Raw genomic sequence first — 72,089 nt, 5'->3', positions numbered from 1 at the left:
ACGGCTTCAAGCCAAACTATGCGGACACCGTGAGTTCACCGGACAGACACCCAAACATGCACACACAAAGGTCAGACCGGTTCAAGCCTAACTTCATGAAGAGTGTGAATACACTTGGAGAACACACACACACACACACAGCCAACATGGACCTTCACATCAGTACAGTCAGTATCACTCATTTCTTGGTTTTTGAATACACAAACTATCACACTTTTTAAAAAAGTTTCTTCAATTCAGAGAAGCAGTGTTCACACACTTTCATTCACATGATTCTGCTGAGGGTCTGCGTTTTAGATGGGGATTTTGAGAACATTCTCGGATATGATAGGGATTTTTCAGGTCCATCGATCATGTTGGGTGCTGAGAAAAGATGCGTAACAGTCCTACCACTCTACGTCACACTGATGACGATCAAGCATACTAGGGATGGGCACAGTTAATTAAATACCCGGATATCCCACCGAATGTTAGTATTCAGTTACTTGAGTGTTATTTTTTTTTTGATACTTATTTATTTAGACCTATTTTAACGATGAAAAAGCTTTGTCTATATTACGTCATCCTTGTGATATTTTTATCTACAAAGAAATACCAGGACATTTGAAATTCTTAATTGAATTAAACAACAAACCTTTGAATGTAGTTTCTATAGCGGTGCGTTGAGCTACTGCTGGGTATTTAGCCCTCCAGGCTGCCCCGACTCGGTATGCCATTTCTCCCACTTCAAATAGCAATGACAGGCACTCCCTTGACAGAGTTTCCACTATACCTGACACAGATCCATGCAAAACACTCATCAGAAAACCTTTTTTTGTAGCAGAATCGGTTCTATCACGGGCGAAAATCAGACTTCTCTTTCGCTGTTGCTGTTAGCCAAACTACCAGAAGCGCAGTATCTCCTCTGTTTACCTCTGCCATGTGCATGTGCATTTTTCGACTATCCGGATATCTGGAAAATATAAGCGATGATATTATTTGAATGGTAAAATAATTTTGAATACCCATTCCTAAAGCATCCCAGAATGCTGCCTTTTTCTTTTCCAATAGTGTCCCATATCACTATAGGAGCATATATTTTCTAGGTAACTAGAATGAACATAGTGTACCGTAGTCCTGTGTGTGAAAGTCTAATAAACATTTATTTTGGGTTGGTCTAGTTTAGGGTAGCCTACTACCGATTTAGTGTTATTTCTTATCTAAGTAGCATGTCACAATTCCAACAGGGCTTTAGGTTTGGTTTTGGTGTCTTCCAAAGACTTTAGCTTGAAAGACACAAACCTGATCTGAAATTGGCCTCAAGCCACTATTCATTCTCCTTCTTACGGGACTGATAGGTGTAAGCAGTGCAGCAATTGCTCAACCTAACCCTCCAGTGGGCTTAGGGTAGCAGCTGACAGCCACCATCTTGTTTACACCCATCTGGTTTCTTCAGATCTGCTAAAACCAAAAGAGAAAGGCCGAGGGGTTTTCATATTGGTTCATCGTTGTTTTACTGTGGGTTTCAGGGTGTAATTTTCTCACCAAACTGATGTCCAGCTGTAGCAGCCCTTCTAAGCCGTGTATCCACAATACTATCCTCACAGCCAGCGACATAAAACACCATGTAGCTGTCCCACGTTATACGTATATCATCAATTCAAATGTCTGTTGTATTTACCTGGGTTTTCAACACATATTTTACGAAAGTAGTATGGGTGAGGGACACAGAACAAAATACTGCTCTATCTCTGCTGAGTTGTCTGAAGTTAGATCCTGTAACCGACAGCTTGGCTTTCTTGTGGGAACGTTAAGAGGGGAGAGGCTAATGATTGACAGACCCTTTCACCACAATGCTCATTTGTGATGCTTGAGTGTGTTCCAGATGAGAGTAACTTCACTTCCAGAGAGAGTCCTCAGAATAGTTCTAAGGTTTTCCATGAAGGCGATAGGGTAACTTGAGTGTCAATCTGTTAAAATTTTAATGGCATGTCTATAAATGGCCACTGTGCAAATGCTGTGTCCTTTGGTATCTTCACTTTATCTAATCACTTGACAAAAACACAGGCAAAGAGGTGAGGAATCTGTCATCAGCTTTTTTTAGGTGGATTTTAATGTCTTTCATTTCAGGCCTAAGTCTTGGTCCCAATTTTCAGTACTTCAATAGTCTCCAGTCAACTTTTTCATCATTGCAACTCTGTAATCATGGGTTGGGGAACATACTGACACTCTAAGGAAACATGTGTTTATCTACCTAGCCCTTGGTGCACTTGTATTACTGCATGCCTGTGGATGTGATGTGTCTTATGATGTTGCTGCATAATAACTTTTCTTCTCTGTTTCTATTGTGTGTTGAGAGGCCGTAGAGAAAGAGGACCGGCTGGAAATATCGTACAAAGCACCCTCTGCTGTTACAGCCACCCTTACACTACTCTTAGCATGAACTCTTGCTCCTATGCAACAGTTACAACTCCTACAGCTTAACCCAAAACAACCCGCACAAGGATTAACATAGATCTATTGTCGTTATCCTAGGGTTAGGGTTAGGGTTACCATTAGTCTTGGGGGGGTGTTAGACTGGCGGCAATCTTAGAACATGCTCGCAAGCCTCACACACATTTACGAACAACGCGTATACCTAACGCACTTTTTGTCTCCCTCTTACATTTACATTTGAGTAATTTAGCAGACGCTCTCATCCAGAGCAACTTAGTTAGTGCATTCATCGTAAGAAAGCTAGGTGAGACAGCCACATATCAGTCGTAGTAAGTGCTAGTAGGAAAAGACGAGTGCAAGTTTAAAAAAAATGAACGATGCTCCATCCCCTAACTTAATGCGCTATCGACCGAGGAATGAAATCCAAAAGGGGTGGTTGAATAGAAGTCCATAAGACAAAGCTGAACTACAACTTAGAAGTCAGAAATGTCTGACAATAATATAACTTTTAAAGATCTATCAATTGGGCACCACTTTGTATTCAATGTGTCCCGTCATCCAGAGTGCCAAAGTTGTGCTCTTGTAAAACATACACAGGATTACAGTACAGTATATGTAGGCCTACTATTAGTGGCACTAGCAAAAGTCCTCACTTTAAATATTGTACACAAAAAAAAGACTTATGGTTGTTATTATGTAGCACGCTAGTCCTCTAACACCGTTTCAGATAGAAATACCATTCGAATTTTAAAATGTGTAGACTGGTCTGGATTAAGTTGCTTGCATAGCGTTTTTTTCATAGCATTTTATTTTGATAATAATAATTTTACCCCCTTTTCTCCCCAATTTCGATCTTGTCTCGTCGCTGCAACTCTCCAATGGGCTCTGGAGGCGAAGGTCGAGTCATGCGTCCTCTGAAACATAACCTGCCAAACCGCGCTTCTTAACACCTGCCAGGTAAACCAATGTGTTGGAGGAAACACTGTTCACCTGATGACCAAGGTCAGCCTGCAGGCGCCCAGCCCACCACAAGGAGTCGCTAGAGCGCGATGAGAAAAATGAAGCTCCCCCTGTCAAACTCTCCCCCTAACCCGGATGATGCTGGGCCAAATGTGCGCCGGGATTCCTGATCATGGCCGGTTGTGTGATACAGCCTGGGATCGAACCCGGGTCTGTAGCGACACCTCTAGCACTACGATGTAGTGCCTTAGACCACTGCGCCACTCGGGAGGCCCTGCATATATACTTTTTAAATTATTCAACTTTTTGTCCTTAAAAAACTTTGTATAACAATGTGACTTTTTACACATCAGCTACTTTGACCACTTTCCCAACAATTTAGACAAAACTTAAGAGGACGTGAAATATTTGTCTTCTTTGCTATTCAAATCTGAAATCGGGAACGGAATTATCTTCTAACAATCAAACTATACAGCTGTTTTAGGAACCGCATCAACTATCGCTTCACTTTTACAAACTTGACTACTTTCACAAAAACTTAGTGTATGGAATCTTTAGTCTGCTTTTCAAATCTGAAATAAGAACAGCAATATCAAATTATAACACTTACTCTAGCTAACCTATGGCCTACCTATCCAAAACAGTCACTACTGCAATGTAGACTACTGCTACTAGTACTTCTGGGCTACTTACTACTACCTAGTCTCCCACTGAAGGCTACTATTCACTATTTATAAATCAGTCACGCCCTCTACTACACCAGACTCAAATTTTCAACACTAACAAACTTCTAAACTTCTACCACTGGGTGTAACATATTCATCACCCATAATTATAGCCTACAACTTTTCTAATTCCTTATGAGTAAAAGTGTTGTAGTCTTAGTGTATTTACTGTATTTGTGATGAAATATGTGCTCTAACTCCCCCACACGCCAAAGTAATACGGTTTTTATAGTTGTCTATCATAGTATGGGCTTATCAGACTAGATATTTTATCATTTAACTTTGGCTATAATTCTTCACTTCACTTAAGTAAAATGTTTTACATTTCTTCAACTACCACACAAATACTTTCAAATACCTAAAGCAAGTCCCACAATTTTTTGTTAATTGATAATTACCTTCTAGTTACTTAAGGTAAAAAATAAAATAAAAATGTTTAGTAGTAGTGCATACTGTACTTTAGGGAGTATTTATCCATAAACATTTGTGCGGAAATTGTTCCAGGCAAAAGACCTATATCAGATATTCTGATCAATACTCAAGATTTAATTCCAACAAATACTGTACATTTTGTTTTGTTTCTCGTTTAACAGTTCTCGTTCTTTTTCTTTTAAAGATTCTTGCATTTAATTAACTCAAACTTTTGTAATACTGTCATATTAATTAACATGACATTTTAATTTTCCATACTGCACTTAGCTCTGTACTCAACAGAGACGAGAGTGTGTGTGTGGGAATTTGTTGCCTTGTGTGTTTGTCTGTGATGAGAATTTGTGCGTGTGTGTACTTAAACTACTTCGTGTGCTTGTCTTGAGGGAGTGTTGTGTGCAAGTATGTGTGATGGAAGTGTTTGATCTTCAATGTGGAACATTTGCATTGTATTCCAGGTAAGTATATTCAGGTGGAGCTGTAACTATATAACTAGAACTCAATTTGTCCCACAAAAGATGAGTGAATGCAGCTGGTGAAGGATTTTTAGTGTCCATCCCTCATTAACTATATAAATGTAACATGATTTGAAATATAGTATATTAATATGTAATATATGTACTATTTACCCATGTTTACTTTGTTTTAGCTGGCCAGTTTAAAATTCATAGGAAACTCAGATTTGACAACATATCTTAAGACATTTTGGACCAGGAGGTGTATTCTGTGGTTCTGCAATGTTTAGAATGTTGCTGGTAGAAATGCAATGTGTAGAGCTGACACTGTTCCCTATTACACGTTACAGAGCATGTCTGTTCTAAACAATGCTTTTCTATCTGTAACGCGTCTTGACGTTCACACTATAACGTAGCACACAGGACTATACTGTATGTGTATCATATTTGTATGATGGTGTGAGTGAGCGAGTTGGGAGGATGTTGAGTGTACTTGCATATTATTTGTGTCTGCGAGTGTGTGTGTGGGGGGGTTGAGTTGAGTGATAATGTGTACTTACGTATGTGTGTGTGTGTGAGAGAGAGCGAGTGGGGGCATGTTTATTGCATGTCCTTTATAAGATATTTTATGTGAGTGTGTGTGTGAGGGGAGGTCAGTGTTGATAATGTGTGTGCTTTGTACAGCTTCATTTGTGGGTTTGTGTAGCGTACATATATATTTGTGTGTACTAATGTTTAGGTTGTCTGAACATTAATGTGTGGAGGGGATTTATCTACTTCTCTATCTTTTCTCTTGCATATTTATCAGTAACCCTTATTCCTCTATTAGGCTGTAATTACCACAAGGTCACTTCAGTGTTTGATCAACTTTGGACTAAATCCATGTTATATTTTGGTTTGGCCGATATTAAGTTATCACATACAGACTCATATTGGCCTTTTTAAATGGACCTTGAGAATCCATACTGGACACATAAGTAACTTGTTAAGCAAACCTAGGAACTCAGATGATCATTCCGTATGTGCTCCTCTCACACTAAATTCTTACATATCCAATACAGTATCATTCCACACACAGCTTTTGTAACTCCTCCTTCATGACTTTTTCTATCACAGTTGGGAGAACATTATTATCCTTATTCCCTGGCTGTTGCTTATATATCTGTGTGAGTGTTGTGATGTGTGAGGAATCATCCTACACATGTCCTAATGGTCCTAGTAGTTATTGTCCACAAGGTTTACGGGTGCACCACTCTTCTTCACTTCTTCCAGAGAGAACAGGAAATGAGAATGGGTGAACTGGGCCCTCGTGGAGCCATTAATATGGGAGGTAGGGTCATAATGATGACTCAGCACTGACTGGTCCATAAACAACCATAAACTACCCCCTCCCCCTTTCGGTGTCTACAGATCTAAAGGAACTGGGAAGGTGTTGGCCATATGGCTAGGTTTGTGAAATTCTGGTAACTTTCTCAATTTCCAGGGACTGGGATTCCTGGAAACCCTGGGAATTTGAGGAAAGTTACTGGAGTTTTGCCGCCTCAGCCATAAGGCAGAAGTTCCCCCTAAGAAGGCTAGGTGGAGCCTCCGCCATATTGTGTGTACCTGGCTAGTTCCTTCAGGTCGGCAGACATTAAAGGGCTCGGAGCAGGGCTAAAGATATATTGTGAGGCTCTGAACGGGATGGGCTGTGTGAGGCTCATGGTGGCTCCTTCACCACTTCATGATTGTAACCCGGGGCTGCACATCACCTACATACTGTGTGTACTGAAGTACTAATACTACTGGGGGAAATATGCTCATGTGGCGTAGTCCAAGAACATGCTAATTATGTTTTTGTGTCACTGATTAGATATGTGAGAGAGAGTGACTAGGGTGTAAGTGTGTTTTGGGGGATTGTGAGACTGAAATAATTGTGGAGGGGTTCAAGTTATCCATCACTGCAAAAGATTTCCGTCATGGGATTTTTTAGATATTTTTTGTTTGTTTTAATGGCTAAATGGTGTAACTCAGTTTTAATACATGTACAAAATTATCCTCTTTCCTGACAAGTAATGATGGTTATGCCTTTTTTTATTTGAATGAAAAGGGAGTTTTGCAGTCGGATCTGAGATTGACTTAAATTTCAGCCATGGGATTCTTTTGATTTTACACCTGATTTGTGTGGAGAAACTGAGTACATCAATTCGTAGAAAGTCACATCTACCTTTTTTAGTGTGAATTTTACATGATGACTTCACTACTTATGATCTTTTCATTATCAGGTCATTTGTTATTTAGTCAACTGGTTGAAGGAAACCATTGTTTTCTTTAATGCTTAATGTTTTATGTAACTTCACTTTTGCCCTTTCTACAGACCTACTTATTTAACGTGCCACACATGTGGAAGGTTACCTGATTCGAACAATAGATGAGGCCCAAACTGAATAAACATTTCTAGCTTGAGGGTTTTTAGAAAATATTTTGTATCAGCAGTAGCCACCAATCCAACACTTGGTAAACGTTCTTATCTACAAGCTTAGAATAAACCTATCCCTTTGTTTGTATTTACATTTGATGTGTGTGTATGTTTACTACTTACAAACATAATGCCGTGTGTTGTTCAATGAGATGGTGTGGATTATTTTTATTGAGAGGGGGGCTTTTTGCAGTATCATTTCTGTGTACATATACCATCTAGGAAAAGTTGATAATCTGTTCATTTCTAGCAATGTGTGTGGGTGGGTGAGGTCAATTCATAACTAATACAGCTCTGTCTCATTTAGTACCTAGAAAGCATTATGAACTCTTTACTCGTGTTTCCATTAGTAGTTGATGCAACATTTTCTATCTTAAAAAAAAACAACAATTAATGTTATTTTTTATTAAATGCCTTGTCATCCTACGGATGCTTTTAAAGACCTGTATCGTATGGCTATGAATGCTGTGAATGGGATTTGGGTCCGGGGTTGAGTATCTGGCAACGGTGATGTGCAGTCACGGTATTTAACCTAGAAGCAGAACTGGGTGATGGCGTTCTTTCGCCTGAAATCGGAAATTCATCCAGACTATCTGAGGGCCTCTCACAGCTTGTCCCACATTGCTATTTTACTGTAATGGAACTCTTACTCTGTTGATTGAATGGTATGATACACTGCTCCTGTTCCCAATGACCTGTAAATAGTCTGTTGTAGGAATCTATCTGCTAACGTTGGTTTTTGGTTGTTCAGCTATATATTAATTCAATTTGACCAATTTTAAGGCATAGCCTAATGATTACAGGTGCTGTAGACTTTTAACCTGCCTTATGAAATCATTAACAAATTATGTATGTATGTTTTTAAAACAGTATTTTTATATATATATATATATACTTAACAAAAAATAAATATGCCATGCAACGATTTCAAATATTTAACTGAGTTAGTTCATAGGAAAAGAAAACAGTCAATTGAAAAATTCATTAGGCCCCCAGCTCATGTAACATGGGACCAACATTTTACATGTTGCGTTTATATTTTTGTTCAGTGTATATATCGATATGGATATCTCACCACAGACTAACAAAATGTGATATGTTTTCAATTGTGTACCACAGTGCTCAATATTCAAACTAGGGAAATGAAACATTTGACACGTACATAATTGGCATTGCTTGTGTGACCAACAACCAACGTTAGCTAGCTCTGTCATCCCTGAGAGATTTTTACACCACTCTACAACAACAAACAGTGCACACGGGGTGTGATGGGTGGGGTTTACTTCCAGTGTGACCAAACGATGCTACGTTGTTTTGCGTGTAGATGGGTTTAACCCCGCCTCTGTTGCCGGGGCCAGTGTAAACCAGGGACCCCCTCAAATGATTGGCATAGGCATGAGCGGAAGGGCCGGAGCCATGGGCCCCGAGGGAACTCCAAACATGGGCGCACCAAACATGATGCCAGACAATGGAGCCATGGTAATGTATGCGCTAAGATGGGCGCTTACTCTCAACCTCTTCAATTTCTCTCTCAATAATTCGCTCTCCTTAACCTGCTCAACCCTTGGTGCTGAATAGAAAATGCAGTGTATTGTTTTCAGGTTTTAACCAGTGGTGAGAGGAGATGCCAGAGGCTATTTAGATGCTGCTTATGGATATTACATTCCAAGGTGTTTTGCCAGTGACTTTGATTTTAATAGTTTATGGTACAGATATCTCGTCCAGCTGGTCTTTTCTGGCATCTTTTCCCCTACCATTGCGGTATATTTAATCATGATATCATTGTATCCTTTGGTGGTGATTAGCAAATTGAGGTTAATAATAACATTTACTCCCCTGACTTCACTGTTCACATCATGAGGTTAGTGCGGGTTAGGAAAGGGATTCTCATAGCTTATATCAGCTCTGCACCCATAACTAATGGACTGATTCCTCTCTCCCTCTTCTGACTGCCCGGAACTCCTCTGCTTGCCTACTTTGACGTTCGGAACGCCTTCTCATTGCCTCGCCAAAACGAACATTGTTATTGAATATCCCTCCCATCTGATTCTTCTGCATCTGGACTGCTCATAATATCTCCACCAACCCTATCCCTTTATGCTGTAGCAGCGCAACGATAGGTTCCCCCAGGGGGCTCCTAATCAGATTGGTTCATCCCCAATGAGTGGCCGTCCAGGTGTCGAGTCCCCTCAGCAGCAACAGGCAGTGGGGGCAGGGCTTATGGGGGCAGGGCCTGGACCTGCAGTGGGGGGGCCAGCAGGCTTTGGGAGGGGAATCCCTGTTGTGGGAAACTATGAAGGACCTAACAACAAACGTCGCAGATACTGATTGTGTTATTATGTTTACAGTTTTTCAACGGTGTACCCCAAGACTCAATATTTGGATCTCTTGCTTTTCCTTTCGCATTGTGTAAAATAACTGATTTATTTTCTCATCAAATGTTTGTTTCTGTTCTTTTAATTTGGGCTGATTATTTCCCTCCGCTTCTTCATGTGTACCAAATGTTGACTGAGGGGAAAAAAATACTTGTTTTATATCAAAAGCCAGGCCCAATATTCATGCAAAAACACAAATCTTCAATGTTGGCCGCCAAAGGCCAATATCAACTGCGATGTATCTTGATGTAGTCAGGTCTGTAGGTAAGGTTTAGGCCAATATTAACTGTGATGTATCTTGATGTAGGCAGGTCTGTAGATGGCTTATAAACTTCTGTATGATGTTGTTTCTTGCTTTTTGCTATCAGTATCCTATCCTCCTGTTATTGTTGTTTTCAGTAGATCCTAGTAACAAGTGAAGACCTGCATTGCCTCTGCAATGGTTAGCTTACTTTGATTTCCTCCCGTCCATAGAATGTCTTTCCAGTACATTGCATCCTTGTAGTAGTAGTTTGGCTAACTGCAATAAAACTGAAATGCCATTTTGTGAAAACTAAGTTGATTGAAGTAAAAAAACAACAAAAAAACTATTTTGTAGCCTCTCTCTCTTGCCTTTTTTAGATATTTTGGGATTTTTCTCACCTCCATCCTTGTTTCAAGTATTATGAACTCAAACTAATCTCTTAATTTTTCAGAGTAGAACCAAAATGATGTCTGTGTAAAACATGCACAGCCTTATGTTGTCACCCAGAGTCACATTTGTTTATTTGCAAGCTATAGGACACTATTTTGCCAAGGAACATCTATCGTAGTATCGCGATACTGGTATCGGGACATCACTATTGGGTGTAATTGATCCTCAACCAGGCAAAATACCTATATCGGATATTCTGATCAATACACTAGAGTTTAATTTGAACCAATAGGCTACTCTACATTTTGTTAGTCGTTTCTTGCATTTTAATTAACTCAACATTATAGACAAACCTTTGTAATATTGTCATGTGTTATATTAATTTATCATGACATTTGAATATCCCGTACTCGTGCCCTTACCTCTGTACTCGAGCGAGAAAATTTGTGTTGCCGTGTGTGTAGTAACATAGTAAAATCATGTGCTTGTCTTGAGTGTTGTGTGGAAGCATGTGTGATGACAGTGTTTGATCTTCAATGTGTAACATTTGCATTATATTCCAGGTAAGTATATTCAAGTGGAGCTGTGACTACTCTACATGACAGTATGTGGACACCTTCTCATCGAACATCTCATTCCAAAATCATGGGCATTAATATGGAGTTGGTCCCCCCCTTTACTGCTATAACAGCTTCTGGGAAGGCTTTCCACTAGATGTTGGAACATTGCTGTGGGGATTTGCATCCATTCAGCCACGAGCATTAGTGAGGTCGGCACTGATATTGGGCGATTAGGCCTGGCTCGCAGTGGGCGTTCCAATTCATCCCAAAGGTGTTCGATGTTGTTGATGTCAGGGCTCTGTGCCGGCCAGTCAAGTTCTTCACACCGATCTCCACAAACCATTTATGTATGAACCTCACTTCATGCACAGGGGCATTGTCATTCTGAAACAGGAAAGGGCCTTCCCCAAATGTATTTATTTTTGATTGAATATCCAAAACATACAATATAGTTGCAGTGAAGCCGCTCAACAACTACAGACTCCCATTCAGAGCGACACACAGAAGCATCCAGGGTCAACGCCCTGCTAAAGGGCATGTCAACAGATCTCCCATAAGGCCAAAAACGGATCCAAACCCGCCTAGCCCGAACCATGAAAAATAGTCTGACCATTGTTCCTCGTCCACCAAACTTTACAGTTGGCACTATGTATTGGGGCGGGTAGTGGTCTCCTGGCATCCGCCAAACCCAGATTCGTCCGTCGGACTGCCAGATGGTGAAGCGTGATTCATCATTCCAGAGAATGCGTTTCCACTGCTCCAGAGTCCAATGGTGGCGAGCTTTACACTGCTCCAGCCAATGCTTGGCATTGCGCATGGTGATCTTAGGCTTTTGTGTGGCTGCTCGTCCATGGAAACACATTTCATGAAGCTCCTGACGAACAGTTTGGAACTCGGTAGTGAGTGTTGAAACCGATGACAGGCAATTTCTACATGCTTCAGCACTCTGCGGTCTTGTTCTGGGAGCTTGTGTGGCCTACCACTTTGTTGCTCCTAGACGTTTCCAATTCACAGTTACAGTTGACCGGGGAAGCTACTGGAGCAGCTCTGGCAGGGCAGAAATTTGACAAACGAACGTGTTGAAAAGGTGGCATCCTATGACGGTGCCACGTTGAAAGTCACTGAGCTCTTCAGTTAGGCCATTCTACTACCAATGTCTGTCTATGGACATTGCATGGGTGTGTGTGCTCGATTTTATACACCTGTCAGCAATGGGTGTGGTTGTAATAGCCAAATCTGCTAATTTGAAGTGGTGTCCACATACTTTTGTGTGTGTAAATATGTATGTGTGTCTATAACTTGAACACATAAACCCACTACAGACGAGTGAATTCAACCGGTGAAGGAATTAGTTTAGTGTCCATCCTTCATTAAGTATTTTGAATATAGTATATATGTTTAATTTGTGTTAGCTGGCCAGTTTTTTTAAATTCAAAAGAAACTCATATCTTGCAACATCTTAAGACATTAAATGTAGATTTTTGGACTAGGTCTATTCTGTGGTGCTGTAGTGTTTAGAATGTTGCTGATAGAAATGTATTGTGTAGAGCTGACACTGTTCCCTATTACACATTACAGAGCATGTCTGTTCTAAACAATGCTTTTCTATTTAACTCTTTTGACTTTGACAATATAACGTAGCATACAGAACTATACTGTGTGTGCATTTGTATGATTGAGCAAGTGGGGAGGATGTGTAGAGTGATAAGCACACTTACACATGTTTGCGAGGGAGTGGGGGAAGATTTAGTGGCATGTCCTTCAAGATGATTTGTGATTTTAGTAGTCTTCTGTCAGGCTGACTGCAGGAATGTCCACCAGAACTGTTGCCAGAGAAATTAATGTTAATTTCTCTACCATAAGCCGACTCCATGTTTAGAGAATTTGGTAGTACGTCCAACCGGCCTCACAACAGCAGACCATGTGTGACCACGCCAGCCCAGGACCTCCGCATCCGGCTTCTTCACCTGCAGGATCGTCTGAGACCAGCCAGCCGGATAGCTGATAAAAGTGTGGGTTTGCACAACCGAAGAATTTCTACACAAACTGTCTGCATGGTCGTCGTCCTCACCAGGGTTTTGACCTGACTGCAGGTCGGCCTCGTATCAAATCGAAGTTTATTTGTCACTTGCGCTGAATACAACAGTGAAATGCTTACTTACAGGCTCTAACCAATAGTGCTAAAAAAGGTATTGGGTGAAAAATTGGTAGGTAAAGAAATAAAACAGTAAAAAGACAGGCTATATACAGTAGCGAGGCTACATACAGACACTGGGTAGTCAGGCTGATTGAGGTAATAGGTACATGTAGATATGGTTAAAGTGACTATGCATATATGATGAACAGAGAGTAGCAGTAGCGTAAAAGGGTGGGTGGGGCACAATGCAGGTAGCCCGGTTAGCCAATGTGCGGGAGCAATAGTTGGTCGGCCCAATTGAGGTAGTATGTACATGAATGTATAGTTAAAGTGACTATGCATATATGATAAACAGAGAGTAGCAGCAGCGAAAAGGGGGTTGGGGGGGCACACAATGCAAATAGTCCGGGTAGCCATTTGATTACCTGTTCAGGAGTCTTATGGTTTGGGGGCAAAAACTGTTGAGAAGCCTTTTTGTCCTAGACTTGGCACTCCGGTACCGCTTGCCATGCGATAGTAGAGAGAACAGTCAATTACTGGGGTGGTTGGGGTCTTTGACCATTTTTAGGGCCTTCCTCTGACACCGCCTGGTGTATAGGTCCTGGATGGCAGGCAGCTTAGCCCCAGTTATGTACTGGGCCGTACACATTGGGGATGAATCAGAATTAGTTGGGTAACATAGATAAGATGTTTTATTTTCATAATATGCTTGTGAGATACTTGTAATTTAGAAGTTATCTTTTTGTACTATAGTGTTGGCCATTTGCAGTTATCCTTTCTGTCCTGGGTTCAGTTACTGGGGCCACACAGAGGGGAGAGGTCAGGCTTGTCATGTGTAAACGTATCTTTTAAACCATGTGAAGGCATGATTGAGGGGGAACCAATTATCTCTTGGCTCCACAATGTATGTGTGCTAGTCACTCCCTACTTTTCCCATCGGGGAGAGGAGGATGGCATTGTCTGGAACCATTCTATGTTCCCTCTGAGGTTGCCCTTATTTATCTTGACCTAGAGGCTCACTCTCCTCTCTGTGAGATTGTCCAGGATGGGTTGTATATTTGGGATGGGAGTATCTAAAATGACAATTGATATATACCATTGGATGAGGTTATGTCTTGGTTCTACTTTGTACCAAGAACGAGATAAGAGCTTTGTTTAGGAGACCAAACTGAACGACAATTTATAGCTAAATACTGTCTGGCAATGGGATACTCCTCACTCAAGTAAAATCTTTCCTTGTGAAAGTTCCTATTATCTGTGTTTTGTCATGTCGACTAGGGGGGTGGATCTTTGCTATAAAAGATTATTATTATTATTGCCATTATGTTGACCACTCTCAACTTTTCATTAGAGATACTGAAATGTTGAAAGTCAAAATGCTATTGCAAAAGCTTAATTATTATTAAAGGTGAAGATTAAGCATAACTCTGACTGGTGTGTGATTTGCTCTCTCATCATTTGGTAATTAAGGACATTTCCACGACAACACACTACCCTCTGAGGTGCCTTGCGGTCAGAGGCCGAGCAATTACTGTACCAGGCTGTGATGCAACCAGTCAGGATGCCCTTGATGTTGCTACTGTACAACCTATTGAGGATCTCAGGACCCATGCCAAATCTTTTTAGTTTCCTGAGGGGGAATAGGCTTCGTCGTGCCCTCTTCACAACTGTCTTGGTCTGTTTGAACCGTTCTAGTTTGTTGTTGATGTGGACACCAGGGAACTTGAAGCGCTCAACCTGCTCCAGTACAGCCCCGTCGATGAGATTGGGGACGTGCTCGGTCCTCCTTTTCCTGTAGTCCACAATAATCTCCTTAGTCACGTTGAGGGTTTCAACTGTACTGGACAGATGGCAGACAGCATGATGTCGTGTGGGAGAGCGGTCAACTTGTGAACAGAGTAACCCATGGTGGGGTTATGGTATGGGCAGGCATAAGCTACAGACAACGAACACAATTGCATTTTATCTATAGCAATTTGAATCCACAGAGATACCGCGACGAGATCCTGAGGCCCATTGTCGTGCCATTCATCTGCCTCAATCACCTCATGTTTCAGCATGATAATGCACACTCCATGTCGCAAGGATCTGTACACAATTCCTGGAAGCTGAAAATGTCCCAGTTCTTCAATGACCTGCATATCTACCAGACGTGTCACACATTGAGCATGTGTGGGATGCTCTGGAAGTCAAGATCAACGCGTACGACAGCAGGTTCCAGTTCCTGCCAATAACCAGCAACTTTGCACAGCCATTGAAGAGGAGTGGGACAACATCCCACAGCCACAATCAACAGCCTGATCAACTCTATGCAAAGGAGATGTCACGCTGCATGAGGCAGCCTGTGGTCACACCAGATACAGACTGGTTTTCTGAACCACGCCCCTACCTATTTTATTTTTGTTAAGGTATCTGTGACCTACAGATGCATATCTGTACTCCCAGTCATGTGAAATCTATAGATAAGGGCCTAATGAATTTATTTCGATTGATTTCATCATATGACCTGTAACTCAAGTCTTTAGAATTGTTGCATGTTGTGTTTTATATTGTTCAGTGTAATTTGTCCCCAAAAAATGTCTCAACAGAAAGAAACAAAACTGGTTTAAACCTTCACAAAAGTTTTGAACAGGCTTATATTTCAGCAATTACCAACAAAGGCGGGTGCCTTCTGTAGGCCTACACAATAAAAAAACGGTTCAAACTTAATTTAACCAACAAAAATGTCTCAACAAAGAAACAAAACACTTTTTGCAATAATAATATACAATACTAAAACAAACTATAATCAATATGAAAAGAATATTTTCACTATATTATACTTTGTCGCTAATGGAGATACAAATAAATTAAATCAAAATCCTCTAATTTTACATCAATGAAAATCCATCTTCGCAATCAATAGTAGGGCTAGGGCTGTTGCGGTGACCATATTACCTCCACACCGGCGGTCATGAGTCATGAAGGCAGTCAAATTCCACATGACCATTTAGTCAAAATAATTAGGGAGAAAAAGGGGGTAAAAAAAATAGCTCTGATGCTGCTGCTGATGGCCTACCAAACTTGCTAACTGCCTGGTACTCAGCGCACTAATTGTCCCTCTAATCACTGACATCAATGCAAATGTATTCAAATCTAATAAAACAGAGCTTGTGTTGTGCAACTTTTCTTTTTTTTACCCCCTTTTTCTCCCTAATTTCGTAGTATCCAATTATTAGTAGTTACTATCTTGTCTCATCGCGACAAATCCCGTACGGGCTCGGGAGAGACGAAGGTCATGCATCATCCGAAACAACCCAACCAGGCTGCTCCTTAACACAGCAGGCATCCAACCCGGAAGCCAGCCGCACCAATGTGTCGGAGGAAACACCATGTACCTGGCGACCTTGGTTAGCGTGCACTGCGCCCGGCCCGCCACAGGAGTCGCTGGTGCGTGATTAGACAAGGATATCCCTACCGGCCTAACCCGGACGACGCTAGGCCAATTGTGCATCGCCCCACGGACCTCCCAGTCGCAGCCGGCTGCGACAGAGCCTGGGCTCGAACCCAGAGTCTGTGGGGGCACAGCTAGCTCTGCGATGCAGTGCCCTAGACCACTGCGCCACCTGGGAGATCTGCAACATTTCTATAGGCTATGCAATTGCTGGAGAAAACAGAGCGATGGCCGCTGATGGTCGCTAATAAAAAGAGGGCCCCATCAGCTTTCTATAGGACAGGCCTAATATATTTATTTCTCAACTTTCCATGTATTAAGCACATTACTTATATTTACAACAGGAGTATAGACCACCTGGCTGGCATGAAATAAACCACTGGGAAAAGCTTCCTCCATTTGCTATTTAAGTACATAGATTACATTTTTCCTGCTGCCCCTGTTTCAATACACATGCATGATAATGGTCCATTCTAAATCAAAACAAATTTCACACATTATTTAGTATATGTAAAGACGAATAAATCAAGAATAGTCTGATGGGTGACGATATCAGCTTATCACTTGTGAATTATATACTATTATTTGTGAATTATGCCCAGCATATTTTATAGCCCTTAGGCCTATATGTTTTAAAGTTTGTATCACAACTAAAGTGGCCAAATAACATCTTAAAATGAAGCACATTTAATCCGCTTTACAAAGGTTGCCTAACTACATACATAAACAGCACGTGTTTCAAGTTTGGGGAAGATCATTTTCACCATAAAAATGCACCTTTTATAATAAAAGCATTACATGCATAACTGCATTTGCGGTTAGTTTTCATAATAGTGTTTTCCACTAATGGAACATTCACGCGTATAGCCTACTGCCGTGTGCTCATTGCTGCGTGTATAATGTGAAGAAATAGCCTAATATGTAGTCAACATTTAAAGCTGAAGTTTTGATCTGTTGCGTCAGCCACATTGCATTAAAAAAAATGTTTTGATGCTAGTGGTTTTATTCGTTTGGGATCTCGCATCCCACAACTGTCCCAGACTGTTTGGAATATTTATTTCTCGCACTGAATAGAATAGGTAAACTTTTGTACTATGGGGGATAGTAGATTGAAATAGGCTATTCCTTTTGCTGTTCATTAGGCCTACTCACCTTGTTGGCTGACGAAAAGTAAATATGGACAGTTCTTCCCATATCTTCAATATGATTTTTCAAATCATCATGCAGCTTAACAATGTATTAAAAAGCTAAACATATAGCCCAACATTTGTAGAACAAGTTACATTAATAACTCTAAATTGGGCATAAAGGAGTACCTATTTATTTGTTAACGCACTCCCTCAAATCATTATGAGAAAATATATTTTGTTCAACTTTGTTCAATTTAATTCTTATTACTATGAAATAATGCTACGGAATTATAAGCAAATCCTGTCCGCTAAAGGAACTAGTGTAGCCCACAACCCTTTGGCATAGCCACATCAAGACCTAACATAAGGACAACTCAGAGTATACTATTCTAATGAAATAGACATTTTCTTCATATCATGCTTCTTTAGACATGTCTAAAATAAATAATGGATTTATTGCGAAGGTGTAGGCTATATTACATGGATTTATTTGACTTTTTAAAATTGTAGGCTATATGTTGAAAACAGGAGATGCTAAATGTGTTCATGTTAATTAACGGTCAATTACCTTATTTGCTTGACAATCACCGGCTGATGAGATTTCGTGACTGCCCTAGCCTAGGCCAAGGCTCCTTTCACTCGCTCTCTCCGTCTCCACATCAGAAGGCACATGTGAGGTGAGCAGCCGGACCCAGTTTCAGCTATACATTTTTATTGAGTTGCAATTGGCTGACACATAACAAGCTTGCATAGTTATCATCACCTCACACACACATTAAAGAGGACGGTTCCGGTTGCTAAATCAATTTCAATTGCACGTACCTGAGACCGTGACAATTATATCAGATCTGAGTCAAAAGTCTGAAATATAGAACCCGACCGGGTCCCTGGTCAGATCTCAATATTTCAGGCCTGTTGAACATGAAATAACAGCATTTCTGTAGCCTGTTGGTTTCCTAGCAGCAGGACTGACAAACACTGCTTTAGGGCCATCTGTTCCGTTTAACACAACATTCCTTATAACATACACCTGTCATTAGTATCCTGAATGAATGTTGTTTCATTGTCCTCTGTGACATGACACTATTAATCCACTTGGTGGAATCCACTCTGTATTAGTAGAATGAAGGATGAATTAATAAGGGAGTCAATGAATGAAGGATGCTTGTCCTTCAAGTGGATATCACCTGGTGACCATCTCGCACATCTCAAGGCCGCAGCATCGTCGGTCATTCTAAATGGTCGGTCTGACTTGTCCTGTTTCACTAAAGCATGTACCACATGGAGTTTCGTATTGCATCTGTCTGACACACACACACACACACACAATTGTTTTCTCAATCGATATGTGTTTGTCATCTACAAATCGTGCGCCCAGAGGGGGTCCCAGGACCGAGTTTGGGAAACCCTGAACTACTTAGTAAATGAACCTCATCTATCAGTACTCATCATAAGCCAATTGACATATCAATATAACGAGTAGTAATGATGGCCTGTTTTACGGATGGAGGTCCAGTGTTGAAACAACCCCTTGGGTGCACAACTATGCTCCTTGAAGGCAGCTGGTTTTCATCCTAGTGTAACATCAAGGATGTATTCAGTGTGGTGAAACATTGACCATTTCAGATCAACATCGAAGTTAATGAGAAGAGCTGACATGATTTACTCATTTAATGACAGAACCATATGTTACATTTAAGTCATTTAGCAGACACTCTTATCCAGAGCAACTTACAGGAGGAATTAGGGTTAAGTGCCTTGCTCAAGAGCACATTGACAGATTTTTCACCTAGTCTCTGGGATTTAAACCAGCAACCTTGTGGTTACTGGCCCAACGCTCTCAGTAGGCTACCTGCTGCCCTGTTCTAATCTATACAATGTATTTCTATCTGTAGAGGTTTTCCTGGGTTGGGATAGGTCGACTGGTGTGGAGGTGGTTTTAATCATGTCATTGTCTCCCTCTGTTCCCCAGGTGCACTCGCTCTACATGCTGCAGATATGAGACCAGAAAACTGGATAAAAACAACAACATTAACATTGCTCTTCAGTGTTACCTCATTCCAACTGTTTTTATTAGGATTCCCTACAGGTAAGTGTTGCTTTTTCCTCCTATTTATTCTTCAACACAGTGTTATGTCTCTTATTACAGTAAATAAAAAATACAGCTTTCAAAAACCAAGTGTTTGGTGCCTTATTCCTTTATTGATTGATTTCATTTGTAATGACAAATGAGTGTGACTTTAGTGTATGATTCTCATGCTAGTATTGTTCTGCTTAGAAATTCAGATTATTTAAACTTGTTCTAATGAATTAAGCAAGTTTTATGTGAAAAAATACTCAGGACTAGATTTGATTAGAAAGCAATAAAAAAAACAGGTCAAATCAATGTTGGTGTCTTGGTCTCGTCTTGGGACCCTCATTGACACTGAAAACAGCTCATACTGCTCAAAGATCACAATACTGCAAAAATACCATAACTTGTGAAATCGTTGGGAATGAATTTATCCGACGCCTGTTCTGTGTCAGATGCGGCGTTATAGCAAAATAGCTGGAAATTGAGTGCAGAGGAAAGTCTGTTCACGTTGTTCGATACCCACTTGTAGGTGTAGGCTACTTTTTTATGTCTTACAGTGCATTTGGAAAGTATTCAGACCACTTGACTTTTTCCACATTTCGTTACATTACAGCCTTATTCTAAAAATGTATTACATTTTTTTCTTTCCCTCAATCAACACAGAATACCCTATAATGACAAAGCAAAAACAGGTTTTTAGAAGTTTTTGCAAATGTTAAAAAATATATATTTATATCACATTTATATAAGATTCAGACCCGTTACTCAGTTGAATTACCCTTTGGCAGTGATTACAATGTCGAGTCTTCTTGAGTATGACGCTACAAGCTTGGCACACCTGTATTTGGGGAGATTCTCCTATGAAGATCCTCTCAAGCTCTATCAGGTTGGATGGGGAGCGTCGCCGCACAGCTATTTTCAGGTCTCTCCAGAGATGTTCGATCGGGTTCAAGTCCGGGCTCTGGCTGGGCCACTCAAGGACATTCAGAAACTTGTCCCAAAGCCACTCCTGCATTGTCTTGGCTGTGTGCTTAGGGTCGTTGTCCTGTTGGAAGGTGAACCTTCGCCCCAGTCTGAGGTCCTGAGTGCTCTGGAGCAGGTTTTCATCAAGGATCTCTCTGTACTTTGCTCCGTTCATCTTTCCCTCGATCCTGACTAGAGTCCCAGTCCCTGCTGCTGAAAAACATCCCCACAGCATAATGCTGCCACCACCATGCTTCACTGTAGGGATGGTGCCAGGCCAAACAGTGCAATCTTGGCTTCATCAGACCAGAGAATCTTGTTTCCTCATGGTCTAAGAGTCCTTTAGGTGCCTTTTGGCCAACTCCAAGCGGGCTGTCATGTGCCTTTTACTAAGGAGTGGCTTCCGTCTGGCCACTCTACCATAAAGGCCTGATTGGTGGAGTGCTGCAGAGATGGTTGTCCTTCTGGAAGGTTCTCCCATCTCCAGGTTAGTAAACTCGCTACAATCATGCAGTAATGTTACAGTGTACAGTCAGTAAGCAGTTTAGCACTGACACCGGTGGGGCCCAGTGGTAATAAATGAGTAAAACCAAAAGCTTACCATGACTTGGAAGAGCTCCAGTGTTGTGTTGGATAGTCATAGCCAGCTAGCTAACATAACATCCATCTGTTTGAGTAGGCTAAACTAGCTTGCTGCATTTGCTAGCTAAGCAAGTCAAACAAAGGAAATTAGTCTCCCTCTTGCTTCTCCTTAATTTTGGAAGAAATTAAATTGTTCAACTGTTCAACTATTGTCTTTCTCTCTCTTTGACTGAACTACTCACCACATATTATGTACTGCAGTGCTAGCTAGCTGTAACTTATGCTTTCAGTACTAGTTTATCTGATCCTTTGATTGGGTGGACAACATGTCAGTTCATGCTGCAAGAGCTCTGATAGGTTGGTGGACATCCTCCAGAAGTTGTCATAATTACTGTGTAAGTCTATGGAAGGGGTTGAGAACCATGAGCCTCCTCGGTTTTGTATTGAAGTCAATGTACCCTGAGGAGGACGGGAGCTAGATGTCCTCCGGCTACACCATGGTGATACCCAACAGAGTACTGTTGAGGCTACTGTAGACCTTCAATGCAAGTGTATTTTAATACATTATTTGGTGCCGTGAATATATTTAGTATAGTTTTATCTAAAAAGGATCACTTTTAATGTTTTACTATTTTAATTTTTTATCAAATTCACTGAGGATGATGGTCCTCCCCTTCCTCCTCTGAGGAGCCTCTACTGGTCCATTGTTGTCCAAAGGTTGCTACCAGCTGTTAAACTACATGTCCCATCCTTCTAGGATGTTGGCCTGAGGTAGGACTACATAGGTTTAAATAGTGGAATAGGGTGGTGGTGTTGTAATGAGTGTAGGGTTAGATGGTACCATATCTTACCTTTTTCATGTAAAGTATAAAGGATGTATACCCCAGTCTAGTTGGTGGCGGTAATGCAACATTTATTGGATGCCAACCGCCGTTAAACCTCATCGAAGAAGAAGAAGACGAAGAACGCTAAGCAGAATCAGAGATAGAGGTTTCAACCAACATTTCTTTGATAAAGCGAAAAGCTACTTTCATAACCATTGCTAATATGTCAAAACTACAGATGTTGAATGTGTTTGTCACGGAGCGTTTGTCAGCGGCTGCTGTGGAGATATTCGGAGCCGTGGAGAAGACCGTAGCAGAGTATCAGGAAGAAATCTGCCGTTCAGCGGAGGAGAACGAGCGTTTACGCAGGCTGTTGGATTTGGTTAGCAAACCAGAGATAAAGTTACACAGAGCAGGTTCGTACAACATTCTGTTGTTGTAACGAGATTTGACTAGATTCATGTTTATTTTCGATTTTTTTTTTACCGTTATTTTATCATGGAGTCATTCGTGTGCAGGGTTGCCAGGTCTAGCTAACATTTCTAGACAATGACTACTCAACCTGCCACAAGGCCTGAAAACTAGCCCCAATTTGGGGGGTTGCAGTAAAAGATTTGCCACGTTTATCCAGTAAACCCTTTTCCATAACGTTATCGAGCGAATTAAGAAGGAATATTCGCGTCACGACGTAAGAATCTAAATGCGTTTTCCATGAAAATAATAATTATTGCGAGCTAACGTGATGTAATCGAGGAATTTTAACATGTCGCAAGAGGAAAGACAAATCGCCCTTATTAAACTCGCCAGATCATTTTCCATCAACGGATGTCGATTTAACTCGTTTGACTGCTATGATTGTAAATCAATCCCATTTGCGAATGTATATAACTATACATAAATCCGACAGAAGAGTTTGAGTGATGAAAGTTGGACAGAGGATCACAATCTCTGCGCAAGACACACTTGGACGAACTTTAGCCAATTTTCTGGCAGTTGTGTCCTTACGTGCCAGCAGGGTTGGGTAGGTTACTTTCTAAATGTAATCCATTAGTTACTAGTTACCTTTTCAAAATGTAATCCGTAATTATTTTTTTTTATTTAACCAGGTAGGCCAGTTGAGAACAAGTTCTCATTTGCAACTGCGACCTGGCCAAGATAAAGCATAGCAGTGTGAGCAGACAACACAGAGTTACACATGGAATAAACAATTAACAAGTCAATAACACAGTAGAAAACAAAGGGGGGAGTCTATATACAATGTGTGCAAAAGGCATGAGGAGGTAGGCGAAGAATTACAATTTTGCAGATTAACACTGGAGTGATAAGTGATCAGATGGTCATGTACAGGTAGAGATATTGGTGTGCAAAAGAGCAAGTAAATAAATAAAAACAGTATGGGGATGAGGTAGGTGAAAATGGGTGGGCTATTTACCAATAGACTATGTACAGCAGCAGCGATCGGTTAGCTGCTCAGATAGCTGATGTTTGAAGTTGGTGAGGGAGATAAAAGTCTCCAACTTCAGCGATTTTTGCAATTCGTTCCAGTCACAGGCAGCAGAGTACTGGAACGAAAGGCGGCCAAATGAGGTGTTGGCTTTAGGGATGATCAGTGAGATACACCTGCTGGAGCGCGTGCTACGGATGGGTGTTGCCATCGTGACCAGTGAACTGAGATAAGGCGGAGCTTTACCTAGCATGGACTTGTAGATGACCTGGAGCCAGTGGGTCTGGCGACGAATATGTAACGAGGGCCAGCCGACCAGAGCATACAGGTCGCAGTGGTGGGTGGTATAAGGTGCTTTAGTGACAAAACGGATGGCACTGTGATAGACTGCATCCAGTTTGCTAAGTAGAGTGTTGGAAGCCATTTTGTAGATGACATCGCCGAAGTTGAGGATCGGAAGGATAGTCAGTTTTACTAGGGTAAGCTTGGCGGCGTGAGTGAAGGAGACTTTGTTGCGGAATAGAAAGCCGACTCTTGATTTGATTTTCGATTGGAGATGTTTGATATGAGTCTGGAAGGAGAGTTTGCAGTCTAGCCAGACACCTAGGTACTTATAGTTTACCTATAATTTAACTTTTGGATTACCCAAACTCAGTAACGCAATATGATTTCATTCCGGCATGTTCCCCTTAAGAGGCATTGTAAGAAGACAAAAATGTTTGTTTACTTTATTTAACCTTTATTTAACTGTTGAGCCACATCTATTGCAGAATAAAACCATGTTAAAGTTTACATAGCTGGCCATATATGGATGTTAAATTTGACTTTATAGGGTTGATTATGTCGGCTTCTGACCATTCACTTTCTACTATATATAATAATATGATTAAATTATATCTTTACATTAAAAACCAAAGTCTTTCAGAATTCTAGTCATTCCAATAAATGCTATACACCTTGATCTTCAAGAATAGGACTTGGAAATATGTGTAACCGATGTGAAATGGCTAGCTAGTTAGCGGTGGTGCGCACTAATAGTGTTTCAGTCGGTGACGTCACTCGCTCTGAGACCTAGAAGTAGTGGTTCCCCTTTACAGTGTTTGTTTACATTTACAATGTTTTAGAAACATTGGAGTAAAACAAGCGTATATTTTGCGTTCTCATGAGGCATTTATAAGTTCTATTCTTCAAGAATCAATTGATCAATTGAGATATATATATATAGGACCAGTCAAAAAGTTTGGACACACCTACTCATTCAAGGGTTTTTATTTTCTACGTTGTAGAATAATAGTGAAGACATGATTATGAAATAACATATGGAATCATGTAGTAACCAAAAAAGTGTTAGACAAAGTAGCCACCCTTTGCCTTGATGACAGCTTTGCATACGCTTAGCATTCTCTCAACCAGCTTCACCTGGAATGCTTTTCCAACAGTCTTGAAGGAGTTCCCACATATGCTGAGCACATTCCTTCACTCTGCGCTCCAACTCATCCCAAACCAGGTCTGGTGATTGTGGAGGCCAGGTCATCTGATGCATCTGATGGTTACAACATGATTCCATATGGGTTATTTAATAGCTTTGACGTCTTCACTATAATTCTACAATTTAGAAAATAGTAAAAAATAAACTAGAATGAGGAGGTGTGTCCAAACTTTTGACTGGTACTGTATATTTATAATTTATAAGTCCAAAAATGGATGTAGCAACTACAGATTGCCACTTTTAAGTCTATCAAAAGTGTGCAAGTTTGAGCATGTGTCCAGTAGGCCTATGGATTATTATTATTTTTACCAGCATGAATTAGATTGAGCAATAAAATCCCCACTTTTATTCCATAGGTTTGGATCTGCACTATGTAGCTGTTGCAAGAGCACATTTTTCACTGGCTGTCCACTGGTTTCAAAAACAATAACTAATGCAGGGCCGACAGGCAAATAGAGATATTTTGGAGACATTCTTACTAATCTGCTAGAGAACCAGTACGGATTTAAGTATAACTTTGTATGACTGAAGCCTTTAGTGAGAGGTCGAATGCTTATAATTTAATCATTTCTGCCCTCCGAGTTCATATTCATTATTTAAATCGGCCCGTTTAATTTCGTCTGGTTTATCATTCCAAATAAAATGGAATATTTTTTGCTCATATAATTTAAACAAGTCACTAGGTGTAGGCAAGGCCATAAGTAAACTGGGACATGACTAAAGAGTTAATCACGGGACTTTTCCACAAATAGGCAGGTATTTTTCTTTCCATGGTAGCAAGATCTTATCTATTTTTACTAACTTTCTATTAAAATGTATTATAGTGAGAATTTCTTTCTTTTGGGATATGAAAACAGTATGTTCTCCAAACCTAACCACCTATCATCATAACTGAATAGATCAAAACAGAAGGTGATGGAGAGGGCTACATAGTACCAGAACCAACCAGTGATCAGCCCCTTTCAGTTCATCCAGACTGCTCCACTCTAAAATTAGAGAGCAGCAGTGTGATTCACATCAATGCCCTATGTAGATATCAATAATAAGTGATATCCGTATCGCCGTAGGCTACACCTCTGCTGTCATCGTTACCTCCAAGTGTTTATTCAAGTTGGATAATCTTTGGATGCCGACAGCAGTCGCACCATTGGAAGACATAGATTGGACTGTAGCCTACAAAAACCTATTCTGTCTTTTTCCCTGCGATCCATCAAACCCATTTTTGGTGTCATCATAGTGGTCTCTGACTTGTTCAGACTTGCTTGGGTTGAACAAACTTAAATTTGCGCCTTTTTTCAATGCTGATTTGAATGCCATTGAGAACAGAAGTGTAAAAAAAAAAATCTGCAAACATACTTTCTGAATTTAACAGTAATCCTCAAAGTAATCACCTAGTTTTTCAAAAGTATGTGTATCAGATTACAATATATTTGCTGGTAACGTAACGCATTACAGTTACCGTTTTGTTGTAATCCCTTACATGTTACGGATTAGATGTAATCCGTTACTCCTCAACCCGTTGTGCCAGACTTCAAACTGTTATAAAAGGCTTATTTGCGATATTGTGTTGTCATTTCAATAGGCATAGGCTACTGACTAACATCTGGGTTTATGATTGTAATTAAACTTTGTCATGGTTTGGTTAGCTAGATGCAGGTAGCCTATAGCCCTTGATAGGCAAGATGTAAAGTGAACGATTTAGCAGCTTGCTTAGTTCAAATTGACAGACTAATTTATTCAACATATAGTAAGGCGATTTTGGGGTAAGAAGTGCTTGTTGCCCAATAGCCTGCTGGAATAGGCTACTAAGGGGTCGGAATTTCAATCACTGAATAAAATATTAATATGGATATGAACTAATATGCTTGTCAATAACAGCCAGTGTTTTTTTTATTTTTTACCTGTAGCCTATTCTGACTGACTTAACAGTCAATCTAATGCTACAGTAGCCTACAAAGCCATAGAAATTAGTACTCTACTTGATGTCTAACATATGCCATTCTCCACATTTTAATGTCTGTTTTTTATTGTGGACTTTTCCCGGAGAGGGTGTTCCATAACGGCCATTTCAAATGTCCACTCGAGACTCAAGAACTGCTGCTGTCACACCTCCTTCCGCCCCTCCCCATCACTCATTCAGTAACAGCCCCCCTCACTGCCAGATAGTCAGCAGCAACCGGTCACAGTAAAATGTATATATATATATTTATTTTTTTAAGAAATGCGATGGTGACCGCAGTGCAGAGTAGGCCAAAAGTGGGCAAAAAAACCTGCAGCCCAAGAACAATTCACCCGCAACATCGTTTTCCAAGTAGCCCAAATTTTGGGGAATACCACGGGCATGGCAACCCTGCTCATGTGACACGTTGTGATATGTTAAAAGGAAGAGGCTGTATGAACACGCCTGGTTCCCAAATTGATGACGTAGGTCGCGCAGTTGAGAGTCGAGTGGAGACGAATGGATTCGGTTCAGTCAGTCATCCTGGTGATACTAGTTTATGCTGGCTAGTTGTCACAGCAGCATTGCGCTAGTTTAAACGTGTAAAAGACAGTGATGCTTATTTCGATGGGCGAGGGAGAAATAACTTGTGGTATTGGTCACCATCTGGATATCACCCTGATATGCCAATTAGCTAACGTATCGACAAACTCGACCCATTGGAATACTGCGTTACTTGATCTTATTTCAAAGAGCGCTCCGTTAGCCACGCCCTAGGACATTGCTTGACATTTTGCAGTGAGACACGTTTTAATAGGAAGAAACGCCTCTCAATTTAAAATGGGTCGGTGACGTCACTCTCTGAGACCTTGAAGGAGTTGTTCCCCTTGCTCTGCAAGGGCCGCGGCTTTTGTGGAGCGATGGGGAACGATGCTTTGAGGGTGACTGTTGTCGATGTGTGCAGTCTGTCCTTCACTCTTGATTGCCGAGCACTGCTGTCCTGCAGTAGGGAGAGGGACGTAGCTAGATAGTCTAGCCAATTGCCAATATCAGGCCAGAGTGACAGCTAAAGCACATTTATTGTAGTGATTTTCACCGAAAATGTACAACTGCGACATAAAAAAAAAAAATCAACAATGGAATGAAGTCCCAACTTCGGCAAACAATAGAACTAGCTAGCTGAGGAGGACGACTGACTGAACCGAATCCGTTCATCCCCACTCAACTCTCTGCACGACATACGTCATCAATTTTGGGCACCAGGCTTGTCTGTATAGCCTCTCCCATCCTCGGTCGTCAGTAGATACCACAGCCACAAAGTCATAAATCCCTCCTATTTCTAACATGTATCTTCATAAAATGTGATTTTAAACTTAACCACACTGCTAACTTTATGCCTAATCTTAAGAAAGGTTCAATAAAAAAATATCAAAAAGCACATCTTTGTGGCCAATTTTGACTTTGTGGCTGTGGAAACCCTTCCTCTCTGGCTATAAGCACCCTCGAACGAAACTCTGGTTCACCAACATTGCTTTGTATAAATCACGTGCTGAGGGACATTCCTGACCCGTAAACGACAAACCAAAATCTAAAACCGACCCTTATCTTAACCCTAACCAAACCATTAACCTTAACACTGAACTTAAACACATTTTTAACTAATTCTAAAATAAAATACATTTTTTGCAGATCAGGAGTGCCCTTATAGTCTTTTCTGTGCTGTTTAGTGTAGACTAGTCAACAAAATCGTCTTATTTTTGAGCACAGAGAGGGCTTCCAAGCTAAATTTCTGATACTTTATTAAAGCTGGAATATGTCATTTTTTGGCCAACTGACCATAGAAACAACATGAACATAGAAATGTAGTTATAGATCTGTCATTCTCATTGAAAGTAAGTCTAAGAAGTGGTAGATATGTTCTATGTGTGTTCATTCTCTGCTTCCCATTCTTAAGTTTAGTTTTTTACTTTCAGTTTTTTACACCAGCTGACAATACAATATTTTTGGTTATGGAAAATATATTTCACAGCAGTTTAGATGGTACAATGATTCGCTACACTATGCTTGCTTGTTTTGTCACAAACTGAAATAAGGCAAACTATTAGAATTTTAGCAACCAGGAAATGACTGAGCGATTTCTGCATAGTGCACCTGTTTAAGATATATTGTTTCCCTCCAGACTTCCAGGTGCTGCCTCCTGCCGTTCACCCTGAGCAACTTAATTGTAAGCAGGAGTGGAGCCCCAGTCTGGGGCAGGAGGACCCAGAACCCACACAGATTAAAGAGGAACAACAGGAGTTCAGACTCAGTCAGGAGGACTCACCTCAGCCCTCACATCTTTACCAAAACCAAACTGTGGATGACGGAGAGAGGTGTATTCTACCTATCATCATAACTGAAGAGATCAAAACAGAAGGTGATGGAGAGGGCTACATAGTACCAGAACCAACCAGTGATCAGCCCCTTTCAGTTCATCCAGACTGCTCTGCTGCAGTGGAGAAACCATATCGGTGTCAACAATGTGACAAAAGCTTCACACGTAAGGGACACTTGACCATCCATTCAAAGATACACACAGGAGAGAAATCCTATCTGTGCAAACAATGTGACAAAAGCTTCATCCAGAAAGGTGACTTAGACAGACATACTAGGGTACACACAGGAGATAATCCATATCAGTGCAAACAATGTGGCAAAATGTTTAACCAGAAAGGAAGCTTGACCATCCATTCAAGGATACACACAGGGGAGAAACCTTATCAGTGCAAAGACTGTGACAAATCCTTCAACCAGAAGATGGAATTGATATTGCATATGAGAGTTCACACAGGGGAGAGACCATATAATTGTCCTGTATGCAAGAAAGGTTACATGGCATTAAGCTATTTAAGACTTCATCAGCGTGTTCACTCCGGGGAGAAACCTTACCAGTGCAAAGAATGTGGCAAATGCTTTGGTTATAAAGGAAGCTTGAAGTCTCATATGAGCACTCACACAAAAACTTCAGCCTGAAGTGAGAACAACAAATGATTACTCACTTGAATTTCTTGTTACATCCAACTTGTAAATAATTTATGTTCTATTTTCTGGCATTTGACAACTAAACAAATGTAGTTATGTGAGAGGAGTGATAAAACATCAGTCAGTATCAGATTTGTAAGCTCATTTTAGCTCTCACTTTTTTTGGATACCTACTGGCCAGGACAATGAGGGAATTTGACCATGCTGGCCCGGCTGAAAAGTGATTGCATCCTTTTTGAAACCAGGCTGCCTCACGGGCATGAGCCATTCCTCCCTCACCGCTTTTGCCTGGTCACATGACAGGCCATAGTCCGGTGCACCGCGGTTCAGCCTAATCAAACTCCTGCACTGCTGGCTTCAGGAAGCTGTCACAGCTGTGTCTAGCAGAGCACACACTTGGATTCCTAAACAACAGGAGTTCATATTCAATTGTTTAACAATGACATACAGGATATTTGGGCCACTATCTGTACTTCTGTCTGCATGTTAGAATATTGAAGTAGCCTATTATGTCTTTGTTGACTATATAATGCAGCAAATATAGATCAGCTTTAATATTGCAGACAGATTGTGGCTTTCAATGTAATTGTCTGCATCATTTCCCCCATATATATAGATATATCTATATATATATTTACATTTTATTATTTTCCCCTAACCCTACCATCCCTCCCCTAATTGGAGTAAACTAAACTAATGGACAACACTACTTAGGTTTCTACTTCTTATATATACACTATATGCATTTTACGGACACAGTATATTTTACAATAGTTATCTTTTGTTTGTTTTTAGTCCCTTCCTTCAGCAACCCTCAACCCCTCTCATATATCTCTGAACACCATCCAATGTTGATTTCTATTTGCCATATGTTTTCCAACTGTGCTGTTTCACATACGTTCTGAAACTATACACATTTTACGGACACTATATTTGACATGAGTTATCTTGTTATTTTTAGTCCCGCCCTTCAACTCCACTCAACCCCTCCCATCTATCTCTGAACATCAGAAAGTTTGGATTTCTATTTTCCAGACCAAAGGACAGATGTCCACCGGTCTAATGTCCGTTGCTCGTGTTTCTTGGTCCAAGCAAGTCTCTTCTTCTTATTGGTGTCCTTTAGTAGTGGTTTCTTTGCAGCAATCGACCATGAAGGCCTGATTCATGCAGCCTCCTCTGAACAGTTGATGTTGAGATGTGTCTGTTACATGAACTCTGAAGCATTTATTTGGACTGCAATTTCTGAGGCTGGTAACTCTAATGAACTTATCCTCTGCAGCAGAGGTAACTCTGGGTCTTCCTTTCCTGTGGCAGTCCTCATGAGAGCAAGTTTCATCGTAGCGCTTGATGGTTTTTGCTACTGCACTTGAAGAAACATTCAAAGTTTTTGAAATTTTCCAGATTGACTGACCTTCATGTAATGATGGACTGCCATTTCTCTTTGCTTATTTGAGCTGTTCTTGCCATAATATGGACTTGGGTATTTTACCAAATAGGGCTATCTTCTGTATACCGCCCCTACCTTGTCACAACACAACTGATTGGTTATCTTCTGTATACCCCCCTACCTTGTCACAACACAACTGATTGCCTCAAACGCATTAAGAAGGAAAGACATTCCACAAATTAACTTTTAACAAGGCACACCTGTTAATTGAAATGCATTCCAGGTGACTCCCTCATGAAGCTGGTTGAGAGAATGCCAAGTGTGGAAAGATGTCATCAAGTCAAAGGATGGCTACTTTGAAGAATCTCAAACATATTTTGATTTGTTTACCACTTTTTTGGTTACTACATGATTCCATATGTGTTAATTCATAGTTTTGATGTCTTCACTATTATTCTACAATGTAGAAAATAGTAAAACGGTGTGTCCAAATGTTTGACTGGTACTGTAATATATATATATATATATATATATATATATATAAATAAAACATTCTATTGGTTGCAAGAATTTTGTTAAATAATTTAAAATGAAAAACACTTGAATACGCCATCATTTTGTGTATCAGTACATCAAAAATCTCTTCCCAACTATTTTGCAATATGGCTATTTTTTAATATGACACAGCGGTTATTTTTTTGGTCCTTAAATGAAACTGGTATACTTCTTTTCTTTATCACAATTTTCGTTAACCAATTCTGGTCTTTAATGCAGGGCCGACAGGCAAGTTTCTTTCTCCCCACTTCCACTTGCCTCTTCCATTTTTGCACTAATGCTGCAATTAGTTGGTTGTAATTTTGGGTAGAGCAGACATTTCCATATATTTGTGTTAGCTGCATGTGTGACAACTCCACCAGTCCTGTCTATGATATAATTTACAAAGATTATACAGTTGTAAAAAAAAAATCTCAAAAATCATGTTTTTTTAACAAATTACTATATTTGAGTTAAACTGTTATTTATTGTAATATTTGTTCTGTCTTTTCTGGTGGATTAAACTGAAATTGCAACCAACTTTCTACAGCTTGTTTTAAAAATAGAGATATTTTGGAGAATTACATTTTAAATAACCGAAAGTGAGAGGTTGAAATCTGAATAAAGGGGAAAAGGCCCTTCTTGAACATGGGGTGAGACATTCTTACTAATCTGCTAGAGAACCAGTACGGATTTAAGTATAACTTTGTATGACTGAAGCCTTTAGTGAGAGGTCGAATGCTTTAATATTTAATCATTTCTGCCCTCCGAGTTCATATTCATTATTTAAATCGGCCCGTTTAATTTCGTCTGGTTTATCGTTCCAAATAAAATGGAATATTATTTGCTCATATAATTTAAACAAGTCACTAGGTGTAGGCAAGGCCATAAGTAAACTGGGACATGACTAAAGAGTTAATCACGGGACTTTTCCACAAATAGGCAGGTATTTTCCTTTCCATGGTAGCAAGATCTTATCTATTTTTACTAACTTTCTATTAAAATGTATTGTAGTGAGAATTTCTTTCTTTTGGGATATGAAAACAGTATGTTCTCCAAACCTAACCACTCAGCCCCTACCCAGATGGTCATGCGCCATCGCAATCTTCGCTCTCTCTATCCCACTACTCTCTGCTCTTCACCCTATCATCTCTCCCTTCTGCTAAATCCTTCTCCCCCTGATTCTGCCTCTTCGACCCCACTCTCCTCCCTTTCCACATCCTATGACTCACACTGTCCCCTTTCCTCCCGACCGTGTTGGCCCTGCCCTCCTGCTCCGTGGCCGAGTGACTCATTGCGAGCTTACAGAACAGGACTGCAGCCAGCTTAGCAAAAATGTAGGAAAAATAAACTTCCGGAGGACCTATCATCCTTTCACTCCCGCCGCTCTACCTTCTCTTCCTCTGTATCCACTGCTAAAGCCACTTTCTAACACTCTAAATTTCAAGCTTCTGCCTCTAACCCTCGGAAACTATTTTTCACCTTCTCCTCCCTCCATCCCCCTTCCTCTTTACGGACGACCCCATCCCCTTCTTCAGACCATCTCTGAAGACCTCCCATTCCTCACTTCCCTCATCAACTCATCCCTGACCACTGGCTGCGTCCCCTCTGACTGCAAAATGGCCTGAGTTGCTGACCTCCTCAAGAAACCAACACTCGACTCATCTGACATCAAAAAATATAGACCTGTATCTCTTCTTTCTTTTCTTTCCATAACACTTGAGCTTGCGGTCTTTGATCAACTTTCTTGTTATCTCCCTCAGAATGATCTTCTTGACCCTTAGCAGTCAGGCTTCTTCTCTGAGTCATGGAGGCTCTCCCCACTGCCAGAGCTGACTCTCTTTCCACTGCCTTAGACACCGTGAACCATCAGATCCTCCTCTCCACCCTCTCAGGGCTGGTTGTCTCAGGCTTTGCACACCCTTGGATTGCATCCTACCTGGCAGGCCGCTCTTACCAGGTGACGTGGAGAGGATCTGTGTCTGCACCACGTACTCTCACTACTGGTGTCCACCAGGGCTCAGTTCTAGGCCCTCTCCTCTTCTCTCTATTGGTCGTGGAAATTCTAACCAGAAAGGAAGACAGAGACTGTAGATTCCTCAAAACAACTTATTTTATTATAAGATTTGCAATAATGGAGCAGGTGCAACAGTCAAGAGCCCAACAAACAACAGTTGGTTCTCAGCCTTTATAGGAAAATACAACCTCTTGTCTATGTGGCATTTTAGCAGGGGTGTGAGATCATGGTGGGAGCATAGCGTACAAACAAGTGATAATTGCAGTTTTGTTACTCCTTTCTGCAGATAAAATTGTCGCTGCTGCTCAAGCTAGCCTCTGTTCTCTTCATATCTCCACACAGCTGTGCCCTTGAAAGATGGGAAAAGAACAGGATGGACCCAGAAACGGGTCACTCAGACGGACCGTTTGTCACTGGACTCGTGACTAAGTTACTCAGAAACAAGAGAGGAAAAACACTGGCTTCTTCTTACATGATAGAAACAGACCGTGGAAATGTTCAGGTTTAAGGCGTACACAAATGATGTGCATAACAGAGTTTGTATTTTTGTCACTATACTATACTATACACCAAGTCACTCAACTCCATCATATTCTCACATGGTCTCTCCTATCATTGCTATGCGGCTGACAGTCGACTACTTTTCTCCTTTCCCTGTTCTGACACCCAGGTGGCGACACGCATCTCTGCGTGCCTGGCAGATATTTCAACATGGATCTCGGCCCACCACCTCAAGCTCAACAAGACAGAACTGCTCTTCCTCCCGGAAGGCCTGCCCGCTCAAAGACCTCTCCATCACAGTTGACAACTCCACAGTGTCGCCCTCCCAGAGTGCAAAGAATCTTGGTGTGACCCAGGACAACACCCTGTCGTGACCCAGGACAACACCCTGTCGTGACCCAGGACAACACCCTGTCGTGACCCAGGACAACACCCTGTCGTGACCCTGGACAACACCCTGTCGTGACCCTGGACAACACCCTGTCGTGACCCTGGACAACACCCTGTCGTGACCCTGGACAACACCCTGTCGTGACCCTGGACAACACCCTGTCGTGACCCTAGACAACACCCTGTCGTGACCCTGGACAACACCCTGTCGTGACCCTGGACAACACCCTGTCGTGACCCAGGACAACACCCTGTCGTGACCCAGGACAACACCCTGTCGTGACCCAGGACAACACCCTGTCGTGACCCTGGACAACACCCTGTCGTGACCCTGGACAACACCCTGTCGTGACCCTGGACAACACCCTGTCGTGACCCTGGACAACACCCTGCTGTTCTCTGCAAACATCAAAGCAGTGACACACTCCTGCAGGTTCATGCTCTACAACAGCCGTAGAATACGACCCTACCTCACACAGGAAGCGGTGCAGGTCCTAATCCAGGAACTCGTCCTCTCCCGTCTGGACTACTACGACTCGCTGTTGGCTGGGCTCCCCACTCGTGCCATTAAATCCCTGCAATTATCCAGAACGCTGCAGCCCGCCTGGTTTTCAACCTTCCCAAGTTCTCTCATGTCACCCCGCACCTCCTCACACTCCATTGGCTTCCAATCGAAGCTCCCATCCACTACAAGACCATGGTGCTTGCATACGGAACAACAAGAGGAATTTCCCTTACCTACAATCAGGCTATGCTCAAACCCTACACCCCAACCCGAGCACTCCGTTCTGACACCTCAGGTCTCTTGGCCCTCCCACCCCTACAGGAAGGCAGCTCCCACTCAGCCCAAGTTCTTCTCTGTCCTGGCACCCCAATGGTAGAATCAGCATCTCCCTGAAGCTAGGACAGCAGAGTCCCTGCCCATCTTCCAAAAACATCTGAAATAATCCTCCTCCTCACCTCAAGGTTTTTGGTGTCCATTACTGGCCGTTACAGGAAAGCCCCACACAAACCGCCACCATAGATTTTTTAACTAACCTGTTCTTGGCGATCATTTCTTAATTCTCGATTCCATTTGCAGGTGGTTCTATAAAAACAAGAAAACTCAGAAAGATATTAAATCCATGTTTTGTACCCTGCGAGGAGGTTCCTTGCCATTTTAGCTGCCACACATCTAACATTTCCCAGCATTTTTTCAGGAACTAGTCATTTCTATGCGAAGCGTCAACGGCCACGTGTAGAAGTAGATGACAGCGCGTAACAAAGTGCGACCAAAACAAAGATCTACACAGATGGAAGAGGCATATCTCACTCCATACAAAACATGTATGTAGTATCTTTCTGAATTTTCGTTGCCAAGAACAGGTTAGTTGAAAAATCTCTGGCGGCGGCTTCTATGGAGCATTCCTGGAACGCCCTGTAATGGACATTAAAAGTATCATCATTCATAACTATCATCAATATGTGCAAACTACAGTTGTTAGTCACCGAGCGTTTCTCGGCGGCTGCTGTGGAGATATTCGGGGCCGTGGAGAAGATCATAGCGGTGTCAGGAAAAACGAAGGTTACGTACGTAACCACGGTTATGTGAGCTATTGAATCATTCCAATATGGTATCCTTCAATAAGGTATCCCTCCGCGCAGCAGGACACATTCTGAGTAAGGATTTCAGTATTGCTGAGGCTGCGGCGAAACCACTTAAATAGCTGCCGCTGCACTACTTCCCCCTCGTGTCCTTTTTCGAGGTGCCATAGATCACCGACAAAGAGGATTGGAGTGATCCGGTAGCACACATAACCGTGGTTACTGATAAAATCATTTTAATGTTGAAAGATAATGATTAAATAATTCCACTCTGAAACCTTAAAACTGTATGAAATTGATTAGAATCATAAAATTATAATCCGATGATGTGTGTAGTTTTTGCCGGAATTAGGTTAAACAATGTATCTGTATAGTGGAAAAACACAGACTGTCTGAGCAAGGCGTAGCTCAGGATTTGAACTTGTGTGTGTGTGCCGAAGAAAATACATAGAACAGTTCAACTGTGTTTGAACCGACCTGGCAGGAACTCTGAGGAACCTATGAGAGCACAGGGAGTACTTCTCAAGGTTTCCCTAATCTCGGGGGAGTGGAACTGTCGGCTAGGCAGTGATACACAGTGGTGAGAACTATAGAGATAAAACGCACCTACTGATTGTGTGGAAGTATGTGCGTAGGATATCTACTGTTTGTGTGGAAGTATGTGCGTAGGATATCTACTGTTTGTGTGGAAGTATGTGCGTAGGATACCTACTGTTTGTGTGGAAGTATGTGCGTAGGATACCTACTGTTTGTGTGGAAGTATGTGCCTACTGTTTGTGTGGAAGGTGCGTATACCTACTGTTTGTGTGGAAGTATGTGCGTAGGATATCTACTGTTTGTGTGGAAGTATGTGCGTAGGATACCTACTGTTTGTGTGGAAGTATGTGCGTAGGATATCTACTGTTTGTATGGAAGTATGTGCGTAGGATATCTACTGTTTGTGTGGAAGTATGTGTGTAGGATACCTACTGTTTGTGTGGAAGTATGTGCGCATCTATAAAATGGATGTCTTTGTATAATGGACTTCAGAACGTTCTCGTGAATAAACTGTACTATCTTTTTGCATAAGAGTCTTTGACTAATTATTATTAAACCCATGGTCTTACAGATCTCAGGGATTGGTCAAAGCTATTGATTGTCAGTTATTATCATTGGGATTGAAAATTCTTGTGACAGTTACATATGCAACCTTCGTTATGTAGCACTATATTGGATCACTCCAATATGGTATCGGTGAACTATGTAAGGGCCAGACAGAGAACAAAGTCCCATAGAACTGAGCTCAGGGCATTCATAGTTGCTGTGTCCCTCCGTCCCCACTCAGGGAAGGAGGCAACACCCAGCACAGCCGTCCCAACCTTATTGGCGGGGGTAACATTGACTCAATTGTACCTAGAAAAAGTGCTATACGATGCCCAACTGGCCGAGTCGAAAATGTAATTGAGGGGAAACTCCTCAGAGCAGGGCCCACCATGTAGCTACTCCTCTAATAGAATACGCTACTACAACAGAGGTCAGAGGCCGGCTGTCCAGCCAATATACTGCAGTAATAGTGTCCACAATCCAATGTGAGAGTCTTTAGGCTCTGTAGGATCTGTCCCAGAACTCTCTCACTATAGAAAACGAATAGCCAATCAGACTGTCGTATTGCCTGTGTAATGTAAGTGTCCAAGGTTCTGGCCGGGCACAGCACACTCTTGGGGAAAAACACCCATCTCACGAAGGGGCATACATACTCACGAAGGGGCATATATCTCACGAAGGGGCATTTGGAAAGTATTCAGACCCCTTCCCCTTTTCCACATTTTGACATGTTACAGCCTTTCTCTAAAATTGATTAAATCACATTTTTCCTCCTCAATCTACACACAATACCTGATAATGACAATTCGAAAAAACTTTTGTAAATTTCAAAAATAAAACATAAATACCTTATTTACATAAGTATTCACACCCTTTGCTATGAGACTCAAAATTGAGCTCAGGTGTAACTTGTTTCCTATTTTTCATCCTTGAGATGTTTCTACAACTTGATTGGAGTCCACCTGTGGTAAATTCAATGGATTGGACACAGTTGACAGTGCATGTCAGAGGAAAAACCAAGCCGTGAGGTTGAAGGAATTGTCCGTAGAGCTCCATGACGAGTCGAGGCACAGATCTGGGGAAGGGTGGCAAAAACTTTCTGCAGCATTGAACATAGTGGCCTCCATTATTCTTAAATGGAAGAAGTTTGGAACCACCAAGACTCTTCCTAAAGCTGGCCGCCTGGCCAAACTGAGAAAATGGGGGAGAAGGGCCTTGTCAGGGAGGTGACCAAGAAGCCAATGGTCACTCTGACAGCGCTCCAGAGTTCCTCTGTGGAGATGGGAAAATCTTCAGGAAGGACAACCATCTCTGCAGCACTCCACCAATCATGCCTTTATGTGGCCAGACGGAAGCCACTCCTCAGTAAAAGGCACACGACAGCCCGCTTGAAGTTTGCAAAAAGGCACCTAAAGGACTCTCAGACCATGAGAAACAAGATTCTCTGGTCTGATGAAACCAAGATTGAACTCTTTGGCCTGAATGCCAAGTGTCACATCTGGAGGAAACCTGGCACCATCCCTACGGTGAAGCATGGTGGTGGCAGCATCATGCTGTGGGCATGTGTTTCAGCGGCAGAGACTGGGAGACTAGTCAGGATCGAGGGGAAGATGAATGAAGCAAAGTACAGAGAGATCCTTGATAAAAACCTGCTCCGGAGTGCTCAGGACCTCAGACTGGGGTGAAGGTTCACCTTCCATCAGGACAATGCCCCTAAGCACACAGCATAGACAATGCAGGAGTTGCTTCGGGGAATGTCCTTGAGTGGCCCAGCCAGAGCCCGGATAAGAACCTGATTGAACATCTCTGGAGAGTCCTGAAAATAGCTGTGCAGTGACGCTCTCCATCCATTACCTGACAGAGCTTGAGAGGATCTGCAGAGAAGAATAGGAGAATCTCCCTAAATACAGGTGTGCCAAGCTTCATACCCAAGATAACTCGAGGATGTAATCGCTGCCAAAGGTGCTTCAGCAAAGTCCTGAATAATGGGTATGAATACGTATGTAAATGTGATATTTCAACATTTTAAACAAACCTGTTTTTGCTTTGTCATTATGGGGGGAGGGGGGACAATTTCATCCATTATAGAATATGGCTGTAACATAACAAAATGTGGAAAAAGTCAAGGGGTCTGAATACTTTGGATGCACCGTACAAGTTTTGCTCAAAGCAGCCAACTAAAGTAATGTAGCTAACGTAAGTTCAATCACAAAGGCTGGTCTGAGTGCATTTCCTGTTTCATTCAGTAGTACAGCACAATTCACAGTTGCATTTCATCATGGGCACAGTGGGAATTTATATCTGTGATGTTTAAATTATGTCTTACCCCCAGAGCGAGAAAGTACATCACTTCCAGCAGATCTCCATGCTGAGGGCGGCGTTGACCATGCACTGCTTCTCGTGGGGTGAGCCTGATGTTCCGCATATCATGTCTATGTGTTTAACATGGGGGAAAGGGGACACAGTCAAAATTGATGCATCTACAAATTCACTGTTTTACACAATATTGTATCATATTTGCTGAGTTACTGACCTGTCTGTCTACAGGCTTGTCCTGCTGTAGTCTCCACAACCGGATCACACTGGCACGGGATGTCCATGCACTGGATGGACTGAGGGATGCACTCCTGTTGGACTGGAAAACAAAGAGACATGGTCAGTGGTGGGTATTTTTCAATGCTGTATCACCATATTTATCTGGACAGAAAACAAATTGTTTCTCATACTCAACACCCAACACTCAATCCTCATGCCTTATTGTTTGTTCTTGTTTCCCAATCAACAGTCTGGATCTTCATCTTCTGCCATGGTGGATGAGCTACCTTTTCTGGTAAATACAGGGGCTTTTCTCATTCCCACCGGAAAAGGGCAGCTACAAACCCAAGTGTTGTCACTGGGTTTCCAGTCCATCCCACCTGAAAGACAACAAAAGTTACTTTTACTAGCTAGCTAAATTGATTACTGAAATGATATCTACATTAAAATACCATAACCCACAGACTTGACTATAGTAACAGTAAAATAGACTGGGCTTTGGTCTATCTGCACATCTAAAATCATACTATGTGGATGGGTTATTTCTGCTGAGATGAAGGAATTATCTGGAATGATCAACTAGATGATCAGGACAGTCTAGGTTACTATTTGCCAGAAGAGGTGAAGTATTGCAATGAGCTATACAACTACTTCTGATTCTAATTCTCAAGAGGAAAGTTAAAACCATCAGCCATAAGGTCACTGAAGAGGACCAACAGTGATAGGGGGATTGTCTGAAAGGTACTGACATGCAGGGATAATAACATAAGGATTTTGGGCACTGGCCAGCAGACCAAGATTTCTACATTCAGGTCCTACATCTGTGGCATGCAATGTTTATAAAGAAACATTTTCAATAAAGAGGTCACAACATTCATTATGCTATTATATGCTAGTTTTTTAAAAGTTTTTTTTATACTTGTAAGGAGGGTAATGTGCATTGTACATGTAACTACAGTCGGTGGTTATCTATACTGAAAAAAAATCTAAACGCAACATGTAAAGTGTTGGTCCCATGTTTCATGAGCTGAAATTAAAGATCCTTGAAAAGGTTATTTCCCTCAAATGTTGTGCACAAATTTGTTTACACCTTGTGTTGGAGAAAATAAAAGGCCACTAAAATGTGCAGTTTGTCACACAACGCCACAGATGTCTCAAGTTGAGAGAGCCTGCAATTGGCATGTTGAATACAGGAATGTCCACCAGAGCTGTTGCCAGATAATTCAATGTTAATTTCTCTACCATAAGCCGACTCTAACGTCTTTAGAAAATTTGGCAGTACATCCAACCAGCCTCACAATCGCAGAACATGTGAAATCACACCAGCCAAGGACATCCACATCCAGCTGCTTCACCTGTGGGATCATCTGAGACCTGCCACCTGGACAGCTGATGAACTTGAGTATTTCTATTTGTAATAAAGCCCTTTTGTGGGGAAAAACTCATTCTGATTCGCTGGGCCTGGTGATGCCAAGAGTGTGCAAAGCTGTCATCAAGGCAAAGGGTGGCTACTTTGAATAATCTCAAATATATTTTGATTTGTTTAAAACGTTTTTGGTTACTACATGATTCCATGTGTTATTATATAGTTTTGATGTCTTCACTATTATTCTACAATGTAGAAAATAAGAAAAAATAAAAACCCTTGAATGATCCACATCGATGGAACAATAGTGGAGAGGGTAGCAAGTTTTAAGTTCCTCGGCATACACATCACAGACAAACTGAATTGGTCCACTCACACAGACAGCATCGTGAAGAAGGCGCAGCAGCGCCTCTTCAACCTCAGGAGGCTGAAGAAATTTGGCTTGTCACCAAAAGCACTCACAAACTTCTACAGATGCACAATCGAGAGCATCCTGGCGGGCTGTATCACCGCCTGGTACGGCAACTGCTCCGCCCTCAACCGTAAGGCTCTCCAGAGGGTAGTGAGGTCTGCACAACGCATCACCGGGGCAAACTACCTGCCCTCCAGGACACATACACCACCCGATGTTACAGGAAGGCCATAAAGATCATCAAGGACATCAACCACCCGAGCCACTGCCTGTTCACCCCGCTATCATCCAGAAGGCGAGGTCAGTACAGGTGCATCAAAGCTGGGACCGAGAGACTGAAAAACAGCTTCTATCTCAAGGCCATCAGACTGTTAAACAGCCACCACTAACATTGAGTGGCTGCTGCCAACACACTGACACTGACTCAACTCCAGCCACTTTAATAATGGGAATTGATGGGAAATGATGTAAATATATCACTAGCCACTTTAAACAATGCTACCTTATATAATGTTACTTACCCTACATTATTCATCTCATATGCATACGTATATACTGTACTCTATATCATCGACTGCATCCTTATGTAATACATGTATCACTAGCCACTTTAACTATGCCACTTTGTTTACATACTCATCTCATATGTATATACTGTACTCGATACCATCTACTGTATCTTGCCTATGCTGCTCTGTACCATCACTCATTCATATATCCTTATGTACATATTCTTTATCCCCTTACACTGTGTATAAGACAGTTTTGGAATTGTTAGTTATATTACTTGTTGGTTATTACTGCATTGTCGGAACTAGAAGCACAAGCATTTCGCTACACTCGCATTAACATCTGCTAACCATGTGTATGTGACAAATAAAATTTGATTTGATGAGTAGATGTGTCCAAACTTTTGACTTGTAAATTCACCTGTATTTACTCCACAAAAATGAAACAGTAATTAGCTACTAATGTGGCTTTCATAAAGAACTACAATTCACTATGGGACAAATGAATGGTGGAAAGGCGATTGGAACCATTTCCCTGTTTGACCACTAGATTTGATGGGTATTATGATACCTCCACTGTGGGGCTCTATTGCGACTTTAATTAGAAGGTACTAACAGACAAGGCAAAGGCATGAATAAAACGGCGTCTTGGGACCCACATTGAAACTGAGGGCAAAACTCTGCTTTGTCCAGGTAATGGGCTGGATCCAATAACTGGTTTTCCATGAAATGCTCCAAAACAGCAGGTGGCGCTAATGTAATGCAGTATTTTTTTCTGCCGACCAGCTTTTGTGAAAGGAGAACACTATCAATTTTTTATATTTTTTATTTAGAAATTGTTGTTCAAAGGGCGCTAAGCAGATTCTTATAGAAAGGTTTCAACCAATATTTATTTGATAAAACGAACAGCTACACTTTCATAACCATTTCCAATATGTCGAAACTACAGTTGTTGAATGTGTTCGTTACCGAGCGTTTGTCGACAGCTGCTGTGGAGATATTCGTGGTCGTAGAGAAGATTATTACGGAGTATCAGGAAGAAATCTGCCGTTCAGTAAAGGAGAACGAGCGTCTACGGAGGCTGTTGGACATGGCTACCAAACCAGAGAGAACCTCACACATAGCAGGTTTGTAGTGAAATACAGTTGTACGAGATTTGATTTGTAGACCAATAGATTAGATTAATGTGGCACATTGTGATATGCCAAAGGGGAGGTGAAGGGTGTTGCTTCATCCCAATATGGCGACTGGATTAAGGGCGAGTATAATGAAGTGGGTACGTCAAAAGCGCTCTGTGTTTTTTCTTTTTCTTCGGGTTCTTACCATGCTGCTCAACTACTTTACATGCAGCTACTGTACCGCAAGAGTTTGGATGTCTGTTTTCAAGCTAGAGGACGAGTCTGAGCATTGGTGGAAAAAGTACTAAATTGTCATACATGAGTAAAAGTAAATATACCATAATAGAAAATGACTCAGATAAAAGTGAAAATCCTAGTAAAATATAGTACTACTTGAGTAAAAGTATTTGGTTTTAAATATAGTAAACACTAGAACCGCTGGGCCTCGAAGGATCCCCCTTTATGCAAATGAGCAGTCATTCTGACTGCAAAATTCTAACAGTGTAATTAATACATTTCATATGCTATCACTGAAATAATCATTTGATTGTGTTCATGATGGTCTTTGGTAACATTGGAAAATATTTGTTCCCTGATTCCAAGTAACAAAATAGCATTTTCATTAGTTGATGTAGGCTATATGTAAAAACACAAATTCCACTGTTAAATCAATTTTATTTGTGGAGTGCCTTTGTTACAACTATGAAACAGAAACTATATAATATGCGTTGGAACATGGTAACAGCTTCTTTTTATAAGTACTTTTGTTTTTACAAAATACTAGGGCTGAGTGATATGGACAAAATATCATATCACATTATTTTTCTAAATGTTGACAGTATTTGACAGTACTTTATGTTTTTGAATAATAAAAGTTAGACATTTGCTTTATGAGTAGTGCTTGACCCTGGGGTGGCAACACATCCATTCTAACTTATTTCAATGGATCTTACTCATTCTAATTGTTTTCTACTGTTCAATTAAACTTCAACTCAAAATAATTTCCTGCACTCATTTGAGATTATTTCCACACTGTCACGTAGGGCTGCACGATATGGGCAAAAAAAAGTGAGGTAGCCTAGTGGTTCGAGCGTTGGACTAGTAACAAAGGTTGCAAGATTGAATCCCAGAGCTGACAAGGTAAAAAAAAATCTGTCGTTCTGCCCCTGAACAAGGCAGTTAACCCACTGTTCCTAGGCCGTCATTGAAAATAAGAATTTGTTCTTAACTGACTAGCCTAGTTTAATAAAGGTAAAATACATTTTAAAATTAACTTGCGATTTAGATCAACACTTGGGTGAACTGTTGGAATCATGGAAAAAATGATTATTCTAATTATATAGCTAGAAGATAATAGTGGACACTTTGAATACAGTGTTGTTTGACAGGACACAAACAAAAATACCAGGGAGGAGTTAGTGTCAGGGTAGGAACCAAAGTGATGGTCAGTGTTTCTTTGGGTACCCTATAATCTCTCTCTTAGCTACTTCATGTAGCTAACATATTTAAGCTTTGCCTATTCCTCATTGATTTAGAAGATACTGTTGCACAAACAACATGCTGTTTTAGGCCTACACCATCACTGGTATCAGGTTGTATAGCTAGCTAAGTTTGCTCCGACTCAGTACATTTATTAGCTAGCTAGCCAGATAACTAGCAATTAGCAGTTAACACAACTTAGCCACAACTTGCTAAGAAAAGACAAACTAGCAGTTTGTAGATGTTGTAGATTAAGAAGCAAAGTGGAAACAGCATCGTAGTTATCAACATTGTTGCATGTGCTGCATTGAACATGCAGACTGAATGCAAGTGTCCCGTGGTCGAGCAACAACAAATGCACTCGAGTGACAGGGGGTGGGGTAGGGCTAGGTCTGTGTGGAAAGTGGCATGAGAGAGCAGTGACTGAAGTAGGGGAGTAAACTATAAAAGTGGACATTACATACAGCGTATCACATTTAACAAACCAAACAGAAGGTGAAGTAAAAACCCAAACCGGTCCGTGCATCAATACCGGTATATAGTAATATACGGTATACCGCCCAGCCCTACGACTGTCCAGTAAACAACTAACCAAAATCTAAAACTGACCATTATCTTAACCCTAACCTAATTTTAACTCATTCTGAAATTAAATATACACTGCTCAAAAAAATAAAGGGCACACTAAAATAACACATCCTAGATCTGAATGAATGAAATATTTTTATTAAATACTTTTCTTTACATAGTTGAATGTGCTGACAACAAAATCACGCAAAATTTGATTTCCATTGATAATTTTATCAACCCATGGAGGTCTGGATTTGGAGTCACACTCAAAATTAAAGTGGAAAACCACACTACAGGCTGATCCAACTTTGATGTAATGTCCTTAAAACAAGTCAAAATGAGGCTCAGTAGTGTGTGTGGCCTCCACGTGCCTGTATGACCTCCCTACAACGCCTGGGCATGCTCCTGATGAGGTGGCAGATGGTCTCCTGAGGGATCTCCTCCCAGACCTGGACTAAAGCATCCGCCAACTCCTGGACAGTCTGTGGTGCAACGTGGCGTTGGTGGATGGAGCGAGACATGATGTCCCAGATGTTCTCAATTGGATTCAGGTCTGGGGAACGGGCGGGCCAGTCCATAGCATCAATGCCTTCCTCTTGCAGGAACTGCTGACACACTCCAGCCACATGAGGTCTAGCATTGTCTTGCATTAGGAGGAACCCAGGGCCAACCGCACCAGCATATGGTCTCACAAGGGGTCTGAGGATCTCATCTCGGTACCTAATGGCAGTCAGGCTACCTCTGGTGAGCACATGGAGGGCTGTGCGGCCCCCCAAAGAAATGCCACCCCACACCATGACTGACCCACTGCCAAACCGGTCATGCTGGAGGATGTTGCAGGCAGCAGAACGTTCTCCATGGCGTCTCCAGACTCTGTCACGTCTGTCACATGTGCTCAGTGTGAACCTGCTTTCATCTGTGAAGAACACAGGGCGCCAGTGGCGAATTTGCCAATCTTTGTGTTCTCTGGCAAATGCCAAACGTCCTGCATGGTGTTGGGCTGTAAGCACAACCCCCACCTGTGGACGTCGGGCCCTCATACCACCCTCATGGAGTCTGTTTCTGACCGTTTGAGCAGACACATGCACATTTGTGGCCTGCTGGAGGTCATTTTGCAGGGCTCTGGCAGTGCTCCTCCTGCTCCTCCTTGCACAAAGGCGGAGGTAGCAGTCCTGCTGCCGGGTTGTTGCCCTCCTACGGCCTCCTCCACGTCTCCTGATGTACTGGTCTGTCTCCTGGTAGCGCCTCCATGCTCTGGACACTACGCTGACAGACACAGCAAACCTTCTTGCCACAGCTCGCATTGATGTGCCATCCTGGATGAGCTGAACCACCTGAGCCACTTGTGTGGGTTGTAGACTCCGTCTCATGCTACCACTAGAGTGAAAGCACCGCCAGCATTCAAAAGTGACCAAAACATCAGCCAGGAAGCATAGGAACTGAGAAGTGGTCTGTAGTCACCACCTGCAGAACCACTCCTTTATTGGGGGTGTCTTGCTAATTGCCTATAATTTCCACCTGTTGTCTATTCCATTTGCACAACAGCATGTGGAATTTATTGTCAATCAGTGTTGCTTCCTAAGTGGACAGTTTGATTTCACAGAAGTGTGATTGACTTGGAGTTACATTGTGTTGTTTAAGTGTTCCCTTTATTTTTTTGAGCAGTGTATTTTTGTAGGTCAGGAGTGTCAGTATAGCCTTTTCTGTGCTGTAGTGTAGACTAGTCAACAAAATAGTTTTATTTTTGAGGTCAGAGAGGTCTTCCAAACAAAATTACAGGTATTGTATTAAGAAGTCAATATTGATTGACTATATTTTTTTCCCCTCCAGGCTTCCAGCTACTGACTCCTGTCGTTCCCCCTGAGCAGCAGGAGTGGAGCCTCAGTCTAGAGCAGGAAGACCCAGAACCCACACATATTAAAGAGGAACAACAGGAACACAGACTCAGTCAGGAGGACCCACCTCAGCCCTCACATCATTACCAAAACCAAACTGTGGATGATGGAGAGATGAGTGCTCTACCGATCATCATAACTGAGGAGATCAAAACAGATCCTGATGGAGAGGACTACAGAGTACCACAACCAACCAGTGATCAGCCCCTTTCAGTTCATCCAGACTGCTCTGCTGCAGTGGAGAGGCCATATCAGTGTAAACAATGTGGCAACAGCTTCACACGTAAGGGACACTTGACCATTCATTCAAGGACACACACGGGAGAGAACCCCTATCAGTGCAAACAATGTGGCAAAAGGTTTAACCAGAAGAGCAACTTGACCATCCATACAAGGGTACACACAGGAGAGAATCCCTATCAGTGCAAACAATGTGGCAAAATGTTTAACCAGAAGGGACACTTGACCGTTCATTCAAGGATACATACAGGGGAGAGACCATATCAGTGTAAAGACTGTGACAAAGCCTTCAACCAGAAGATAGAATTGACATTGCATATGAGAGCTCATACAGGAGAGAGACCATATATCTGTCCTGTATGCAAGAAAGGTTACATCGCATTAAGCTATTTAAGACTTCATCAGCGTGTTCACACAGGGGAGAAACCTTACCAGTGCAAATAATGTGGCAAATGCTTTGGTTATAAAGGAAGCTTGAAGTCTCATATGAGCACTCACACAAAAACTTCAGCCTGAAGTGAGAACAACAAATGATTACTCACTTGAATTTCTTGTTACATCCAACTTGTAAATAATGATTATATTTCCTGCCACTTGACAACAAAACAAATGTAGTTGTGTGTTAAAGGTTTTGTTTTTTCAATTTATGTTTTCAGGTTGAACTTTAGGATGTATAGCACGTTGGAGGCAGCGATTTGTGTCACCTCGTTAATCAGTATGTGTTACACCTGTGCTGGCCCTTGTGCTATTTAAGAGTGGCTGGCCCAGTGCTTCAGTTGCCTTGAAATGTGGACGTTCGGTCAACACCTTTTTAGTTGGCTCTCCCTATTCCATTTATAGAAAAATGTTCATTTGTCTGATCTTCCCTGTATTTGTTTTGCTCAACTTTTTGGTTTGTTTCCTGTCTTTTAAGTTTGGTGTGGGTTTTTCTTGTGTTGGCCTCTTCTTGGGCAAATTTAGTGGGTGCTCGTGGTGGTTGCCATTTACATTCCAGTTGTTGTGACTAGTCAACTTTCAGTGGATACCCCAACGAGTGTCTTTCAGAACCCCTCGTAAAACCCTGCCTGTTTCGTTTTGGTTGTCAGTGACTTTTTGTTACTTCCCCCTTCTGTTTGAGCAACATTATGTGGTTTTGTAGCTGAGGAAAGTAACAATGTGCGTGTGGAGTGTAAAGCATCACTCTATCCAATTTGTAAGCTCATTTTGGTGCTCACTTTTTTTGGATGCCTATTTGCCGTTATAATGAGGGAATTTGATTATGCTGGCCCGGGTGGGCAGAGTTTGCACCAGGTGAAAATTGATTTGCATCAGTTTGAGACTATGCTGCCTCACAGGTGTGATCCAATCACATGACAGGTCATAGCCAGGTGCACCGCTGTTCAGCCTAATCAAACTCCCTCACCACTGTATCTAGCACAGAGCACACATTTGGATTTCTCAACGAGTTCTTATTCAATTGTTTAACAATAACATACAGGATATTTGGGCCACTATCTTCTATCTGTACTGATGTTAGAATATTGAAGTAGCCTATTACGTATTTGACAATCTATATAATGCAGCAAATAATTTGTTGTAATAAAGTACTTTAAAAAAAATGGATGTCATTCATACTGGAGGATGTATTAAACCTGCCTATCAGCTCTATTTCCTGCCTCCTACCCCAACCCTATCCTGACCCATTAGGCTGATTGGAATGTATCTGGGCCTGTCTTCATGAAGCATCTTGGATGAGTGCTAATCTAGGATCAGATCACTCCTGTCCGTTCATTATAATTGAAAAAGCTAAACTTGTCCAAGATCAGCACTCCTACTTTGAGAACACAACCCCTGACCCTGTGTTACTGTTTAGGATCAACATTTACCTCCTCCCAGTTGGTGCACCAAAGACATTACAGTATGAAGATGGGTAGAAACTGCTTCTCCAATAGAAATCCCGATCACACTTGTAGGCGATGCAATGGCGACATTGTGAATGCGCAGAAACGTCATTGGGTCTTACGGTCGCCCCGCCCCGAACTGCACATGTGCAAATCAAAGGCACTCTTTTGAAATAAAGTTGTTTTTGACAAATGAAAACGTGTCACTTTATTACTTTCACAAGGTTGGAGTAATAGCATTTTCAATTACTTATTACAATGACTCAAATCTAGTTTGTGCCTTTTAGATTTAGAGAAAATGAAAAACAGAAAATGCTCTACAGGAATGATGGAGTCCATCTGAATCATCTTGGCTCCTGGACTCTGTCCACACATTTCAAGGATGCGTTGAGACAATGACTTATCGATGATCCAAGCACAGCTCAGTTAAGCCCTACCATTTTGTCGCTGAGTTGTCATAATGCTGCAGAAAATGTACATTATCCCAATGGTGTTTGCAGACACAATGTAAGTAACCTAATTGATGTCCCCCTAACTGCCCTGAATGCCTCTGTTGATCCTACAGTTATTGTATGCAGTAATCATGTGCCTATGAACAAGAGTTCTACTGCTAGCACTGAGGCGGTGTGCCCTAGTAGGAAGTCCACTCAGCTCAAACATAATGAGCCCACATTAACATCTGTAACCTAAGAAACATGGTTCATGAAATCAATAACTTGCTAGTAACAGATGGAATTCATATAACCTGAAACTCACTGAAATAAAACATTTGATGATACAGTGGTAGAAATACATGGTTATAACATTTACAGAAAAGACAAAATGCCAATGGTGGAGGTGTTGCTGTTTATATTCTGAACCACATTTCTTTAAAGCTTAGAGAGGATCTCACGTTAAATACTGTTGAAGTAATATGGCTACAGGTTCATCTGCTTAACCTAAAGCCCATTCTTGTGGGAAGCTGCTATAGACCACCAAGTGCTAATAGTATCTGGATAATGTGTGTGAAATGCTTGATAATGTATGATATCAACAGAGAGGTATATTTTCTGGGTGATTTAAATATTGACTGGCTTTCATTAAGTTGCCCACTCAAGAAAAAGCTTCAAACTGTAACCAGTGCTTGCAGCCTGGTTCAGATTATCAGTCAACCTACCAGAGTAGTTACAAACAGCACAGGAATGAAATCGTCAACATATATTGGTCACATCTTTACTAAAGCTGTAGAAATTTGCTTTAAAGCAGTATTGAAATCCATTGGATGTAGTGATCACAATAAAGTAGCCATATCTAGGAAAATCAACATTTCAAAGGCTGTGCCTAGTAGTGTATAAGAGGTCATACAATGTCTAGTGATTCTTATGTTGATGATGTAAATAATATTTCCTGGTCTGTGGTGTGTAATGAGGAGCAACCAGATGCTCCACTTGACACATTTATAAAATTGCTTATTCCAGTTACTAATAAGCATGCCCGCATTAAGACAATGACTGTAAACACTTAAATGCCTCGAGTTTGAGTGAAGAATTTAAAAATTGTAGGGTTGAGAGCGATGAGGCAAAAGTAATGGCAAATAAATCTGGCTGCACAACCGATTGGCAAACATACTGCAAATTGAGAAATCATATTACTGAACGGAATTTAAACAAGAAACCATACTAAGAAACACAGACAAAAGTATATAAAGAATAATAGTAAAAAGCTTTGGAGCACCTTAAATTACATTTTGGACAAAAAGGTCAACTTGGCTCCATCATTCATTAAAACAGATGGCTCATTCGTCACAAAACCCACTGAAATTGCCAATTACTTTAATGATTTTGTCAATAGCAAGATTAGCAAACTTTGGCATGACATGCCAGCAAAAAACGCTGACACTACACATCCAATTATAACTCGTAAAATTATGAAATGTAAGCATTGTCATGTTGAGTTTGGAAGAGGTGAAAACATTATTGTTGTCTATCAACAATGACAAGCCACCAGGGTCTGACAACTTGGATGGAAAATTACTGAGGATAAAAGTGGATGATACTGCAACTCCTATTTGCCATATCTTCAATCTAAGCCTACTAGAAAGTGTGTGCCCTCAGGCCTGGAGGAAAACAAAAGTAATTCCACTACCAAAGAACAGTAAGCACCCTTTACTGGCTCAAATAGCTGACCAATCAGCCTGTTACCAACCCTTAGTGGGTGTTGTTTTGTTAGACTTCAGTGCGGCTTTTGGCATTATCGATCAAAGTCTGCTTTTGGAAAAACGTATGTGTTATGGCTAGGGCTGTCACTGTGACCGTATTACCTCCACACCAGCGGTCAAGAGTCATGAAGGCAGTCAAATTCCATGTGACCGTTTAGTCACGGTAATTAGGCTTCTCCAAGCTCTGATGCTGCTGATGGTCATTAGTAGTCTACCAAACTTACTAACTGCCTGATACTCAACACTCTATTGTCTCTCTAATCACTGACACCAATGCAAATGTATTCGAAAATATAATCAAACCCTTCTTGAGAGCCCATGAGCTCATGTTGTGCAACATTTCAATAGGTTATGCAATTGCGTGAGAAAACAGAATGATGGCCTCTACTGAAAAAAGGAGGATCAAATTTCTGATAATGGTCTATTATAAATCTAAATAAATTTCACACATATTATTTAGTATAATATATTATGTAAAGACAAGATTGAATCAAGAATAGTCTGATGGGTGACAATATTAGCCTATCACTTGTGAATTATATTGATGCCCAGCATAAGAAACAATGCCTTTTTTTGCAACTTTTTCGAATCATAGTCTCACACCTCATGTAGCCTAGCCCATAGGCCTATATGATTTAATAAGGTTTGTATCACAACTAAAGTGGCCAAATAACTTCTTAAAATTAAGCACATTAATCCGCTTTACAAAGGGTGTAGCGGCTAACTGGCATACATAAACAGCATGTGAGTTTCAAGTTTGGGGAAGATCATTTTCACCATAAAAATGCACCTTTATAATAAAAGCATTACATGCATAACTGCATTTGCGGTTAGTTTTCATAATAGTGTTTTCCGCTAATTGATCATTTGCACTTATAGCCTACTAGCATGTGTGCATTGCTGTGCGTATAATGTGAAGAAATAGCCTTAGAGTTTATGCAAATGGTTGTATTAATTTGGGATCTATCGCATCCCACAACTGTCCCAGACTATGTTTGGAATATTTATTTCTCGCACAGAATAGAATAGGTCGAACTTTGTACTTTGGGGGATAGTAGATTGACATAAGCTAGTGCTTTTGCTGTTCGTTAGGTCTACTCATCTTGTTGGCTGATGTAAAGTAAATGTGGACAGTTCTTCCAATATCTTCAATATGCACCTCAGAATTGGATAAGGACGGTGCAGTTGCGTCCCTGATGTGTCTGTCTTGTGGCCTGTGAGAAAGACCCGATCACGTGATGGAGTGTGCAGCACTCAGCGAGAAGTTAGAAACTTAAATTAGGCGAACTGACCCTAGCCCCCCGACACATAAACTACTGCAGCATAAATACTGGAGGCTGAGACAGGAGGGATCAGGAGACACTGTGGACCCATCCGATGATACCCCCGGACAGGGCCAAACAGGAAGGATATAACCCCACCCACTTTGCCACAGCACAGCCCCCACACCACTAGAGGGATATCTTCAACCACCAACTTACCATCCTGGCACAAGGCCGAGTATAGCCCACAAAGATCTCCGCCACGGCACAACCCAAGGGGGCTGCCAACCCAGACAGGAAGACCATGTCAGTGACTCAACCCACTCAAGTGACGCACCCCTCCTAGGGACGGCATGAAAGAGCACCAGTAAGCCAGTGACTCAGCCCCTGTAATAGGGTTAGATTCAGAGAATCCCAGTGAAAAGAGGGGAACCGGCCAGGCAGAGACAACAAGGGCGGTTCGTTGCTCCAGAGCCTTTCCGTTCACCTTCACACTCCTGGGCCAGACTACACTCAATCATACGACCCACTGAAGAGATGAGTCTTCAGTAAAGACGTAAAGGTTGAGACCGAGTCTGCGTCTCTCACATGGGAAGGCAGACCATTCCAAAACAAGCAAGCATAGTGTAGAGAGTCACTGTACCATCTAAACAGCTGTTGTATTTGGCGCATGAAATATATTTTCCATAACCAAAAACATTGTAATTTCAGCTATTTGAAGCTGTTGTACAAAACTGAAAGTAAAATATTTGCTTTCTATGAGAATGACAGATCTATAACTAACATTTCTAAGTGAATTTGGTCGTGTCGCCCGAAAAGTTAGATATCAAATCAAATGTTATTTGTCACATGCGCCAAATACAAAAGCTGTAGACCTTACCATGAAATGCTTACCTACAAGCCCTTAACCAACAATGCAGTTCAAGAAATAGAGTCAAGAAAATATTTACTAAATAAACTGAAGTTTAAAAAATCGAATCAAATCAAAAAGTATCAAGAAATGTACATAACAATAACGAGGCTACATGTACCTCCGCAATCAATGTGCGGAGGTACAGGTTAGGGGAGGGGGGGGGGGCATTTGGTGGCCATTTGATTAGCTGTTCTTATGGCTTGGGGGTAGAAGCTGTTCAGGAGCCTTTTGGTCCTGGACTTGGCGCAGAGAGAACAGTCTATGACTTGGGTGACTGGAGTCTTTGACCATTTTTTGGGCCTTCCTCTGACAAAAAGTTACATATTGCAGCTTTTTATTTGACCTTTATTTAACTAGGTAAGTCAGTTAAGAACAAATTCTTATTTACAATGACGGCCTACCCCTTCCAACACTGGGCCAATTGTGGACTCCCAATCACGGCCGGTTGTGATACAGCCTGGAATCGAACCAGGGTCTGTAGTGACGCCTCTAGCACTGAGATGCAGTGCCTTAGACCGCTGTGCCACTCAGGAGCCCAGGTACTTTAATTAGAAGATACTAAAAGACAAAGCAAAGGCATTAAAAAAGTGGTGTTTTGTCTGGTTGGGACCCATATTGAAACTGAGGGCAAAACATGGTCCAAGGTAATGTGGCTCAAAGATCTCGTACCTTAACATCAAATATTTGGGAATATACTGACTGACAACAATGGTTTTCCATGAAATGCTCCAATACGGCAGGTGGTGTTATTGTAATGAAGTCTTTTTTTCACCGACCAACTTTAGTGAAACGACAACAAGGTCGCTATCAACCGGTACACAGAATCAGAGAGAGAGAGGTTTCAACCAACATCTCTTTAATAAAACGAACAGCTTGACTTTTATAACCATTGCCAATATGTCCAAACTACAGTTGTTGAATGTGTTCGTCACCGAGCGTTTGTCAGCAGCTGCTGTGTAGATATTCGTGGTCGTGGAGAAGATTATAGCAGTGTATCAGGAAGAAATATGCGGTTCAGCAGAGGAGATGTCAATTCTAGTCTTTGACCATTTTTTGGGCCTTCCTCTGACAAAAAGTTACATATTGCAGCTTTTTATTTGACCTTTATTTAACTAGGTAAGTCAGTTAAGAACAAATTCTTATTTACAATGACGGCCTACCCCTTCCAACACTGGGCCAATTGTGGACTCCCAATCACGGCCGGTTGTGATACAGCCTGGAATCGAACCAGGGTCTGTAGTGACGCCTCTAGCACTGAGATGCAGTGCCTTAGACCGCTGTGCCACTCAGGAGCCCAGGTGCTTTAATTAGAAGATACTAAAAGACAAAGCAAAGGCATTAAAAAAGTGGTGTTTTGTCTGGTTGGGACCCATATTGAAACTGAGGGCAAAACATGGTCCAAGGTAATGTGGCTCAAAGATCTCGTACCTTAACATAAAATATTTGGGAATATACTGACTGACAACAATGGTTTTCCATGAAATGCTCCAATACGGCAGGTGGTGTTATTGTAATGAAGTCTTTTTTTCACCGACCAACTTTAGTGAAACGACAACAAGGTCGCTATCAACCGGTACACAGAATCAGAGAGAGAGAGGTTTCAACCAACATCTCTTTAATAAAACGAACAGCTTGACTTTTATAACCATTGCCAATATGTCCAAACTACAGTTGTTGAATGTGTTCGTCACCGAGCGTTTGTCAGCAGCTGCTGTGTAGATATTCGTGGTCGTGGAGAAGATTATAGCAGTGTATCAGGAAGAAATATGCGGTTCAGCAGAGGAGATCGAGCGTCTACGGAGGCTGTTGGACATGGTTAGCAAACCAGAAATAACGTTACACAGAGCAGGTTTGTAGCGAAATGCAGTGGTAACGAGATTTGACATGTAGACTAGTTAATAGACTAGATGCATGTGGCACGTTGTGTTATGCCGAAGGGTACATGCATTGTGCCCAAATTGATGACGTATGTCGAGTGGAGACGAATGGATTCGGTTCAGTCAGTCGTCCTGGTGAGACTAGTTTATGATGGCTAGTTGTCAACGACCCCATTTATTTCGATGGGCAAGGGAGAAATGACTTGTATTATTGGTCACCATTCTAGACATCACCGTGACCTGCCAATTAGCTAACGTAACGAATTAAAAACTCGATCCATTGGAATACTGCGTTACAAATGCTTATTTCAAAGAGCGCTCCGTAAGCCAAGTATCAGTGGTTGAAAACTAGGTGTGTTGCACTGGAACACATTTTAATATGAAAAAGAAGCCATACATTGGGTCCGCCATGGTTCAGTGTAGCCTAGTAACGCTAATATATGGAATATACAGTGCATTCGGGAAGTATTCAAACCCCTTCCACATTTTGTTACATTACAGCCTTATTCTAAAACGGACACAATTTAATTTTACCCTCATCAATCTACAGACAATACCCCATAATGACACAGCGAAAACAGGTTATACATTTAACACTTACATAAGTATTCAGACCCTTTGGTATTAGACTCAATTGAGCTCAGGTGCATCCTGTTTTTATTGATTATCCTTGAGCTGTTTCAACAACTTGATTGGAGTCCACCTGTGGTACATTCAATTGATTGGACATGATTTGGAAAGGCACACACCGGTCTATATAAGGTCCCACAGTTGACAGTGTATGTCAGAGCAAAAACCAAGCCATGAGGTCGAAGGAATTGTCCGTAGAGCTCCGAGACAGGATTGTGTCGAAGCACAGATCTGGGGAAGGATACCAAAACATTTCTGCAGCATTGAAGGTCCCCTAGAACACAGTGGCCTCCATCATTCTTAAATGGAAGAGGTTTGGAACCACCAAGTCTCTTCCTAGCCACCTGGCTAAACTGAGCAATCAGGGGAGAAGAGCTTTGGTCAGGGAGGTGACCAAGAACCCGATGGTCACTCTGACAGAGCTCCAGAGTTCCTCTGTGGAGATGGGAGAACCTTCCAGAAGGACAACTATTCTCTGCAGCACTCCACCAAATCAGGGCTTTATAGTAGAGTGGCCAGACGGAAGCCAGTCCTCAGTAAAAGGCACATGACAGTCCACTTGGAGTTTGCCAAAAGGCACCTAAAGTATTCTCTTTGGCCTGAATGCCAAGCGTCACATCTGGACCTGGCACCATCTCTACGGTGAGGCATGGTGGTGGCAGCATCATGCTGTGGGGATGTTTTTTCAGCGACAGGTACTGGGAGACTAGTCAGAATCGAGGGAAAGATGAACGGAGCAAAGTACAGAGAGATCCTTGATGAAAACCTGCTCCAGACCGCTCATGACCTCAGACTGGGGGCGAAGGTTCACCTTCCAACAGGACAACAACCCTAAGCACACAGCCAAGACAACGCAGGAGTGCCTTTGGGACAAGTCTCTGAATGTCCTTGAGTGGTCCGGCCAGAGCCCGGACTTGAACCCGATTTGAAAGTCTCTGGAGAGACCTGAGAATAGCTGTGCAGTGACACTCCCCATCCAACCTGACAGATCTTGAAAGGATCTGCAGAGAAGTATGGGAGAAACTCCCCAAATACAGGTGTGAAGCTTCTAGCTTCATACCCAACAAGACTCAAGGCTGTATTCGCTGCCAAAAGCACCTCAACAAAGTACTGAGTAATGGGTCTGAATACTTATGTAAATGTCATATTTCCTTTTTTTTGGTCATTGTGAGCTATTGTGTGTAGATTGATGAGGGGGAAAAAACAATTGAATCCATCTTAGAATAAGGCTGTAACGTAACAATGTGGAAAAAGTCAAGGGGTCTGAATACTTTCTGAATGCACTGCACTGTACCAACATTTACTACCTGAATTATTGGGATCATCTGGTTACCACCAGTGTTTGGAATACATTGAGCTCGTTGACAAAAACAGACCATGGGAGCCCTTTTCACACGGGGATGTAATTGTCAAAGGTCCGTGGGTGGGTGGGTCTGTGTAAACTATGAGGTTATATTGGAGAAAGGTTGATAGCAGTGAATGTCATCAAATGATTTACTGTTACAGTATTTCTAAGTAGCAGCCATATCAGACAGGGAAACTAAGAGCATTCAGATGTTTCTGCCTGACTGTGGCACTCTTTACCGGAGTTTGAGTTAAGATTTTCTTGTGATTTTCTTGTAAATGTTCGATTTCACTATTTTGCCAATTTTGACTTTGTGGCAACTAGTTGAATCCCTCTTCCTCTCTGGCTATGCGCACCCATGAACGCAACTCCTGGTTCGCCAACATTGCTTTGTTAAGTCACGTAATGGGGTACCGGCTATAAGGACACTCCTGTCCTGTAAACAAGTAACCAAAATCTAGAACTGACCCGTTACCTTAATCCTGACCATAAACGTAACCTAATTTGAACTAATTCTCAAATTATTATTTTTTTTGTATGTCAGGAGTGTCAGTATAGCCTTTTCTGTGCTGTAGTGTAGACCAGTCAACAAACTAGTTTTATTTTTGAGCACAGAGAGGCGTTCCTAACAAAATGACAGACATTAAGATAAGTCTATATTGATTGAATATATTTTTTCCCCTCCAGACTTCCAGCTACTCACTCCTGCCGTTCCCCCTGAAAATCATTACTGTGAGCAGGAGTGGAACCCCAGTCTGGGGCAGGAGGACCCAGAACCCACACATATTAAAGAGGAACAACAGGAGCTCAGACTCAGTCAGGAGGACCCACCTCAGCCCTCACATCTTTACCAAAACCAAACTGTGGATGACGTAGAGATGAGCGCTCTACCTATCATCATAACAGAGGAGATCAAAACAGATCCTGATGTAGAGGGATACAGAGTACCACAACCAACCAGTGATCAGCCCCTCTCAGTTCATCCAGACTGCTCTGCTGCAGTGGAGAAACTATATCAGTGTAGACAATGTGGCAACAGCTTCACATGTAAGGGACACTTGACCATCCATTCAAGAACACACACAGGAGAGAAATCTTATCTGTGTAAATAATGTGACAAAAGGTTTAACCAGAAAGGTGACTTGGACAGACATACAAGGGTACACACAGGAGAGAATCCCTATCAGTGCAAACAATGTAGCAAAAGGTTTAGCCAGAAGGGACACTTGACAGTCCATTCAAGGATACATACAGGGGAGAGATCATATCAGTGTAAAGACTGTGGCAAAGCCTTCAACCAGAAGATAGAATTGACATTGCATATGAGAGCTCATACAGGAGAGAGACCATATATCTGTCCTGTATGCAGGAAAGGTTACATTGCATTAAGCTATTTAAGATGTTATCAGCATATGCACACCGGGGAGAAACCTTACCAGTGCAAAGAATGTTACAAATGCTTTGGTTATAAACATCGCCTAACATCACATATGAACACTCATACTAAAGGGCATAAATGATATTACTACACTGAGTGCCTGAAATGAATCTGAAATGAAAACAACAAATTAATACTTTGTCATTGGGAATTTCTTAATACGTCCAACTTCTGAATAATTATGTTGTTTTCTGGCAATTGACAACAGAACAAACTGAGTAATGTGTGTTGATGGGAAATCACCAGTCAGTATTAGATTGGTAAACTGAATCTAGCGCTCAGTTTCAGGGACCTACACTGCTGGCTTCAGGAAGTCGTCACAGCTGTATCTAGCACAGAACACACTCCTGTTCTCCGTATACACAAATAACAAGTGTATGCAAAAACAATGACCTCACCTTCATCAAATACCTGTATGCGGACGACATGGCTCTGGTTGCTTGCCTGGATGGCAAATCCAGCTCAAGTTTCTCCCAGTTAATTGATGACCTCGTGACATGTTTTGACAATAGCTTAATTGACGTCCATTTCACCAAGACTAAAGAACAATGCCTTGGTGGTAAGATGCGGAATAATGCAAGCAAACACACACTGACCATGGTGTAAAGATCCCAGATCGAGAGTGTTCTCACCTTCCTCTCCACCTGGTATGGGAATTGGGACCCTCTCATTCAGGGACAGGAGTAAACTGGCAAAAGTTGTCAGTCAGGTCAGCAAAATAATCAGCAGCAAAACAGCCACAACTGCAGAACTGTACACACAGAACATTACAAGGAAAGCACTCCAGGTCTTCAACGACCACACCCTCCCACTGCATTATCCTTCCAAATGCTGCCGTCTGGTTGGAGATGAAAGGTGCCACTCGCACGGAAGAATGGCTGAAGAAATCCCCTCCTCAGTGGCAATTCTAAATAAGATGAACTGACATGTAAATGCTTCATGTAATGTGTATGTTTTCATCCATTTAATGTAAGCCAGAGTGCCAAAGACACTTTCCCATTCTGTGCAAATTTACTGGACCAAAACGTTTTCTAATCTCATCTTTCTAAACAACAGGAGTTCTTGTTCAATTGTTTAACAATGACATACAGGATGTTTGGGCCACTATCACATCTGTACTGCATGTTAGAATATTGATGTAGCCTATTACATCTGTACTGCATGTTAGAATATTGATGTAGCCTATCACATCTGTACTGCATGTTAGAATATTGATGTAGCTTATCACATCTGTACTGCATGTTAGAATATTGATGTAGCCTATCACATTTGTTTTGACATAATCCAGGAAACAAACTACTTCCTGTGTAACCCCCTAGAGTCCATTGACACATTGGTGCATCAATCTAAGTAACGTAATACAAATCTGTCAGTTTAAGCTAGAGATGTTTTTTTTTTGCATTGGATACTTCTCAATCTGCCTATGTTGCACTTCCGCATTTGTGGTAAACGGTGGCAGAGGTAGAGCGGTGTTTGTCAGACCATGTGACATCGGTCTTCTCACAAAAACGTCCATCAGTGTAAACAATGTGGCAACAGCTTCACATGTAAGGGACACTTGACCATCCATTCAAAGATACACATACGGGAGAGACCATGTCAGTGCAAAGACTGTGGGAAAGCCTTCAACCAGAAGATAGAATTGACATTGCATTGCATATGAGAGTTCATACAAGGAAGAGACCATATATCTGTCCTGTATGCAGGAAAACTTACATCGCATTAAGGTAAACTACATGACCAAAAGTATGTGGACACATGCTCGTCGAACATCTCATTCCAAAATCATGGGCATTAATTTGGAATTGGTCCTCCCTTGCTGTTATAAAAGCCTCAACTCTTCTAGGAAGGTTTTCCACTAGATGTTGGAACATTTCTGTGGGGACTTGCTTCCATTCAGCCACGAGGATTAGTGAGGTGGGGCACTGATGTTGGGCGATTAGGCCTGACTCAAAGTCATCGTTCCAATTAATCTCAAAGGTGTTCGTTGGGGTTGATGTCAGAGCTCTGTGCAGGCCAGTCAAGTTCTTCCACACCGATCTCGACAAACCATTTATGTATGGACCTCGCTTTGTGTACAGGGGCATTGTCATGCTGAAATAGGAAAGGGCTTTCCCTAAACTGTTGCCACAAATTTGGAAGCACAGAATCGTCTAGAATATCATTGTATGCTGTAGCGTTAAGATTTCCCTTCACTGGAACTAAGGAGCCTAGCCCGAACCATGAAAAACAGCCCCAGACCATTATTCCTCCACTAAACTTTACAGTTGGCACTATACATTGGGGCAGGCAGCATTCTACTGGCATCCACCAAACCCAGATTTGTCCTTAAGACTTCCAGATGGTGAAGTGCGATTCATCACTCCAGCGAATGCGTTTCCACTGGTCCAAACTCCAATGGCGGCGAGCTTTACACCACTGAAGCTGAAGCTTGGCATTGCGCATGGTGATCTTAGGCTTGTGTGCGACTGCTCGGCCATGGAAACCCATTTCATGAAGCTCCAGAGGCAGTTTGGAACTTGGTAGTGAGTGTTGCAACTGTGGACAGATTATTTGTATGCGCTACGCGCTTCAGCACTCGGCGGTCCCGTTCTGTGAGCTTGTGTGGCCTACCCCTCGGCGGTCCCGTTCTGTGAGCTTGTGTGGCCTACCCCTCGGCGGTCCCGTTCTGTGAGCTTGTGTGGCCTACCCCTCGGCGGTCCCGTTCTGTGAGCTTGTGTGGCCTACCCCTCGGCGGTCCCGTTCTGTGAGCTTGTGTGGCCTACCCCTCGGCGGTCCCGTTCTGTGAGCTTGTGTGGCCTACCACTTGGCGGCTGAGTCTTTGTTGCTCCTATATGTTTCCACTTCACAATAACAGCACTTTCAATAGACCGGGGCAGCTCTAGCAGGGCAGATATTTGTTGGAAAGGTGTCATCCTATGAGCTCTTCAGTAAGGTCATTCTACTGGCAATGTGTGTCTATGGAGATTGCATGGCTTTGTGCTCGATTTTATACATCTGTCAGCAATGGGTATGGCTGAAACAGCCAAATCCACTCATTTGAAGGGGTGTCCACATACACTATATATACACATGAGTATCTAAGATGTCATCAGCGTGTTTCACAGGGGAGATCTCTTACCAGTGCAAATCATGTGGCAAATACTTTAGTTTGAAAGGAAACTTGAAGTCTCATATGATCACTCTCAAAAGGGGTTTTACATAAAAGCTTAACCTGAAGTCAATCTGAAGTTAAAACAATACATTCATACTTTGTCATTGTGAATTTCTTGACACATCCAACTTGTGAATACGTTTTATATGATGTTTTCTGGCAATTGATAGCAGAACAAATTGTGTAATTTGTGGAGAGGGAAAAGCATTAGTCTATCAGATCTGTAAACTGAATCTAGCTCTGACTCAGGGACCTACCCTCCAGGACACTGCTGGCTACAGGAAGTCCTCACGGCTGTCTACAACAGAGCACACACGCCTGTTCTCCGTATAGATGACATGCTCTAGTTGCTTGCCTGGAGGGCAAATTCAGCTCAAACTTCTCCCAGTTCATTGACGGCCTCCGGACGTGGTTTGACGTGCTCCAAGCCAGCAGGTGGCGCTAATGTAATGCACTCTTACACCGTTCGCGGTTGATGAATAGAAAACACAGCACGTGACATTGTTGTTTACAAAGGTATCTACTAGGTAGTGTAAACCCGCTAGGCTGAAGCAGACAGACGTTTCAACATTTATTTGATAAAACAAACAGCTAGACTTTCATTGCCCTCGCCAATATGTCCAAACTACAGTTGCTGAATGTGTTCGTTACCGAGCGTTTGTCGGCGGCTGCTGTGGAGATATTCGGGGCCGTAGAGAAGACTATAGCGGGGTATCGGGAAGAAATCTTCCGTTCAGCAGAGGAGAACGAGCGTCTACGGAGGGAGATGGACATGATTATCAAATCAGAGATACAGTTATACAGAACAGGTCTGTAGCGAGTTAACGTATAACAATATTTTACTTGTAGAATAATGGTACTAGACAATTTGTGGCACGTTGTGCAATTCTCACCCTGACCGCAACTCTGGGGAGTAATCATTAGTGCAAACAGATGCAAAATGAGAATTTATATTAAACAAATTCAGGTAGATCCCTTTCCGTTTTGTTCCGTTTGCTTCCGTCTAAGAAACGTTTTGCAACAGATTCAGCGAAAGGAATACACCCCTGGTTTGCCAACGTTGCTTCATTGAATCACGTGCTGTAGTATAGACAGAAACGGGTGCAACGTTGAATTTAACGGAAACGGAACAAATAGTTGAAAAAGTTTGGATTATGGTGGCCAGAGGGCGGTTACCATATGGTGATGGACGATTTTTTGCGATTTCAGACTGAGGGGATTCGATTAACCTGCCCGGGTTGAACCGCTAGCCCGGGCTACTCAAATCGAATGGTAATCTGCGCTGCTCGGTCATATTGTCAAAAATGGAGCATGGCGCATCATTCAGGAACATTCAACATCTCTTCTCCATAAAATATGAAGTACCAGTCAAAAGTTTGGAGACACCTACACATTCAAGGGGTTTTTCTTTATTTTTTTACTATTTTCTACATTGTAGAATAATAGTAAAGACATCAAAATTATGAAATTACACATATGGAAATATGTAGTAACCAAAAAAGTGTTAAGCAATCAAAATATATTTGAAATTCTTCAAAGTAGCCTCCCTTTGCCTTTATGACAGCTTTGCACACTCTTGGCATTACCTAACCATAAACATTAATGCCTTTCTTAAAATCAATACACAGAAATATATATTTTTAAACCTGCATATTTAGCTAAAAGAAATCCAGGTTAGCAGGCAATATTAACCAGGTGAAATTGTGTCACTTCTCTTGCGTTCATTGCACGCAGAGTCAGTGTATATGCAACAGTTTGGGCCGCCTAATTTGCCAGAATTTTACGTAATTATGACATAACATTGAAAGTTGTGCAATGTAACAGGAATATTTAGACTTATAGATACCACCCGTTAGATAAAATACGGAACGGTTCCGTATTTCACTGAAAGAATAAACGTCTTGTTTTCGAGATGATAGTTTCCGGATTCGACCATATTAATGACCTAAGGCTTGTATTTCTGTGTGTTATTATGTTCTATAACTAAGTCTATGATTTGATAGAGCAGTCTGACTGAGCGGTGGTAGGCAGCAGCAGGCTCGTAAGCATTCATTCAAATAGCACCGTTGTGCATTTTGCCAGCAGCTCTTTGTTGTGCTTCAAGCATTGTGCTGTTTATGACTTCAAGCCTATCAACTCCCAAGATTAGGCTGGTGTAACCAATGTGAAATGGCTAGCTAGTTAGCGGGGTGTGCGCTAATAGCGTTTCAAACGTCACTCGCTCTAAGACTTGGAGCGGCTTTTGTGGAGCTATGGGTAATGCTGCTTCGAGGCTGGCTGTTGTACAGATTACAAGTAAAAGTACAGATTTTGTATTAAGATAAGTCAATATTGATTGAATATATTTTTTTCCTTCCAGACTTCCAGCTACTCACTCCCTCTGTTCCCCCTGAGCAGCAGAACTGTGATCAGGAGTGGAGCCCCAGTCTGGGGCAGGAGGACCCAGAACCCACACAGATTAAAGAGGAACAACAGGAGTTCAGATTCAGTCAGGAAGACTCACCTCAGCCCTCACATCATTACCAAAACCAAACTGTGGATGATGGAGAGAGGAGCACTCTACCTATCATCATAACTGAAGAGATCAAAATAGAACCTGATGTAGAGGGCTACAGAGGACCACAACCAACCAGTGATCAGCCCCTCTCAGTTCATCAGGACTGCTCTGCTACACTGGAAAAACCATATTGGTGTCAACAATGTGGCAAAAGCTTTACACGTAAGGGAAACTTGACCTTGCATTTAAAGATACACACAGGAGAGAAACCTTTTCTGTGCAAACAATGTGGAAAACGGTTTAACCAGAAGAGCAACTTGACCATCCACACAAGGGTACACACAGGAGAGAATCCCTATCAGTGCAAACAATGTGGCAAAAGATTTAACCATAAGAGCAACTTGACCAGCCATGCAAGGATACATACAGGAGAGAATCCGTATCAATGGAAAGCTATTTAAGACTTCATCAGTGTGTTCACACGGGAGAAATCTAACCAGTGCAAATAATGTTGCAAAAGCTTTGGTTATTTTTTCATTTATTTTTTATTTCACCTTTTATTTAACCAGGTAGGCAAGTTGAGAACAAGTTATCATTTACAATTGCGACCTAGCCAAGATAAAGCAAAGCAGTTTGACACATACAACAACAGAGTTACACATGGAGTAAAACAAACATACAGTCAATAATACAGTAGAAAAATAAGTCTATATACGATGTGAGCAAATGAGGTGAGATAAGGGAGGTAAAGACAAAAAAGGCCATGATGGCGAAGTAAATACAATATGGCAAGTAAAACACTGGAATGGTAGATTTGCAGTGGAAGAATGTGCGAAATAGAAATAATGGAGTGCAAAGGAGCAAAATAAATACATACAGTAGGGGAAGAGGTAGTTGTTTGGGCTAAATTATAGATGGGCTATGTACAGGTGCAGTAATCTGTGAGCTGCTCTGACAGCTGGTGCTTAAAGCTAGTGAGGGAGATGAGTGTTTCCAGTTTCAGAGATTTTTGTAGTTCGTTCCAGTCATTGGCAACAGAGAACTGGAAGGAGAGGCGGCCAAAGGAAGAATTGTTTTTGGGGGTGACCAGAGAGATATACCTGCTGGAGCGTGTGCTACAGGTGGGTGCTGCTATGGTAACCAGCGAGCTAAGGGGGGACTTTACCTAGCAGGGTCTGTTAGATGACCTGGAGCCAGTGGGTTTGGCGAAGAGTATGAAGCAAGGGCCAGCCAACGAGAGCGTACAGGTCGCAGTGGAGGGTAGTATATGGGGCTTTGGTGACAAAATGGATGGCACTGTGATAGACTGCATCCAATTTATTGAGTAGGGTATTGGAGGCTATTTTGTAAATGACATGGATGGTCAGTTTTACGAGGGTACGTTTGGCAGCATGAGTGAAGGATGCTTTGTTGCGAAATAGGAAGCCAATTCTAGATTTAACTTTGGATTGAAGATGTTTGATGTGAGTCTGGAAGGAGAGTTTACAGTCTAACCAGACACCTAGGTATTTGTAGTTGTCCACATATTCTAAGTCAGAACCGCCCAGAGTAGTGATGCTGGACGGGTGGGCAGGTGCAGGCAGCGATCAGTTGAAGAGCATGCATTTGGTTTTACTTGTATTTAAGAGCAGTTGGAGGCCATGGAAGGAGGGTTGTATGGCATTGAAGCTCGTCTGGAGGGTTGTTAACACAGTGTCCAAAGAGGGGCCAGAAGTATACAGAATGGTGTTGTCTATGTAGAGGTGGATCAGAGACTCATCAGCAGTAAGAGCGACATCATTGATGTATACAGAGAAGAGCGTCGGCCCAAGAATTGAACCATGTAGCACCCATAAAGACTGCCAGAGGCCCGGACAAAAGGACCTCCGATTTGACACTGAACTCCATCAGAGAAGTAGTTAGTGAACCAGGCGAGGCAATCATTTGAGAAACCAAGGCTATCGAGTCTACCGATGAGGATGTGGTGATTGACAGAGTTGAAAGCCTTGGCCAGGTCAATGAATACAGCGGCACAGTATTGTTTCTTATCGATGGTGGTTAAGATATCGTTTAGGACCTTGGCTGAGGTGCACCCATGACCAGCTCTGAAAGCAGATTACATAGCGGAGAAGGTGCGGTGGGATTCGAAATGGTCGGTAATCTGTTTGTTGACTTGGCATTCGAAGACCTTAGAAAGGCAGGGTAGGATAGATAGAGGTCTGTAGCAGTTTGGGTCAAGAGTGTTCCTCCCTTTGAAGAGGGGGATGACCGCAGCTGCTTTCCAATCTTTGGGAATCTCAGACAACACGAAAGAGAGGTTGAACAGGCTAGTAATAGGGGTTGCAACAATTTTGGCAGATAATTTTAGAAAGAAAGGGTCCAGATTGTCTAGCCTGGCTGATTTGTAGGGTACAGAATTTGCAGCTCTTTCAGAACATCAGCTGACTGGATTTGGGAGAAGGAGAAATGGGGAAGGCTTGGGTGAGTTGCTGTGGGGGGTACAGTGCTGTTGACCGGGGTAGGAGTAGCCAGGTGGAAAGCATGGCCAGCCGTAGAAAAATGCCTGTTGAAATTCTCAATTTTGTGGATTTATCGGTGGTGACATAGTTTCCTATCCTCAGTGCAGTGGGCAGCTGGGAGGAGGGGTTCTTATTCTCCATGGACTTTACGGTGTCCCAGAACCTTTTTGAGTTTGTGTTGCAGGAAGCAAATTTCTGCTTGAAAAAGCTAGCCTTGGCTTTTCTAACTGCCTGTGTCTATTGGTTTCTATCTTCCCTGAAATGTTGCATATCTCGAGGACTGTTCGATGCTAATGCAGAACGCCATAGGATGTTTTTGTGTTGGTTAAGGGCAGTCGGGTCTGGAGAGAACCAAGGGCTATATCTGTTCCTGGTTCTGCATTTCTTGAATGGGGCATGCTTATTTAAGATGGTTATTTCTTTAAATAACCAGGCATCCTCTATTGACGGGATGAGGTCAATATCCTTCCAGGATACCCCGGCCAGGTCGATTAGAAAGGCCTACTCGCTGAAGTGTTTCAGGGAGTGTTTGACAGTGATGAGTGGAGGTTGTTTGACCGCTGACCCATTACAGATGCAGGCAATGAGGCAGTGATCGCTGAGATCTTGGTTGAATACAGCAGAGATGTATTTAGAGTGCAAGTTGGTTAGGATGATATCTATGAGGGTGCCCGTGTTTACTACTCTGGGGTGGTACCTGGTAGGTTCATTGATAATTTGTGTGAGATTGAGGGCATCAATCTTAGATTGTAGGATGGCCGGGGTGTTAAGCATGTTCCAGTTTAGGTCACCTAGCAGCACGGGCTCTGAAGGTAGATGGTAGAATCAGTTCACATATGGTGTCCAGAGCACAGCTGGGGGCAGAGGGTGGTCTATAGCAGATGGTAACGGTGAGAGACTTGTTTATAGAGAGGTGGATTTTTAAAAGTAGATGTTCAAATTGTTTGGGTACAGACCTGGATAGTAGGACAGAACTCTGCAGGCTATCTCTGCAGTAGATTGCAACACCGCCCCCTTTGGCCGTTCTATCTTGTCTGAATGTGTTGTAGTTAGGGATGGAGATTTCAGAGTTTTTGGTGGTCTTCCTAAGCCAGGATTCAGACACGGCTAGGACATCCGGGTTGGCAGAGTGTGCTAAAGCAGTGAATAAAACAAACTTGGGGAGGAGGCTTCTAATGTTGACATGCATGAAACCAAGGCTATTATGGTTACAGAAGTTATCAAAAGAGCGGGTCTGGGGAATGGGAGTGGAGCTAGGCACTGCAGGGCCTGGATTCACCTATACATCACCAGAGGAGGAGTAGGAGAAGGTTATGGCTAAAAGCTATGACAATTGGTCGTCTAGGACGTCTGGAACAGAGAGTAAAAGGAGGTTTCTGGGGGAGATAAAATAGCTTTACGGTATAATGTACAGACAAAGGTATGGTAGGATGTGAATACAGTGGAGGTAAACCTAGGCATTGAGTGATGATGAGAGAGATATTGTTAATATTGTTATAAACAGCCATACATCACATATGAGCACTCACATTAAAGGGCATTCATTATATTACTGCAGTGAGTACAGCAAAGCTTCAGCCTGAAGGGAAAGTGAAAACAACATGATACTTTGTGTCGTTGTGGATTTCTTCTCACATCCAACTTGTAAATTAATGTTATGTTCTGTTTTCTGGCACTTGACGACAAAACAAATTGAGTTGTGAAAATCAGCAGTCAGTATTAGATTTCTTAGCTGAAACTAGCTCTCACTTTCAGAGACCTACAGTGCATTCGGACAGTATTCAGACTTTTCCCATGTTGTTATGTTACAGCCTTATTCTAAAATGGATTACATTGTTTTTCCCCTCATCAATCTACACACAATACCCCATAATGACAAAGCAAAAACATTTGTTTCCAAATTTTAGCAAATGGATCTCTCTGTAATTTGCTCCGTTCAGCTTTGCCTCGATCCTGACTAGTCTCCCAGTCCCTGCCACTGAAAAACATCCCCACAGCATGATGCTGCCCACCACCATGCTTCACCGAAGGGATGGTGCCAGGTTTCCTCCAGATGTGACGCTTGGCATTCAGATCAAAGATTTCAATCTTGGTTTCATCAGACCAGAGACTCTTGTTTCTCATGATCTGATAGTCTTTTAGGTGCCTTTTGGCAAACTCCAAGCGGGCTGTCATGTGCCTTTCACTGAGGAGTGGCTTCCGTCTGACCACTCTACCATAAAAGCCTAATTGGTGGAGTGCTGCAGAGATGGTTGTCCTTCTGGAAGGGTCTCCCATCTCCACAGAGTGACTATCAGGTTCTTGGTCACCTCCCTGACTAAGGCCCTCCTCCCCGGATTGCTCAGTTTGGTCTGGCGGCCAGCGCTAGGAAGAGTCTTGGTGGTTCCAAACTTCTTCCATTTAAGAATGCTGGAGGCCACTGTGTTGTTGAGGACCTTCAATGGAGCAGAAATGTTTGGTATCCTTCCCCAGATCCGTGCCTTGACACAACCCTGTCTCGGAGCTCTACGGACAATTCCTTCTACCTCATGGCTTGGTTTTTGCTCTGACATGCACCGTCAACTGTGGGATCTTATATAGACAGGTGTGTGCCTTTCCAAATCATGTCCTATCAATTGAATTGTAGAAGTTGTAGAAACATCAAGGATGATCAATTGAAACAGGATGCACCCGAGCTCAATACCCAGTCTCATAGCAAAGGGTCTGAATACAGTATCTGTTTTATATTTTTAATACATTTGCAAACATTTTCTAAACTGTTTTTGCTTTGTCATTATGGGGTATTGTGTGTAGTTTGCTGAGAATTATTTATTTTTTACTCGATTTTAGAATAAGGCTGCAATGTAACAAAATGTGGAAAAAGTGGAGGACACAACTGGCTTCAGGAAGGCCTCACCATATCATTTGAGGAAAACTTTCTCTCTGTATTTGTGTTTTTTGTTTTTAATGCGTTGGTTGTTTCGTGTAAAGAAGAGAAAAATGAAATAAATTGTCTACATCTAAAGAAAAAGGAAGTCCTCGCCACTGTATCTAGCACAGAGCACACATTTGGATTTCTAAATAAGAGTTCTTATTCAATTGTTTAACAATAACATACAGGATATTTGAGCCACTACCTTCTATTTGTACCAACGGCTGCATGTTAGAATATTGAAGGATTCTATCACATCTGTGTTGACAGTTAATAATGCAGCAAATCATTTGTTTTAATAAAGTAGTTTTTTCAATGGATGTCATAGTGAAACGCTCTTTTTCTCTGTTGAACATGATTTCTGTGATGGTCCATATTAGGCAGGTTTAATACATCCTCTATCAGCTCTATTTCTTGCCTCTTACCCCCAACCCTATCCTGAACCGTTTTTATAAAGCGTCTGAGATGAGGGCCGATCTAGGATCAGTTCGCCCCTGCCCATTCATTATAATTGACATAAAGCATCTCCAATGAGTGCTGATCTAGGATCAGATTGTCCCTGTCCAGTCATTACAATTGAAAAAGAGAAACTAGATCAGCACTCCCAATCAGATGCTTTGGATCCGATTCCGATTTAGGAAATGATGCCTTTTTTACGCCCTTCTCAGTAGTTGGTATTCAGACCATATGAAGGTGCATAATGGGCTTTGCAGTTGTGATTCTTTTGTGTGCGCTGAATAAATGTAATTCAACCACTAAAATCCGCTGGCCAACAGATGTTCTCATTGAGTTTTAATTCAGAAAGGTTTTCAGGTCATTTATCTTAAGCCGTGATCCCTTTAAATACAGTGTATCTTCAATTAGAATTTTGTCGACAGACTAGAATACATTGAGAGAACGAGTTCAGAAACGGTTCAGAAAATAGGGGTAAATGAAAGGACGCCATCTAAATATGATTTTTTTAAATCCATATCCCTATTTTCTGAACCTGTTCTCTCGATGTATTCTAGTCTGTTGACAAAATTCTAAATATTGCGCCTTGGGTTTGGTTCAAACTGTTACGGCTCAGTCTGTTCCTCAGCACCATAACGATTTAATTAGCCTGCATCAATTTTTTTGGTAACACTTTACTTGACACCTAGCATCATAACGCGTTATGACACGGTCATATTCATGTCAAAATATGCCATAACAGCTGACATAACTTGTCCATAATATCGTCATAACACTGCCATGACACATATTTACACCTGTTGTGACACATTGCGTTATTTTATGGCTGGTGAAGACACCTACATAAGAGTATCAAAATCTACATTTATTCAAATGTGTTTTTTTGCAGAATCTCCCCGCGGCCATGTTTAATCATTTCAGTCGCCCAAACTCATATTCCTTATATGAATAGGCACCTTTAATTAGCAATATTTTGGGCTCATATGATTTAAAAACAACATGTCATCTGGAGTAGGCTGCGCCATAAGTTAGACTGTGAAATGGAGATTGGACTTGAGTTAATCAATGTGATTTGTCCATAAATATACAGGTTTACCCCTTAATGGTTGCAGAATCTTGTCTATTTTTGCTAACTTTTTATTGAAATTTCTTGGTTAATTAATTGATATCTTTAAGGATATGAATATCAAGTATGTCTACTTCACCATCAGACCATTTTATAGGTAAACTACAAGGTCATGTAAAAATGTTGTCTTTTAACAATCCAATACATAAGGTACACTCATCATAATTGGGTTTAAGTCCAAAGAGGATAGACAATGGATCAAGATCTTCAATGAGACTGTGCAGGGATCCAGATTTGCGGA

The 72,089-nt window shown here is 41.8% G+C and overlaps 4 protein-coding genes across 5 annotated transcripts in view; all 4 read left to right on the top strand.

The window, feature by feature from the left end:
- Positions 1–10,407, top strand: part of LOC112235972 (paraspeckle component 1) — a 14,246-nt gene extending 3,839 nt beyond the window's left edge. The window contains exons 6-9 of one of the 2 annotated variants that reach the window (XM_042316542.1): positions 1–29; positions 6,257–6,314; positions 8,767–8,921; positions 9,552–10,407. The exon at positions 1–29 is cut by the window's left edge and continues 77 nt beyond it. In XM_042316542.1, coding sequence (XP_042172476.1) covers positions 1–29; positions 6,257–6,314; positions 8,767–8,921; positions 9,552–9,770 — 461 coding nt within the window. In that variant the 3' untranslated portion in view covers positions 9,771–10,407. Of the gene's footprint in view, positions 30–6,256; positions 6,315–8,766; positions 8,922–9,548 lie in introns of both variants that reach the window. The other variant, XM_042316541.1, reaches the window with a different exon arrangement.
- Positions 10,408–22,080: 11,673 nt separating this feature from the next.
- LOC112235974 (zinc finger protein 239-like) lies at positions 22,081–49,746 on the top strand. The gene is made up of 3 exons (XM_042316532.1): positions 22,081–22,570; positions 29,206–30,080; positions 48,226–49,746. The coding sequence occupies exons 1-2, from the start codon at positions 22,378–22,380 to the stop codon at positions 30,036–30,038; spliced, it is 1,026 nt and encodes a 341-aa protein (XP_042172466.1). The 5' UTR covers positions 22,081–22,377; the 3' UTR covers positions 30,039–30,080; positions 48,226–49,746.
- LOC112235976 (zinc finger protein 239) lies at positions 43,135–49,746 on the top strand. The gene is made up of 2 exons (XM_042316533.1): positions 43,135–43,492; positions 47,363–49,746. The coding sequence occupies exons 1-2, from the start codon at positions 43,300–43,302 to the stop codon at positions 48,109–48,111; spliced, it is 942 nt and encodes a 313-aa protein (XP_042172467.1). The 5' UTR covers positions 43,135–43,299; the 3' UTR covers positions 48,112–49,746.
- A 13,233-nt stretch (positions 49,747–62,979) lies between these two features.
- Positions 62,980–65,484, top strand: LOC112235975 (zinc finger protein 566). Its single transcript, XM_024404537.2, has 2 exons — positions 62,980–63,172; positions 64,723–65,484. The coding sequence occupies exons 1-2, from the start codon at positions 62,980–62,982 to the stop codon at positions 65,319–65,321; spliced, it is 792 nt and encodes a 263-aa protein (XP_024260305.1). The 3' UTR covers positions 65,322–65,484.
- The last annotated feature ends 6,605 nt before the right edge of the window (positions 65,485–72,089 follow it).

The sequence above is a fragment of the Oncorhynchus tshawytscha genome, unplaced genomic scaffold (assembly GCF_018296145.1).
Source record: "Oncorhynchus tshawytscha isolate Ot180627B unplaced genomic scaffold, Otsh_v2.0 Un_contig_4556_pilon_pilon, whole genome shotgun sequence".
Taxonomy (NCBI): domain Eukaryota; kingdom Metazoa; phylum Chordata; class Actinopteri; order Salmoniformes; family Salmonidae; genus Oncorhynchus; species Oncorhynchus tshawytscha.
Note: the sequence above shows the minus strand (reverse complement) of the source record. Positions and strands in the feature narration are given on the sequence as shown.

Excerpts from the sequence above, each read along its gene's own strand:
- LOC112235974 (XM_042316532.1), top strand. The coding sequence starts at position 22,378 with ATGTCAAAACTACAGATGTTGAATGTGTTTGTCACGGAGCGTTTGTCA. Across the intron at positions 22,571-29,205 it reads GATAAAGTTACACAGAGCAG|ACTTCCAGGTGCTGCCTCCT; the intron begins GTTCGTACAACA and ends GTTTCCCTCCAG.
- LOC112235976 (XM_042316533.1), top strand. The coding sequence starts at position 43,300 with ATGTCGAAACTACAGTTGTTGAATGTGTTCGTTACCGAGCGTTTGTCG. Across the intron at positions 43,493-47,362 it reads GAGAACCTCACACATAGCAG|GCTTCCAGCTACTGACTCCT; the intron begins GTTTGTAGTGAA and ends TTTCCCCTCCAG.
- LOC112235975 (XM_024404537.2), top strand. The coding sequence starts at position 62,980 with ATGTCCAAACTACAGTTGCTGAATGTGTTCGTTACCGAGCGTTTGTCG. Across the intron at positions 63,173-64,722 it reads GATACAGTTATACAGAACAG|ACTTCCAGCTACTCACTCCC; the intron begins GTCTGTAGCGAG and ends TTTTCCTTCCAG.